Below are 72,089 nucleotides of genomic sequence, written 5' to 3' on the forward strand. Positions count from 1 at the left end.
AATATTACAGGTATTTGCGTCATTTCACAGCTTTCCCCTGTAAACCTCCGTGATAGAATACGACAGTAAATGTAGTAAGAATGTATTTACTTGTACTTGAGGTGTTTCTTACACGTTCTTAATCATTTCTGGGAACTATCATTGTGTATTTTAACAGTTTTACCAAAATTAGACAGTTTGCTTAGAAGAATTTACCGGAATCGTCACCATTTTAACTGATTCACACAAAAAAACGCCAAAGCCAATCCTCCTTAATTGTAAACCTCAACACTATTCTCGTCATTCCAAGGCTTTAGACACCAATTCTGAGCCCTGTAAGCATGAAGTCTTAATATTTCAAAGCACAGTCCCGTGAAAACGCCACCGGAAGTACCCGGAGACTTAAATATTACAGGTATTTGCGTCATTTCACAGCTTTCCCCTGTAAACCTCCGTGATAGAATACGACAGTAAATGTAGTAAGAATGTATTTACTTGTACTTGAGGTGTTTCTTACACGTTCTTAATCATTTCTGGGAACTATCATTGTGTATTTTAACAGTTTTACCAAAATTAGACAGTTTGCTTAGAAGAATTTACCGGAATCGTCACCATTTTAACTGATTCACACAAAAAAACGCCAAAGCCAATCCTCCTTAATTGTAAACAGAAACACTATTCTCGTCATTCCAAGGCTTTAGACACCAATTCTGAGCCCTGTATGCATGAACTCTTAATATTTAAAGTACAGTCCCGTGAAAACGCCACCGGAAGTACCTGGAGATGTAAATATTACCAGTATTTTCGGCATTTCACAGCTTTCCAATGGAAACCTCCGTGATTGAATACTACAGTAAATGTAGTAAGAATCTATTTACGTGTACTTGAGGTGTTTCTTACACGTTCTTAATCATTTCTGGGAACTATCATTGTGTATTTTAACAGTTTTACCAAAATTAGACAGTTTGCTTAGAAGTATTTACCGGAATCGTCACCATTTTACGTGATTCACACAAGAAAACGCCAAAGAAAATCCTCCTTAATTGTAAACAGAAACACTATTCTCGTCATTCCAAGGCTTTAGACACCAATTCTGAGCTCTGTAAGCATGAACTCTTAATATTTCAAAGCACAGTGCCGTGAAAACGCCACTGGAAGTACCCGGAGACGTAAATATTACAGGTATTTGCGTCATTTCACAGCTTTCCCCTGGAAACCTCCGTGATAGAATACGACAGTAAATGTAGTAAGAATGTTTTTACTTGTACTTGAGGTGTTTCTTACACGTTCTTAATCATTTCTGGGAACTATCATTCTGTATTTTAACAGTTTTACCAAAATTAGACAGTTTGCTTAGAAGAATTTACCGGAATCGTCACCATTTTAACTGATTCACACAAAAAAACGCCAAAGCCAATCCTCCTTAATTGTAAACAGAAACACTATTCTCGTCATTCCAAGGCTTTAGACACCAATTCTGAGCCCTGTAAGCATGAACTCTTAATATTTCCAAGTACAGTCCCGTGAAAACGCCACCGGAAGTACCTGGAGATGAAAATATTACCAGTATTTTCAGCATTTCACAGCTTTCCAATGGAAACTTCCGTGATTGAATACTACAGTAAATGTAGTAAGAATCTATTTACGTGTACTTGAGGTGTTTCTTACACGTTCTTAATCATTTCTGGGAACTATCATTGTGTATTTTAACAGTTTTACCAAAATTAGACAGTTTGCTTAGAAGAATGTCCCGGAATCGTCACCATTTTAACTGATTCACACAAAAAAACGCCAAAGCCAATCCTCCTTAATTGTAAACAGAAACACTATTCTCGTCATTCCAAGGCTTTAGACACCAATTCTGAGCTCTGTAAGCATGAACGCTTAATATTTCAAAGCACAGTCCCGTGAAAACGCCACCGGAAGTACCCGGAGACGTAAATATTACAGGTATTTGCGTCATTTCACAGCTTTCCCCTGTAAACCTCCGTGATAGAATACGACAGTAAATGTAGTAAGAATCTATTTGCTTGTCCTTGAGGTGTTTCTTACACGTTCTTAACCATTTCTGGGAACTATCATTGTGTATTTTAACAGTTTTACCAAAATTAGACAGTTTGCTTAGAAGAATTTACCGGAATCGTCACCATTTTAACTGATTCACACAAAAAAACGCCAAAGCCAATCCTCCTTAATTGTAAACCTCAACACTATTCTCGTCATTCCAAGGCTTTAGACACCAATTCTGAGCCCTGTAAGCATGAAGTCTTAATATTTCAAAGCACAGTCCCGTGAAAACGCCACCGGAAGTACCCGGAGACTTAAATATTACAGGTATTTGCGTCATTTCACAGCTTTCCCCTGTAAACCTCCGTGATAGAATACGACAGTAAATGTAGTAAGAATGTATTTACTTGTACTTGAGGTGTTTCTTACACGTTCTTAATCATTTCTGGGAACTATCATTGTGTATTTTAACAGTTTTACCAAAATTAGACAGTTTGCTTAGAAGAATTTACCGGAATCATCACCATTTTAACTGATTCACACAAAAAAACGCCAAAGCCAATCCTCCTTAATTGTAAACAGAAACACTATTCTCGTCATTCCAAGGCTTTAGACACCAATTCTGAGCCCTGTAAGCATGAACTCTTAATATTTCAAAGTACAGTCCCGTGAAAACGCCACCGGAAGTACCTGGAGATGTAAATATTACCAGTATTTTCGGCATTTCACAGCTTTCCAATGGAAACCTCCGTGATTGAATACTACAGTAAATGTAGTAAGAATCTATTTACGTGTACTTGAGGTGTTTCTTACACGTTCTTAATCATTTCTGGGAACTATCATTGTGTATTTTAACAGTTTTACCAAAATTAGACAGTTTGCTTAGAAGTATTTACCGGAATCGTCACCATTTTACCTGATTCACACAAGAAAACGCCAAAGAAAATCCTCCTTAATTGTAAACAGAAACACTATTCTCGTCATTCCAAGGCTTTAGACACCAATTCTGAGCTCTGTAAGCATGAACTCTTAATATTTCAAAGCACAGTGCCGTGAAAACGCCACTGGAAGTACCCGGAGACGTAAATATTACAGGTATTTGCGTCATTTCACAGCTTTCCCCTGGAAACCTCCGTGATAGAATACGACAGTAAATGTAGTAAGAATGTATTTACTTGTACTTGAGGTGTTTCTTACACGTTCTTAATCATTCCTGGGAACTATCATTCTGTATTTTAACAGTTTTACCAAAATTAGACTGTTTGCTTAGAAGAATTTACCGGAATCGTCACCATTTTAACTGATTCACACAAAAAAACGCCAAAGCCAATCCTCCTTAATTGTAAACATCAACACTATTCTCGTCATTCCAAGGCTTTAGACACCAATTCTGAGCCCTGTAAGCATGAACTCTTAATATTTCCAAGTACAGTCCCGTGAAAACGCCACCGGAAGTACCCGGAGACGTAAATATTACAGGTATTTGCGTCATTTCACAGCTTTCCCCTGGAAACCTCCGTGATAGAATACGACAGTAAATGTAGTAAGAATGTATTTACTTGTACTTGAGGTGTTTCTTACACGTTCTTAACCATTTCTGGGAACTATCATTGTGTATTTTAACAGTTTTACCAAAATTAGACAGTTTGCTTAGAAGAATTTACCGGAATCGTCACCATTTTAACTGATTCACACAAAAAAACGCCAAAGCCAATCCTCCTTAATTGTAAACCTCAACACTATTCTCGTCATTCCAAGGCTTTAGACACCAATTCTGAGCCCTGTAAGCATGAAGTCTTAATATTTCAAAGCAAAGTCCCGTGAAAACGCCACCGGAAGTACCCGGAGACTTAAATATTACAGGTATTTGCGTCATTTCACAGCTTTCCCCTGTAAACCTCCGTGATAGAATACGACAGTAAATGTAGTAAGAATGTATTTACTTGTACTTGAGGTGTTTCTTACACGTTCTTAATCATTTCTGGGAACTATCATTGTGTATTTTAACAGTTTTACCAAAATTAGACAGTTTGCTTAGAAGAATTTACCGGAATCGTCACCATTTTAACTGATTCACACAAAAAAACGCCAAAGCCAATCCTCCTTAATTGTAAACAGAAACACTATTCTCGTCATTCCAAGGCTTTAGACACCAATTCTGAGCCCTGTAAGCATGAACTCTTAATATTTCAAAGTACAGTCCCGTGAAAACGCCACCGGAAGTACCTGGAGATGTAAATATTACCAGTATTTTCGGCATTTCACAGCTTTCCAATGGAAACCTCCGTGATTGAATACTACAGTAAATGTAGTAAGAATCTATTTACGTGTACTTGAGGTGTTTCTTACACGTTCTTAATCATTTCTGGGAACTATCATTGTGTATTTTAACAGTTTTACCAAAATTAGACAGTTTGCTTAGAAGTATTTACCGGAATCGTCACCATTTTACCTGATTCACACAAGAAAACGCCAAAGAAAATCCTCCTTAATTGTAAACAGAAACACTATTCTCGTCATTCCAAGGCTTTAGACACCAATTCTGAGCTCTGTAAGCATGAACCCTTAATATTTCAAAGCACAGTGCCGTGAAAACGCAACCGGAAGTACCCGGAGACGTAAATATTACAGGTATTTGCGTCATTTCACAGCTTTCCCCTGGAAACCTCCGTGATAGAATACGACAGTAAATGTAGTAAGAATGTATTTACTTGTCCTTGAGGTGTTTCTTACACGTTCTTAACCATTTCTGGGAACTATCATTGTGTATTTTAACAGTTTTACCAAAATTAGACAGTTTGCTTAGAAGAATTTACCGGAATCGTCACCATTTTAACTGATTCACACAAAAAAACGCCAAAGCCAATCCTCCTTAATTGTAATGAGAAACACTATTCTCGTCATTCCAAGGCTTTAGACACCAATTCTGAGCTCTGTAAGCATGAACGCTTAATATTTCAAAGCACAGTCCCGTGAAAACGCCACCGGAAGTTCCCGGAGACGTAAATATTACAGGTATTTGCGTCATTTCACAGCTTTCCCCTGGAAACCTCCGTGATAGAATACGTCAGTAAATGTAGTAAGAATGTATTTACTTGTCCTTGAGGTGTTTCTTACACGTTCTTAACCATTTCTGGGAACTATCATTGTGTATTTTAACAGTTTTACCAAAATTAGACAGTTTGCTTAGAAGAATTTACCGGAATCGTCACCATTTTAACTGATTCACACAAAAAAAACGCCAAAGCCAATCCTCCTTAATTGTAAACATAAACACTATTCTCGTCATTCCAAAGGCTTTAGACACCAATTCTGAGCTCTGTAAGCATGAACTCTTAATATTTCAAAGTACAGTCCCGTGAAAACGCCACCGGAAGTACCTGGAGATGTAAATATTACCAGTATTTTCGGCATTTCACAGCTTTCCAATGGAAACCTCCGTGATTGAATACTACAGTAAATGTAGTAAGAATCTATTTACGTGTACTTGAGGTGTTTCTTACACGTTCTTAATCATTTCTGGGAACTATCATTGTGTATTTTAACAGTTTTACCAAAATTAGACAGTTTGCTTAGAAGAATTTTCCGGAATCGTCACCATTTTAACTGATTCACACAAAAAAACGCCAAAGCCAATCCTCCTTAATTTTAAACATCAACACTATTCTCGTCATTCCAAGGCTTTAGACACCAATTCTGAGCCCTGTAAGCATGAACTCTTAATATTTCCAAGTACAGTCCCGTGAAAACGCCACCGGAAGTACCTGGAGATGAAAATATTACCAGTATTTTCGGCATTTCACAGCTTTCCAATGGAAACGTCCGTGATTGAATACTACAGTAAATGTAGTAAGAATCTATTTACGTGTACTTGAGGTGTTTCTTACACGTTCTTAATCATTTCTGGGAACTATCATTGTGTATTTTAACAGTTTTACCAAAATTAGACAGTTTGCTTAGAAGAATGTCCCAGAATCGTCACCATTTTAACTGATTCACACAAGAAAACGCCAAAGCCAATCCTCCTTAATTGTAAACAGAAACACTATTCTCGTCATTCCAAGGCTTTAGACACCAATTCTGAGCTCTGTAAGCATGAACTCTTAATATTTCAAAGCACAGTCCCGTGAAAACGCCACCGGAAGTACCCAGAGACGTAAATATTACAGGTATTTGCGTCATTTCACAGCTTTCCCCTGGAAACCTCCGTGATAGAATACGACAGTAAATGTAGTAAGAATGTATTTACTTGTACTTGAGGTGTTTCTTACACGTTCTTAACCATTTCTGGGAACTATCATTGTGTATTTTAACAGTTTTACCAAAATTAGACAGATTGCTTAGAAGAATTTACCGGAATCGTCACCATTTTAACTGATTCACACAAAAAAACGCCAAAGCCAATCCTCCTTAATTGTAAACCTCAACACTATTCTCGTCATTCCAAAGCTTTAGACACCAATTCTGAGCCCTGTAAGCATGAAGTCTTAATATTTCAAAGCACAGTCCCGTGAAAACGCCACCGGAAGTACCCGGAGACTTAAATATTACAGGTATTTGCGTCATTTCACAGCTTTCCCCTGTAAACCTCCGTGATAGAATACGACAGTAAATGTAGTAAGAATGTATTTACTTGTACTTGAGGTGTTTCTTACACGTTCTTAATCATTTCTGGGAACTATCATTGTGTATTTTAACAGTTTTACCAAAATTAGACAGTTTGCTTAGAAGAATTTACCGGAATCGTCACCATTTTAACTGATTCACACAAAAAAACGCCAAAGCCAATCCTCCTTAATTGTAAACAGAAACACTATTCTCGTCATTCCAAGGCTTTAGACACCAATTCTGAGCCCTGTAAGCATGAACTCTTAATATTTCAAAGTACAGTCCCGTGAAAACGCCACCGGAAGTACCTGGAGATGTAAATATTACCAGTATTTTCGGCATTTCACAGCTTTCCAATGGAAACCTCCGTGATTGAATACTACAGTAAATGTAGTAAGAATCTATTTACGTGTACTTGAGGTGTTTCTTACACGTTCTTAATCATTTCTGGGAACTATCATTGTGTATTTTAACAGTTTTACCAAAATTAGACAGTTTGCTTAGAAGTATTTACCGGAATCGTCACCATTTTACCTGATTCACACAAGAAAACGCCAAAGAAAATCCTCCTTAATTGTAAACAGAAACACTATTCTCGTCATTCCAAGGCTTTAGACACCAATTCTGAGCTCTGTAAGCATGAACTCTTAATATTTCAAAGCACAGTGCCGTGAAAACGCCACTGGAAGTACCCGGAGACGTAAATATTACAGGTATTTGCGTCATTTCACAGCTTTCCCCTGGAAACCTCCGTGATAGAATACGACAGTAAATGTAGTAAGAATGTATTTACTTGTACTTGAGGTGTTTCTTACACGTTCTTAATCATTTCTGGGAACTATCATTCTGTATTTTAACAGTTTTACCAAAATTAGACTGTTTGCTTAGAAGAATTTACCGGAATCGTCACCATTTTAACTGATTCACACAAAAAAACGCCAAAGCCAATCCTCCTTAATTGTAAACATCAACACTATTCTCGTCATTCCAAGGCTTTAGACACCAATTCTGAGCTCTGTAAGCATGAACTCTTAATATTTCCAAGTACAGTCCCGTGAAAACGCCACCGGAAGTACCCGGAGACGTAAATATTACAGGTATTTGCGTCATTTCACAGCTTTCCCCTGGAAACCTCCGTGATAGAATACGACAGTAAATGTAGTAAGAATGTATTTACTTGTACTTGAGGTGTTTCTTACACGTTCTTAACCATTTCTGGGAACTATCATTGTGTATTTTAACAGTTTTACCAAAATTAGACAGTTTGCTTAGAAGAATTTACCGGAATCGTCACCATTTTAACTGATTCACACAAAAAAACGCCAAAGCCAATCCTCCTTAATTGTAAACAGAAACACTATTCTCGTCATTCCAAGGCTTTAGACACCAATTCTGAGCCCTGTAAGCATGAACTCTTAATATTTCAAAGTACAGTCCCGTGAAAACGCCACCGGAAGTACCTGGAGATGTAAATATTACCAGTATTTTCGGCATTTCACAGCTTTCCAATGGAAACCTCCGTGATTGAATACTACAGTAAATGTAGTAAGAATCTATTTACGTGTACTTGAGGTGTTTCTTACACGTTCTTAATCATTTCTGGGAACTATCATTGTGTATTTTAACAGTTTTACCAAAATTAGACAGTTTGCTTAGAAGTATTTACCGGAATCGTCACCATTTTACCTGATTCACACAAGAAAACGCCAAAGAAAATCCTCCTTAATTGTAAACAGAAACACTATTCTCGTCATTCCAAGGCTTTAGACACCAATTCTGAGCTCTGTAAGCATGAACTCTTAATATTTCAAAGCACAGTGCCGTGAAAACGCCACTGGAAGTACCCGGAGACGTAAATATTACAGGTATTTGCGTCATTTCACAGCTTTCCCCTGGAAACCTCCGTGATAGAATACGACAGTAAATGTAGTAAGAATGTATTTACTTGTACTTGAGGTGTTTCTTACACGTTCTTAATCATTTCTGGGAACTATCATTCTGTATTTTAACAGTTTTACCAAAATTAGACTGTTTGCTTAGAAGAATTTACCGGAATCGTCACCATTTTAACTGATTCACACAAAAAAACGCCAAAGCCAATCCTCCTTAATTGTAAACATCAACACTATTCTCGTCATTCCAAGGCTTTAGACACCAATTCTGAGCTCTGTAAGCATGAACTCTTAATATTTCCAAGTACAGTCCCGTGAAAACGCCACCGGAAGTACCCGGAGACGTAAATATTACAGGTATTTGCGTCATTTCACAGCTTTCCCCTGGAAACCTCCGTGATAGAATACGACAGTAAATGTAGTAAGAATGTATTTACTTGTACTTGAGGTGTTTCTTACACGTTCTTAACCATTTCTGGGAACTATCATTGTGTATTTTAACAGTTTTACCAAAATTAGACAGTTTGCTTAGAAGAATTTACCGGAATCGTCACCATTTTAACTGATTCACACAAAAAAACGCCAAAGCCAATCCTCCTTAATTGTAAACATAAACACTATTCTCGTCATTCCAAAGGCTTTAGACACCAATTCTGAGCTCTGTAAGCATGAACTCTTAATATTTCAAAGTACAGTCCCGTGAAAACGCCACCGGAAGTACCTGGAGATGTAAATATTACCAGTATTTTCGGCATTTCACAGCTTTCCAATGGAAACCTCCGTGATTGAATACTACAGTAAATGTAGTAAGAATCTATTTACGTGTACTTGAGGTGTTTCTTACACGTTCTTAATCATTTCTGGGAACTATCATTGTGTATTTTAACAGTTTTACCAAAATTAGACAGTTTGCTTAGAAGAATTTTCCGGAATCGTCACCATTTTAACTGATTCACACAAAAAAACGCCAAAGCCAATCCTCCTTAATTTTAAACATCAACACTATTCTCGTCATTCCAAGGCTTTAGACACCAATTCTGAGCCCTGTAAGCATGAACTCTTAATATTTCCAAGTACAGTCCCGTGAAAACGCCACCGGAAGTACCTGGAGATGAAAATATTACCAGTATTTTCGGCATTTCACAGCTTTCCAATGGAAACGTCCGTGATTGAATACTACAGTAAATGTAGTAAGAATCTATTTACGTGTACTTGAGGTGTTTCTTACACGTTCTTAATCATTTCTGGGAACTATCATTGTGTATTTTAACAGTTTTACCAAAATTAGACAGTTTGCTTAGAAGAATGTCCCAGAATCGTCACCATTTTAACTGATTCACACAAGAAAACGCCAAAGCCAATCCTCCTTAATTGTAAACAGAAACACTATTCTCGTCATTCCAAGGCTTTAGACACCAATTCTGAGCTCTGTAAGCATGAACTCTTAATATTTCAAAGCACAGTCCCGTGAAAACGCCACCGGAAGTACCCAGAGACGTAAATATTACAGGTATTTGCGTCATTTCACAGCTTTCCCCTGGAAACCTCCGTGATAGAATACGACAGTAAATGTAGTAAGAATGTATTTACTTGTACTTGAGGTGTTTCTTACACGTTCTTAACCATTTCTGGGAACTATCATTCTGTATTTTAACAGTTTTACCAAAATTAGACTGTTTGCTTAGAAGAATTTACCGGAATCGTCACCATTTTAACTGATTCACACAAAAAAACGCCAAAGCCAATCCTCCTTAATTGTAAACATCAACACTATTCTCGTCATTCCAAGGCTTTAGACACCAATTCTGAGCTCTGTAAGCATGAACTCTTAATATTTCCAAGTACAGTCCCGTGAAAACGCCACCGGAAGTACCCGGAGACGTAAATATTACAGGTATTTGCGTCATTTCACAGCTTTCCCCTGGAAACCTCCGTGATAGAATACGACAGTAAATGTAGTAAGAATGTATTTACTTGTACTTGAGGTGTTTCTTACACGTTCTTAACCATTTCTGGGAACTATCATTGTGTATTTTAACAGTTTTACCAAAATTAGACAGTTTGCTTAGAAGAATTTACCGGAATCGTCACCATTTTAACTGATTCACACAAAAAAACGCCAAAGCCAATCCTCCTTAATTGTAAACAGAAACACTATTCTCGTCATTCCAAGGCTTTAGACACCAATTCTGAGCCCTGTAAGCATGAACTCTTAATATTTCAAAGTACAGTCCCGTGAAAACGCCACCGGAAGTACCTGGAGATGTAAATATTACCAGTATTTTCGGCATTTCACAGCTTTCCAATGGAAACCTCCGTGATTGAATACTACAGTAAATGTAGTAAGAATCTATTTACGTGTACTTGAGGTGTTTCTTACACGTTCTTAATCATTTCTGGGAACTATCATTGTGTATTTTAACAGTTTTACCAAAATTAGACAGTTTGCTTAGAAGTATTTACCGGAATCGTCACCATTTTACCTGATTCACACAAGAAAACGCCAAAGAAAATCCTCCTTAATTGTAAACAGAAACACTATTCTCGTCATTCCAAGGCTTTAGACACCAATTCTGAGCTCTGTAAGCATGAACTCTTAATATTTCAAAGCACAGTGCCGTGAAAACGCCACTGGAAGTACCCGGAGACGTAAATATTACAGGTATTTGCGTCATTTCACAGCTTTCCCCTGGAAACCTCCGTGATAGAATACGACAGTAAATGTAGTAAGAATGTATTTACTTGTACTTGAGGTGTTTCTTACACGTTCTTAATCATTTCTGGGAACTATCATTCTGTATTTTAACAGTTTTACCAAAATTAGACTGTTTGCTTAGAAGAATTTACCGGAATCGTCACCATTTTAACTGATTCACACAAAAAAACGCCAAAGCCAATCCTCCTTAATTGTAAACATCAACACTATTCTCGTCATTCCAAGGCTTTAGACACCAATTCTGAGCTCTGTAAGCATGAACTCTTAATATTTCCAAGTACAGTCCCGTGAAAACGCCACCGGAAGTACCCGGAGACGTAAATATTACAGGTATTTGCGTCATTTCACAGCTTTCCCCTGGAAACCTCCGTGATAGAATACGACAGTAAATGTAGTAAGAATGTATTTACTTGTACTTGAGGTGTTTCTTACACGTTCTTAACCATTTCTGGGAACTATCATTGTGTATTTTAACAGTTTTACCAAAATTAGACAGTTTGCTTAGAAGAATTTACCGGAATCGTCACCATTTTAACTGATTCACACAAAAAAACGCCAAAGCCAATCCTCCTTAATTGTAAACAGAAACACTATTCTCGTCATTCCAAGGCTTTAGACACCAATTCTGAGCCCTGTAAGCATGAACTCTTAATATTTCAAAGTACAGTCCCGTGAAAACGCCACCGGAAGTACCTGGAGATGTAAATATTACCAGTATTTTCGGCATTTCACAGCTTTCCAATGGAAACCTCCGTGATTGAATACTACAGTAAATGTAGTAAGAATCTATTTACGTGTACTTGAGGTGTTTCTTACACGTTCTTAATCATTTCTGGGAACTATCATTGTGTATTTTAACAGTTTTACCAAAATTAGACAGTTTGCTTAGAAGTATTTACCGGAATCGTCACCATTTTACCTGATTCACACAAGAAAACGCCAAAGAAAATCCTCCTTAATTGTAAACAGAAACACTATTCTCGTCATTCCAAGGCTTTAGACACCAATTCTGAGCTCTGTAAGCATGAACTCTTAATATTTCAAAGCACAGTGCCGTGAAAACGCAACCGGAAGTACCCGGAGACGTAAATATTACAGGTATTTGCGTCATTTCACAGCTTTCCCCTGGAAACCTCCGTGATAGAATACGACAGTAAATGTAGTAAGAATGTATTTACTTGTACTTGAGGTGTTTCTTACACGTTCTTAACCATATCTGGGAACTATCATTGTGTATTTTAACAGTTTTACCAAAATTAGACAGTTTGCTTAGAAGAATTTACCGGAATCGTCACCATTTTAACTGATTCACACAAAAAAACGCCAAAGCCAATCCTCCTTAATTGTAAACATAAACACTATTCTCGTCATTCCAAAGGCTTTAGACACCAATTCTGAGCTCTGTAAGCATGAACTCTTAATATTTCAAAGTACAGTCCCGTGAAAACGCCACCGGAAGTACCTGGAGATGTAAATATTACCAGTATTTTCGGCATTTCACAGCTTTCCAATGGAAACCTCCGTGATTGAATACTACAGTAAATGTAGTAAGAATCTATTTACGTGTACTTGAGGTGTTTCTTACACGTTCTTAATCATTTCTGGGAACTATCATTGTGTATTTTAACAGTTTTACCAAAATTAGACAGTTTGCTTAGAAGAATTTTCCGGAATCGTCACCATTTTAACTGATTCACACAAAAAAACGCCAAAGCCAATCCTCCTTAATTTTAAACATCAACACTATTCTCGTCATTCCAAGGCTTTAGACACCAATTCTGAGCCCTGTAAGCATGAACTCTTAATATTTCCAAGTACAGTCCCGTGAAAACGCCACCGGAAGTACCTGGAGATGTAAATATTACCAGTATTTTCGGCATTTCACAGCTTTCCAATGGAAACCTCCGTGATTGAATACTACAGTAAATGTAGTAAGAATCTATTTACGTGTACTTGAGGTGTTTCTTACACGTTCTTAATCATTTCTGGGAACTATCATTGTGTATTTTAACAGTTTTACCAAAATTAGACAGTTTGCTTAGAAGAATGTCCCGGAATCGTCACCATTTTAACTGATTCACACAAAAAAACGCCAAAGCCAATCCTCCTTAATTGTAAACAGAAACACTATTCTCGTCATTCCAAGGCTTTAGACACAAATTCTGAGCTCTGTAAGCATGAACGCTTAATATTTCAAAGCACAGTCCCGTGAAAACGCCACCGGAAGTACCCGGAGACGTAAATATTACAGGTATTTGCGTCATTTCACAGCTTTCCCCTGGAAACGTCCGTGATAGAATACGACAGTAAATGTAGTAAGAATGTATTTACTTGTACTTGAGGTGTTTCTTACACGTTCTTAACCATTTCTGGGAACTATCATTGTGTATTTTAACAGTTTTACCAAAATTAGACAGTTTGCTTAGAAGAATTTACCGGAATCGTCACCATTTTAACTGATTCACACAAAAAAACGCCAAAGCCAATCCTCCTTAATTGTAAACATCAACACTATTCTCGTCATTCCAAGGCTTTAGACACCAATTCTGAGCCCTGTAAGCATGAACTCTTAATATTTCAAAGTACAGTCCCGTGAAAACGCCACCGGAAGTACCTGGAGATGAAAATATTACCAGTATTTTCGGCATTTCACAGCTTTTAATGGAAACGTCCGTGATTGAATACTACAGTAAATGTAGTAAGAATCTATTTACGTGTACTTGAGGTGTTTCTTACACGTTCTTAATCATTTCTGGGAACTATCATTGTGTATTTTAACAGTTTTACCAAAATTAGACAGTTTGCTTAGAAGTATTTACCGGAATCGTCACCATTTTACCTGATTCACACAAGAAAACGCCAAAGAAAATCCTCCTTAATTGTAAACAGAAACACTATTCTCGTCATTCCAAGGCTTTAGACACCAATTCTGAGCTCTGTAAGCATGAACCCTTAATATTTCAAAGCACAGTGCCGTGAAAACGCAACCGGAAGTACCCGGAGACGTAAATATTACAGGTATTTGCGTCATTTCACAGCTTTCCCCTGGAAACCTCCGTGATAGAATACGACAGTAAATGTAGTAAGAATGTATTTACTTGTCCTTGAGGTGTTTCTTACACGTTCTTAACCATTTCTGGGAACTATCATTGTGTATTTTAACAGTTTTACCAAAATTAGACAGTTTGCTTAGAAGAATTTACCGGAATCGTCACCATTTTAACTGATTCACACAAAAAAACGCCAAAGCCAATCCTCCTTAATTGTAATGAGAAACACTATTCTCGTCATTCCAAGGCTTTAGACACCAATTCTGAGCTCTGTAAGCATGAACGCTTAATATTTCAAAGCACAGTCCCGTGAAAACGCCACCGGAAGTTCCCGGAGACGTAAATATTACAGGTATTTGCGTCATTTCACAGCTTTCCCCTGGAAACCTCCGTGATAGAATACGTCAGTAAATGTAGTAAGAATGTATTTACTTGTCCTTGAGGTGTTTCTTACACGTTCTTAACCATTTCTGGGAACTATCATTGTGTATTTTAACAGTTTTACCAAAATTAGACAGTTTGCTTAGAAGAATTTACCGGAATCGTCACCATTTTAACTGATTCACACAAAAAAACGCCAAAGCCAATCCTCCTTAATTGTAAACATAAACACTATTCTCGTCATTCCAAAGGCTTTAGACACCAATTCTGAGCTCTGTAAGCATGAACTCTTAATATTTCAAAGTACAGTCCCGTGAAAACGCCACCGGAAGTACCTGGAGATGTAAATATTACCAGTATTTTCGGCATTTCACAGCTTTCCAATGGAAACCTCCGTGATTGAATACTACAGTAAATGTAGTAAGAATCTATTTACGTGTACTTGAGGTGTTTCTTACACGTTCTTAATCATTTCTGGGAACTATCATTGTGTATTTTAACAGTTTTACCAAAATTAGACAGTTTGCTTAGAAGAATTTTCCGGAATCGTCACCATTTTAACTGATTCACACAAAAAAACGCCAAAGCCAATCCTCCTTAATTTTAAACATCAACACTATTCTCGTCATTCCAAGGCTTTAGACACCAATTCTGAGCCCTGTAAGCATGAACTCTTAATATTTCCAAGTACAGTCCCGTGAAAACGCCACCGGAAGTACCTGGAGATGAAAATATTACCAGTATTTTCGGCATTTCACAGCTTTCCAATGGAAACGTCCGTGATTGAATACTACAGTAAATGTAGTAAGAATCTATTTACGTGTACTTGAGGTGTTTCTTACACGTTCTTAATCATTTCTGGGAACTATCATTGTGTATTTTAACAGTTTTACCAAAATTAGACAGTTTGCTTAGAAGAATGTCCCAGAATCGTCACCATTTTAACTGATTCACACAAGAAAACGCCAAAGCCAATCCTCCTTAATTGTAAACAGAAACACTATTCTCGTCATTCCAAGGCTTTAGACACCAATTCTGAGCTCTGTAAGCATGAACTCTTAATATTTCAAAGCACAGTCCCGTGAAAACGCCACCGGAAGTACCCAGAGACGTAAATATTACAGGTATTTGCGTCATTTCACAGCTTTCCCCTGGAAACCTCCGTGATAGAATACGACAGTAAATGTAGTAAGAATGTATTTACTTGTACTTGAGGTGTTTCTTACACGTTCTTAACCATTTCTGGGAACTATCATTGTGTATTTTAACAGTTTTACCAAAATTAGACAGATTGCTTAGAAGAATTTACCGGAATCGTCACCATTTTAACTGATTCACACAAAAAAACGCCAAAGCCAATCCTCCTTAATTGTAAACCTCAACACTATTCTCGTCATTCCAAAGCTTTAGACACCAATTCTGAGCCCTGTAAGCATGAAGTCTTAATATTTCAAAGCACAGTCCCGTGAAAACGCCACCGGAAGTACCTGGAGATGTAAATATTACCAGTATTTTCGGCATTTCACAGCTTTCCAATGGAAACCTCCGTGATTGAATACTACAGTAAATGTAGTAAGAATCTATTTACGTGTACTTGAGGTGTTTCTTACACGTTCTTAATCATTTCTGGGAACTATCATTGTGTATTTTAACAGTTTTACCAAAATTAGACAGTTTGCTTAGAAGTATTTACCGGAATCGTCACCATTTTACCTGATTCACACAAGAAAACGCCAAAGAAAATCCTCCTTAATTGTAAACAGAAACACTATTCTCGTCATTCCAAGGCTTTAGACACCAATTCTGAGCTCTGTAAGCATGAACTCTTAATATTTCAAAGCACAGTGCCGTGAAAACGCCACTGGAAGTACCCGGAGACGTAAATATTACAGGTATTTGCGTCATTTCACAGCTTTCCCCTGGAAACCTCCGTGATAGAATACGACAGTAAATGTAGTAAGAATGTATTTACTTGTACTTGAGGTGTTTCTTACACGTTCTTAATCATTTCTGGGAACTATCATTCTGTATTTTAACAGTTTTACCAAAATTAGACTGTTTGCTTAGAAGAATTTACCGGAATCGTCACCATTTTAACTGATTCACACAAAAAAACGCCAAAGCCAATCCTCCTTAATTGTAAACATCAACACTATTCTCGTCATTCCAAGGCTTTAGACACCAATTCTGAGCTCTGTAAGCATGAACTCTTAATATTTCCAAGTACAGTCCCGTGAAAACGCCACCGGAAGTACCCGGAGACGTAAATATTACAGGTATTTGCGTCATTTCACAGCTTTCCCCTGGAAACCTCCGTGATAGAATACGACAGTAAATGTAGTAAGAATGTATTTACTTGTACTTGAGGTGTTTCTTACACGTTCTTAACCATTTCTGGGAACTATCATTGTGTATTTTAACAGTTTTACCAAAATTAGACAGTTTGCTTAGAAGAATTTACCGGAATCGTCACCATTTTAACTGATTCACACAAAAAAACGCCAAAGCCAATCCTCCTTAATTGTAAACAGAAACACTATTCTCGTCATTCCAAGGCTTTAGACACCAATTCTGAGCCCTGTAAGCATGAACTCTTAATATTTCAAAGTACAGTCCCGTGAAAACGCCACCGGAAGTACCTGGAGATGTAAATATTACCAGTATTTTCGGCATTTCACAGCTTTCCAATGGAAACCTCCGTGATTGAATACTACAGTAAATGTAGTAAGAATCTATTTACGTGTACTTGAGGTGTTTCTTACACGTTCTTAATCATTTCTGGGAACTATCATTGTGTATTTTAACAGTTTTACCAAAATTAGACAGTTTGCTTAGAAGTATTTACCGGAATCGTCACCATTTTACCTGATTCACACAAGAAAACGCCAAAGAAAATCCTCCTTAATTGTAAACAGAAACACTATTCTCGTCATTCCAAGGCTTTAGACACCAATTCTGAGCTCTGTAAGCATGAACTCTTAATATTTCAAAGCACAGTGCCGTGAAAACGCCACTGGAAGTACCCGGAGACGTAAATATTACAGGTATTTGCGTCATTTCACAGCTTTCCCCTGGAAACCTCCGTGATAGAATACGACAGTAAATGTAGTAAGAATGTATTTACTTGTACTTGAGGTGTTTCTTACACGTTCTTAATCATTTCTGGGAACTATCATTCTGTATTTTAACAGTTTTACCAAAATTAGACTGTTTGCTTAGAAGAATTTACCGGAATCGTCACCATTTTAACTGATTCACACAAAAAAACGCCAAAGCCAATCCTCCTTAATTGTAAACATCAACACTATTCTCGTCATTCCAAGGCTTTAGACACCAATTCTGAGCTCTGTAAGCATGAACTCTTAATATTTCCAAGTACAGTCCCGTGAAAACGCCACCGGAAGTACCCGGAGACGTAAATATTACAGGTATTTGCGTCATTTCACAGCTTTCCCCTGGAAACCTCCGTGATAGAATACGACAGTAAATGTAGTAAGAATGTATTTACTTGTACTTGAGGTGTTTCTTACACGTTCTTAACCATTTCTGGGAACTATCATTGTGTATTTTAACAGTTTTACCAAAATTAGACAGTTTGCTTAGAAGAATTTACCGGAATCGTCACCATTTTAACTGATTCACACAAAAAAACGCCAAAGCCAATCCTCCTTAATTGTAAACAGAAACACTATTCTCGTCATTCCAAGGCTTTAGACACCAATTCTGAGCCCTGTAAGCATGAACTCTTAATATTTCAAAGTACAGTCCCGTGAAAACGCCACCGGAAGTACCTGGAGATGTAAATATTACCAGTATTTTCGGCATTTCACAGCTTTCCAATGGAAACCTCCGTGATTGAATACTACAGTAAATGTAGTAAGAATCTATTTACGTGTACTTGAGGTGTTTCTTACACGTTCTTAATCATTTCTGGGAACTATCATTGTGTATTTTAACAGTTTTACCAAAATTAGACAGTTTGCTTAGAAGAATTTTCCGGAATCGTCACCATTTTAACTGATTCACACAAAAAAACGCCAAAGCCAATCCTCCTTAATTTTAAACATCAACACTATTCTCGTCATTCCAAGGCTTTAGACACCAATTCTGAGCCCTGTAAGCATGAACTCTTAATATTTCCAAGTACAGTCCCGTGAAAACGCCACCGGAAGTACCTGGAGATGAAAATATTACCAGTATTTTCGGCATTTCACAGCTTTCCAATGGAAACGTCCGTGATTGAATACTACAGTAAATGTAGTAAGAATCTATTTACGTGTACTTGAGGTGTTTCTTACACGTTCTTAATCATTTCTGGGAACTATCATTGTGTATTTTAACAGTTTTACCAAAATTAGACAGTTTGCTTAGAAGAATGTCCCAGAATCGTCACCATTTTAACTGATTCACACAAGAAAACGCCAAAGCCAATCCTCCTTAATTGTAAACAGAAACACTATTCTCGTCATTCCAAGGCTTTAGACACCAATTCTGAGCTCTGTAAGCATGAACTCTTAATATTTCAAAGCACAGTCCCGTGAAAACGCCACCGGAAGTACCCAGAGACGTAAATATTACAGGTATTTGCGTCATTTCACAGCTTTCCCCTGGAAACCTCCGTGATAGAATACGACAGTAAATGTAGTAAGAATGTATTTACTTGTACTTGAGGTGTTTCTTACACGTTCTTAACCATTTCTGGGAACTATCATTGTGTATTTTAACAGTTTTACCAAAATTAGACAGATTGCTTAGAAGAATTTACCGGAATCGTCACCATTTTAACTGATTCACACAAAAAAACGCCAAAGCCAATCCTCCTTAATTGTAAACCTCAACACTATTCTCGTCATTCCAAAGCTTTAGACACCAATTCTGAGCCCTGTAAGCATGAAGTCTTAATATTTCAAAGCACAGTCCCGTGAAAACGCCACCGGAAGTACCCGGAGACTTAAATATTACAGGTATTTGCGTCATTTCACAGCTTTCCCCTGTAAACCTCCGTGATAGAATACGACAGTAAATGTAGTAAGAATGTATTTACTTGTACTTGAGGTGTTTCTTACACGTTCTTAATCATTTCTGGGAACTATCATTGTGTATTTTAACAGTTTTACCAAAATTAGACAGTTTGCTTAGAAGAATTTACCGGAATCGTCACCATTTTAACTGATTCACACAAAAAAACGCCAAAGCCAATCCTCCTTAATTGTAAACAGAAACACTATTCTCGTCATTCCAAGGCTTTAGACACCAATTCTGAGCCCTGTAAGCATGAACTCTTAATATTTCAAAGTACAGTCCCGTGAAAACGCCACCGGAAGTACCTGGAGATGTAAATATTACCAGTATTTTCGGCATTTCACAGCTTTCCAATGGAAACCTCCGTGATTGAATACTACAGTAAATGTAGTAAGAATCTATTTACGTGTACTTGAGGTGTTTCTTACACGTTCTTAATCATTTCTGGGAACTATCATTGTGTATTTTAACAGTTTTACCAAAATTAGACAGTTTGCTTAGAAGTATTTACCGGAATCGTCACCATTTTACCTGATTCACACAAGAAAACGCCAAAGAAAATCCTCCTTAATTGTAAACAGAAACACTATTCTCGTCATTCCAAGGCTTTAGACACCAATTCTGAGCTCTGTAAGCATGAACTCTTAATATTTCAAAGCACAGTGCCGTGAAAACGCCACTGGAAGTACCCGGAGACGTAAATATTACAGGTATTTGCGTCATTTCACAGCTTTCCCCTGGAAACCTCCGTGATAGAATACGACAGTAAATGTAGTAAGAATGTATTTACTTGTACTTGAGGTGTTTCTTACACGTTCTTAATCATTTCTGGGAACTATCATTCTGTATTTTAACAGTTTTACCAAAATTAGACTGTTTGCTTAGAAGAATTTACCGGAATCGTCACCATTTTAACTGATTCACACAAAAAAACGCCAAAGCCAATCCTCCTTAATTGTAAACATCAACACTATTCTCGTCATTCCAAGGCTTTAGACACCAATTCTGAGCTCTGTAAGCATGAACTCTTAATATTTCCAAGTACAGTCCCGTGAAAACGCCACCGGAAGTACCCGGAGACGTAAATATTACAGGTATTTGCGTCATTTCACAGCTTTCCCCTGGAAACCTCCGTGATAGAATACGACAGTAAATGTAGTAAGAATGTATTTACTTGTACTTGAGGTGTTTCTTACACGTTCTTAACCATTTCTGGGAACTATCATTGTGTATTTTAACAGTTTTACCAAAATTAGACAGTTTGCTTAGAAGAATTTACCGGAATCGTCACCATTTTAACTGATTCACACAAAAAAACGCCAAAGCCAATCCTCCTTAATTGTAAACAGAAACACTATTCTCGTCATTCCAAGGCTTTAGACACCAATTCTGAGCCCTGTAAGCATGAACTCTTAATATTTCAAAGTACAGTCCCGTGAAAACGCCACCGGAAGTACCTGGAGATGTAAATATTACCAGTATTTTCGGCATTTCACAGCTTTCCAATGGAAACCTCCGTGATTGAATACTACAGTAAATGTAGTAAGAATCTATTTACGTGTACTTGAGGTGTTTCTTACACGTTCTTAATCATTTCTGGGAACTATCATTGTGTATTTTAACAGTTTTACCAAAATTAGACAGTTTGCTTAGAAGTATTTACCGGAATCGTCACCATTTTACCTGATTCACACAAGAAAACGCCAAAGAAAATCCTCCTTAATTGTAAACAGAAACACTATTCTCGTCATTCCAAGGCTTTAGACACCAATTCTGAGCTCTGTAAGCATGAACTCTTAATATTTCAAAGCACAGTGCCGTGAAAACGCCACTGGAAGTACCCGGAGACGTAAATATTACAGGTATTTGCGTCATTTCACAGCTTTCCCCTGGAAACCTCCGTGATAGAATACGACAGTAAATGTAGTAAGAATGTATTTACTTGTACTTGAGGTGTTTCTTACACGTTCTTAATCATTTCTGGGAACTATCATTCTGTATTTTAACAGTTTTACCAAAATTAGACTGTTTGCTTAGAAGAATTTACCGGAATCGTCACCATTTTAACTGATTCACACAAAAAAACGCCAAAGCCAATCCTCCTTAATTGTAAACATCAACACTATTCTCGTCATTCCAAGGCTTTAGACACCAATTCTGAGCTCTGTAAGCATGAACTCTTAATATTTCCAAGTACAGTCCCGTGAAAACGCCACCGGAAGTACCCGGAGACGTAAATATTACAGGTATTTGCGTCATTTCACAGCTTTCCCCTGGAAACCTCCGTGATAGAATACGACAGTAAATGTAGTAAGAATGTATTTACTTGTACTTGAGGTGTTTCTTACACGTTCTTAACCATTTCTGGGAACTATCATTGTGTATTTTAACAGTTTTACCAAAATTAGACAGTTTGCTTAGAAGAATTTACCGGAATCGTCACCATTTTAACTGATTCACACAAAAAAACGCCAAAGCCAATCCTCCTTAATTGTAAACAGAAACACTATTCTCGTCATTCCAAGGCTTTAGACACCAATTCTGAGCCCTGTAAGCATGAACTCTTAATATTTCAAAGTACAGTCCCGTGAAAACGCCACCGGAAGTACCTGGAGATGTAAATATTACCAGTATTTTCGGCATTTCACAGCTTTCCAATGGAAACCTCCGTGATTGAATACTACAGTAAATGTAGTAAGAATCTATTTACGTGTACTTGAGGTGTTTCTTACACGTTCTTAATCATTTCTGGGAACTATCATTGTGTATTTTAACAGTTTTACCAAAATTAGACAGTTTGCTTAGAAGTATTTACCGGAATCGTCACCATTTTACCTGATTCACACAAGAAAACGCCAAAGAAAATCCTCCTTAATTGTAAACAGAAACACTATTCTCGTCATTCCAAGGCTTTAGACACCAATTCTGAGCTCTGTAAGCATGAACTCTTAATATTTCAAAGCACAGTGCCGTGAAAACGCAACCGGAAGTACCCGGAGACGTAAATATTACAGGTATTTGCGTCATTTCACAGCTTTCCCCTGGAAACCTCCGTGATAGAATACGACAGTAAATGTAGTAAGAATGTATTTACTTGTACTTGAGGTGTTTCTTACACGTTCTTAACCATATCTGGGAACTATCATTGTGTATTTTAACAGTTTTACCAAAATTAGACAGTTTGCTTAGAAGAATTTACCGGAATCGTCACCATTTTAACTGATTCACACAAAAAAACGCCAAAGCCAATCCTCCTTAATTGTAAACATAAACACTATTCTCGTCATTCCAAAGGCTTTAGACACCAATTCTGAGCTCTGTAAGCATGAACTCTTAATATTTCAAAGTACAGTCCCGTGAAAACGCCACCGGAAGTACCTGGAGATGTAAATATTACCAGTATTTTCGGCATTTCACAGCTTTCCAATGGAAACCTCCGTGATTGAATACTACAGTAAATGTAGTAAGAATCTATTTACGTGTACTTGAGGTGTTTCTTACACGTTCTTAATCATTTCTGGGAACTATCATTGTGTATTTTAACAGTTTTACCAAAATTAGACAGTTTGCTTAGAAGAATTTTCCGGAATCGTCACCATTTTAACTGATTCACACAAAAAAACGCCAAAGCCAATCCTCCTTAATTTTAAACATCAACACTATTCTCGTCATTCCAAGGCTTTAGACACCAATTCTGAGCCCTGTAAGCATGAACTCTTAATATTTCCAAGTACAGTCCCGTGAAAACGCCACCGGAAGTACCTGGAGATGTAAATATTACCAGTATTTTCGGCATTTCACAGCTTTCCAATGGAAACCTCCGTGATTGAATACTACAGTAAATGTAGTAAGAATCTATTTACGTGTACTTGAGGTGTTTCTTACACGTTCTTAATCATTTCTGGGAACTATCATTGTGTATTTTAACAGTTTTACCAAAATTAGACAGTTTGCTTAGAAGAATGTCCCGGAATCGTCACCATTTTAACTGATTCACACAAAAAAACGCCAAAGCCAATCCTCCTTAATTGTAAACAGAAACACTATTCTCGTCATTCCAAGGCTTTAGACACAAATTCTGAGCTCTGTAAGCATGAACGCTTAATATTTCAAAGCACAGTCCCGTGAAAACGCCACCGGAAGTACCCGGAGACGTAAATATTACAGGTATTTGCGTCATTTCACAGCTTTCCCCTGGAAACGTCCGTGATAGAATACGACAGTAAATGTAGTAAGAATGTATTTACTTGTACTTGAGGTGTTTCTTACACGTTCTTAACCATTTCTGGGAACTATCATTGTGTATTTTAACAGTTTTACCAAAATTAGACAGTTTGCTTAGAAGAATTTACCGGAATCGTCACCATTTTAACTGATTCACACAAAAAAACGCCAAAGCCAATCCTCCTTAATTGTAAACATCAACACTATTCTCGTCATTCCAAGGCTTTAGACACCAATTCTGAGCCCTGTAAGCATGAACTCTTAATATTTCAAAGTACAGTCCCGTGAAAACGCCACCGGAAGTACCTGGAGATGAAAATATTACCAGTATTTTCGGCATTTCACAGCTTTTAATGGAAACGTCCGTGATTGAATACTACAGTAAATGTAGTAAGAATCTATTTACGTGTACTTGAGGTGTTTCTTACACGTTCTTAATCATTTCTGGGAACTATCATTGTGTATTTTAACAGTTTTACCAAAATTAGACAGTTTGCTTAGAAGTATTTACCGGAATCGTCACCATTTTACCTGATTCACACAAGAAAACGCCAAAGAAAATCCTCCTTAATTGTAAACAGAAACACTATTCTCGTCATTCCAAGGCTTTAGACACCAATTCTGAGCTCTGTAAGCATGAACCCTTAATATTTCAAAGCACAGTGCCGTGAAAACGCAACCGGAAGTACCCGGAGACGTAAATATTACAGGTATTTGCGTCATTTCACAGCTTTCCCCTGGAAACCTCCGTGATAGAATACGACAGTAAATGTAGTAAGAATGTATTTACTTGTCCTTGAGGTGTTTCTTACACGTTCTTAACCATTTCTGGGAACTATCATTGTGTATTTTAACAGTTTTACCAAAATTAGACAGTTTGCTTAGAAGAATTTACCGGAATCGTCACCATTTTAACTGATTCACACAAAAAAACGCCAAAGCCAATCCTCCTTAATTGTAATGAGAAACACTATTCTCGTCATTCCAAGGCTTTAGACACCAATTCTGAGCTCTGTAAGCATGAACGCTTAATATTTCAAAGCACAGTCCCGTGAAAACGCCACCGGAAGTTCCCGGAGACGTAAATATTACAGGTATTTGCGTCATTTCACAGCTTTCCCCTGGAAACCTCCGTGATAGAATACGTCAGTAAATGTAGTAAGAATGTATTTACTTGTCCTTGAGGTGTTTCTTACACGTTCTTAACCATTTCTGGGAACTATCATTGTGTATTTTAACAGTTTTACCAAAATTAGACAGTTTGCTTAGAAGAATTTACCGGAATCGTCACCATTTTAACTGATTCACACAAAAAAACGCCAAAGCCAATCCTCCTTAATTGTAAACATAAACACTATTCTCGTCATTCCAAAGGCTTTAGACACCAATTCTGAGCTCTGTAAGCATGAACTCTTAATATTTCAAAGTACAGTCCCGTGAAAACGCCACCGGAAGTACCTGGAGATGTAAATATTACCAGTATTTTCGGCATTTCACAGCTTTCCAATGGAAACCTCCGTGATTGAATACTACAGTAAATGTAGTAAGAATCTATTTACGTGTACTTGAGGTGTTTCTTACACGTTCTTAATCATTTCTGGGAACTATCATTGTGTATTTTAACAGTTTTACCAAAATTAGACAGTTTGCTTAGAAGAATTTTCCGGAATCGTCACCATTTTAACTGATTCACACAAAAAAACGCCAAAGCCAATCCTCCTTAATTTTAAACATCAACACTATTCTCGTCATTCCAAGGCTTTAGACACCAATTCTGAGCCCTGTAAGCATGAACTCTTAATATTTCCAAGTACAGTCCCGTGAAAACGCCACCGGAAGTACCTGGAGATGAAAATATTACCAGTATTTTCGGCATTTCACAGCTTTCCAATGGAAACGTCCGTGATTGAATACTACAGTAAATGTAGTAAGAATCTATTTACGTGTACTTGAGGTGTTTCTTACACGTTCTTAATCATTTCTGGGAACTATCATTGTGTATTTTAACAGTTTTACCAAAATTAGACAGTTTGCTTAGAAGAATGTCCCAGAATCGTCACCATTTTAACTGATTCACACAAGAAAACGCCAAAGCCAATCCTCCTTAATTGTAAACAGAAACACTATTCTCGTCATTCCAAGGCTTTAGACACCAATTCTGAGCTCTGTAAGCATGAACTCTTAATATTTCAAAGCACAGTCCCGTGAAAACGCCACCGGAAGTACCCAGAGACGTAAATATTACAGGTATTTGCGTCATTTCACAGCTTTCCCCTGGAAACCTCCGTGATAGAATACGACAGTAAATGTAGTAAGAATGTATTTACTTGTACTTGAGGTGTTTCTTACACGTTCTTAACCATTTCTGGGAACTATCATTGTGTATTTTAACAGTTTTACCAAAATTAGACAGATTGCTTAGAAGAATTTACCGGAATCGTCACCATTTTAACTGATTCACACAAAAAAACGCCAAAGCCAATCCTCCTTAATTGTAAACCTCAACACTATTCTCGTCATTCCAAAGCTTTAGACACCAATTCTGAGCCCTGTAAGCATGAAGTCTTAATATTTCAAAGCACAGTCCCGTGAAAACGCCACCGGAAGTACCCGGAGACTTAAATATTACAGGTATTTGCGTCATTTCACAGCTTTCCCCTGTAAACCTCCGTGATAGAATACGACAGTAAATGTAGTAAGAATGTATTTACTTGTACTTGAGGTGTTTCTTACACGTTCTTAATCATTTCTGGGAACTATCATTGTGTATTTTAACAGTTTTACCAAAATTAGACAGTTTGCTTAGAAGAATTTACCGGAATCGTCACCATTTTAACTGATTCACACAAAAAAACGCCAAAGCCAATCCTCCTTAATTGTAAACATCAACACTATTCTCGTCATTCCAAGGCTTTAGACACCAATTCTGAGCCCTGTAAGCATGAACTCTTAATATTTCAAAGTACAGTCCCGTGAAAACGCCACCGGAAGTACCTGGAGATGTAAATATTACCAGTATTTTCGGCATTTCACAGCTTTCCAATGGAAACCTCCGTGATTGAATACTACAGTAAATGTAGTAAGAATCTATTTACGTGTACTTGAGGTGTTTCTTACACGTTCTTAATCATTTCTGGGAACTATCATTGTGTATTTTAACAGTTTTACCAAAATTAGACAGTTTGCTTAGAAGTATTTACCGGAATCGTCACCATTTTACCTGATTCACACAAGAAAACGCCAAAGAAAATCCTCCTTAATTGTAAACAGAAACACTATTCTCGTCATTCCAAGGCTTTAGACACCAATTCTGAGCTCTGTAAGCATGAACTCTTAATATTTCAAAGCACAGTGCCGTGAAAACGCCACTGGAAGTACCCGGAGACGTAAATATTACAGGTATTTGCGTCATTTCACAGCTTTCCCCTGGAAACCTCCGTGATAGAATACGACAGTAAATGTAGTAAGAATGTATTTACTTGTACTTGAGGTGTTTCTTACACGTTCTTAATCATTTCTGGGAACTATCATTCTGTATTTTAACAGTTTTACCAAAATTAGACTGTTTGCTTAGAAGAATTTACCGGAATCGTCACCATTTTAACTGATTCACACAAAAAAACGCCAAAGCCAATCCTCCTTAATTGTAAACATCAACACTATTCTCGTCATTCCAAGGCTTTAGACACCAATTCTGAGCTCTGTAAGCATGAACTCTTAATATTTCCAAGTACAGTCCCGTGAAAACGCCACCGGAAGTACCCGGAGACGTAAATATTACAGGTATTTGCGTCATTTCACAGCTTTCCCCTGGAAACCTCCGTGATAGAATACGACAGTAAATGTAGTAAGAATGTATTTACTTGTACTTGAGGTGTTTCTTACACGTTCTTAACCATTTCTGGGAACTATCATTGTGTATTTTAACAGTTTTACCAAAATTAGACAGTTTGCTTAGAAGAATTTACCGGAATCGTCACCATTTTAACTGATTCACACAAAAAAACGCCAAAGCCAATCCTCCTTAATTGTAAACAGAAACACTATTCTCGTCATTCCAAGGCTTTAGACACCAATTCTGAGCCCTGTAAGCATGAACTCTTAATATTTCAAAGTACAGTCCCGTGAAAACGCCACCGGAAGTACCTGGAGATGTAAATATTACCAGTATTTTCGGCATTTCACAGCTTTCCAATGGAAACCTCCGTGATTGAATACTACAGTAAATGTAGTAAGAATCTATTTACGTGTACTTGAGGTGTTTCTTACACGTTCTTAATCATTTCTGGGAACTATCATTGTGTATTTTAACAGTTTTACCAAAATTAGACAGTTTGCTTAGAAGTATTTACCGGAATCGTCACCATTTTACCTGATTCACACAAGAAAACGCCAAAGAAAATCCTCCTTAATTGTAAACAGAAACACTATTCTCGTCATTCCAAGGCTTTAGACACCAATTCTGAGCTCTGTAAGCATGAACTCTTAATATTTCAAAGCACAGTGCCGTGAAAACGCCACTGGAAGTACCCGGAGACGTAAATATTACAGGTATTTGCGTCATTTCACAGCTTTCCCCTGGAAACCTCCGTGATAGAATACGACAGTAAATGTAGTAAGAATGTATTTACTTGTACTTGAGGTGTTTCTTACACGTTCTTAATCATTTCTGGGAACTATCATTCTGTATTTTAACAGTTTTACCAAAATTAGACTGTTTGCTTAGAAGAATTTACCGGAATCGTCACCATTTTAACTGATTCACACAAAAAAACGCCAAAGCCAATCCTCCTTAATTGTAAACATCAACACTATTCTCGTCATTCCAAGGCTTTAGACACCAATTCTGAGCTCTGTAAGCATGAACTCTTAATATTTCCAAGTACAGTCCCGTGAAAACGCCACCGGAAGTACCCGGAGACGTAAATATTACAGGTATTTGCGTCATTTCACAGCTTTCCCCTGGAAACCTCCGTGATAGAATACGACAGTAAATGTAGTAAGAATGTATTTACTTGTACTTGAGGTGTTTCTTACACGTTCTTAACCATTTCTGGGAACTATCATTGTGTATTTTAACAGTTTTACCAAAATTAGACAGTTTGCTTAGAAGAATTTACCGGAATCGTCACCATTTTAACTGATTCACACAAAAAAACGCCAAAGCCAATCCTCCTTAATTGTAAACAGAAACACTATTCTCGTCATTCCAAGGCTTTAGACACCAATTCTGAGCCCTGTAAGCATGAACTCTTAATATTTCAAAGTACAGTCCCGTGAAAACGCCACCGGAAGTACCTGGAGATGTAAATATTACCAGTATTTTCGGCATTTCACAGCTTTCCAATGGAAACCTCCGTGATTGAATACTACAGTAAATGTAGTAAGAATCTATTTACGTGTACTTGAGGTGTTTCTTACACGTTCTTAATCATTTCTGGGAACTATCATTGTGTATTTTAACAGTTTTACCAAAATTAGACAGTTTGCTTAGAAGTATTTACCGGAATCGTCACCATTTTACCTGATTCACACAAGAAAACGCCAAAGAAAATCCTCCTTAATTGTAAACAGAAACACTATTCTCGTCATTCCAAGGCTTTAGACACCAATTCTGAGCTCTGTAAGCATGAACTCTTAATATTTCAAAGCACAGTGCCGTGAAAACGCAACCGGAAGTACCCGGAGACGTAAATATTACAGGTATTTGCGTCATTTCACAGCTTTCCCCTGGAAACCTCCGTGATAGAATACGACAGTAAATGTAGTAAGAATGTATTTACTTGTACTTGAGGTGTTTCTTACACGTTCTTAACCATATCTGGGAACTATCATTGTGTATTTTAACAGTTTTACCAAAATTAGACAGTTTGCTTAGAAGAATTTACCGGAATCGTCACCATTTTAACTGATTCACACAAAAAAACGCCAAAGCCAATCCTCCTTAATTGTAAACATAAACACTATTCTCGTCATTCCAAAGGCTTTAGACACCAATTCTGAGCTCTGTAAGCATGAACTCTTAATATTTCAAAGTACAGTCCCGTGAAAACGCCACCGGAAGTACCTGGAGATGTAAATATTACCAGTATTTTCGGCATTTCACAGCTTTCCAATGGAAACCTCCGTGATTGAATACTACAGTAAATGTAGTAAGAATCTATTTACGTGTACTTGAGGTGTTTCTTACACGTTCTTAATCATTTCTGGGAACTATCATTGTGTATTTTAACAGTTTTACCAAAATTAGACAGTTTGCTTAGAAGAATTTTCCGGAATCGTCACCATTTTAACTGATTCACACAAAAAAACGCCAAAGCCAATCCTCCTTAATTTTAAACATCAACACTATTCTCGTCATTCCAAGGCTTTAGACACCAATTCTGAGCCCTGTAAGCATGAACTCTTAATATTTCCAAGTACAGTCCCGTGAAAACGCCACCGGAAGTACCTGGAGATGTAAATATTACCAGTATTTTCGGCATTTCACAGCTTTCCAATGGAAACCTCCGTGATTGAATACTACAGTAAATGTAGTAAGAATCTATTTACGTGTACTTGAGGTGTTTCTTACACGTTCTTAATCATTTCTGGGAACTATCATTGTGTATTTTAACAGTTTTACCAAAATTAGACAGTTTGCTTAGAAGAATGTCCCGGAATCGTCACCATTTTAACTGATTCACACAAAAAAACGCCAAAGCCAATCCTCCTTAATTGTAAACAGAAACACTATTCTCGTCATTCCAAGGCTTTAGACACAAATTCTGAGCTCTGTAAGCATGAACGCTTAATATTTCAAAGCACAGTCCCGTGAAAACGCCACCGGAAGTACCCGGAGACGTAAATATTACAGGTATTTGCGTCATTTCACAGCTTTCCCCTGGAAACGTCCGTGATAGAATACGACAGTAAATGTAGTAAGAATGTATTTACTTGTACTTGAGGTGTTTCTTACACGTTCTTAACCATTTCTGGGAACTATCATTGTGTATTTTAACAGTTTTACCAAAATTAGACAGTTTGCTTAGAAGAATTTACCGGAATCGTCACCATTTTAACTGATTCACACAAAAAAACGCCAAAGCCAATCCTCCTTAATTGTAAACATCAACACTATTCTCGTCATTCCAAGGCTTTAGACACCAATTCTGAGCCCTGTAAGCATGAACTCTTAATATTTCAAAGTACAGTCCCGTGAAAACGCCACCGGAAGTACCTGGAGATGAAAATATTACCAGTATTTTCGGCATTTCACAGCTTTCCAATGGAAACGTCCGTGATTGAATACTACAGTAAATGTAGTAAGAATCTATTTACGTGTACTTGAGGTGTTTCTTACACGTTCTTAATCATTTCTGGGAACTATCATTGTGTATTTTAACAGTTTTACCAAAATTAGACAGTTTGCTTAGAAGAATGTCCCAGAATCGTCACCATTTTAACTGATTCACACAAGAAAACGCCAAAGCCAATCCTCCTTAATTGTAAACAGAAACACTATTCTCGTCATTCCAAGGCTTTAGACACCAATTCTGAGCTCTGTAAGCATGAACTCTTAATATTTCAAAGCACAGTCCCGTGAAAACGCCACCGGAAGTACCCAGAGACGTAAATATTACAGGTATTTGCGTCATTTCACAGCTTTCCCCTGGAAACCTCCGTGATAGAATACGACAGTAAATGTAGTAAGAATGTATTTACTTGTACTTGAGGTGTTTCTTACACGTTCTTAACCATTTCTGGGAACTATCATTGTGTATTTTAACAGTTTTACCAAAATTAGACAGATTGCTTAGAAGAATTTACCGGAATCGTCACCATTTTAACTGATTCACACAAAAAAACGCCAAAGCCAATCCTCCTTAATTGTAAACCTCAACACTATTCTCATCATTCCAAGGCTTTAGACACCAATTCTGAGCCCTGTAAGCATGAAGTCTTAATATTTCAAAGCACAGTCCCGTGAAAACGCCACCGGAAGTACCCGGAGACTTAAATATTACAGGTATTTGCGTCATTTCACAGCTTTCCCCTGTAAACCTCCGTGATAGAATACGACAGTAAATGTAGTAAGAATGTATTTACTTGTACTTGAGGTGTTTCTTACACGTTCTTAATCATTTCTGGGAACTATCATTGTGTATTTTAACAGTTTTACCAAAATTAGACAGTTTGCTTAGAAGAATTTACCGGAATCGTCACCATTTTAACTGATTCACACAAAAAAACGCCAAAGCCAATCCTCCTTAATTGTAAACAGAAACACTATTCTCGTCATTCCAAGGCTTTCGACACCAATTCTGAGCCCTGTAAGCATGAACTCTTAATATTTCAAAGTACAGTCCCGTGAAAACGCCACCGGAAGTACCTGGAGATGTAAATATTACCAGTATTTTCGGCATTTCACAGCTTTCCAATGGAAACCTCCGTGATTGAATACTACAGTAAATGTAGTAAGAATCTATTTACGTGTACTTGAGGTGTTTCTTACACTTTCTTAATCATTTCTGGGAACTATCATTGTGTATTTTAACAGTTTTACCAAAATTAGACAGTTTGCTTAGAAGAATGTCCCGGAATCGTCACCATTTTAACTGATTCACACAAAAAAACGCCAAAGCCAATCCTCCTTAATTGTAAACAGAAACACTATTCTCGTCATTCCAAGGCTTTAGACACAAATTCTGAGCTCTGTAAGCATGAACGCTTAATATTTCAAAGCACAGTCCCGTGAAAACGCCACCGGAAGTACCCGGAGACGTAAATATTACAGGTATTTGCGTCATTTCACAGCTTTCCCCTGGAAACGTCCGTGATAGAATACGACAGTAAATGTAGTAAGAATGTATTTACTTGTACTTGAGGTGTTTCTTACACGTTCTTAACCATTTCTGGGAACTATCATTGTGTATTTTAACAGTTTTACCAAAATTAGACAGTTTGCTTAGAAGAATTTACCGGAATCGTCACCATTTTAACTGATTCACACAAAAATACGCCAAAGCCAATCCTCCTTAATTGTAAACAGAAACACTATTCTCGTCATTCCAAGGCTTTAGACACCAATTCTGAGCCCTGTAAGCATGAACTCTTAATATTTCAAAGTACAGTCCCGTGAAAACGCCACCGGAAGTACCTGGAGATGTAAATATTACCAGTATTTTCGGCATTTCACAGCTTTCCAATGGAAACCTCCGTGATTGAATACTACAGTAAATGTAGTAAGAATCTATTTACGTGTACTTGAGGTGTTTCTTACACGTTCTTAATCATTTCTGGGAACTATCATTGTGTATTTTAACAGTTTTACCAAAATTAGACAGTTTGCTTAGAAGTATTTACCGGAATCGTCACCATTTTACCTGATTCACACAAGAAAACGCCAAAGAAAATCCTCCTTAATTGTAAACAGAAACACTATTCTCGTCATTCCAAGGCTTTAGACACCAATTCTGAGCTCTGTAAGCATGAACTCTTAATATTTCAAAGCACAGTGCCGTGAAAACGCCACAGGAAGTACCCGGAGACGTAAATATTACAGGTATTTGCGTCATTTCACAGCTTTCCCCTGGAAACCTCCGTGATAGAATACGACAGTAAATGTAGTAAGAATGTATTTACTTGTCCTTGAGGTGTTTCTTACACGTTCTTAACCATTTCTGGGAACTATCATTGTGTATTTTAACAGTTTTACCAAAATTAGACAGTTTGCTTAGAAGAATTTACCGGAATCGTCACCATTTTAACTGATTCACACAAAAAAACGCCAAAGCCAATCCTCCTTAATTGTAAACCTCAACACTATTCTCGTCATTCCAAGGCTTTAGACACCAATTCTGAGCCCTGTAAGCATGAAGTCTTAATATTTCAAAGCACAGTCCCGTGGAAACGCCACCGGAAGTACCCGGAGATGTAAATATTACCAGTATTTTCGGCATTTCACAGCTTTCCAATGGAAACCTCCATGATTGAATACGACAGTAAATGTAGTAAGAATCTATTTACGTGTACTTGAGGTGTTTCTTACACGTTCTTAATCATTTCTGGGAACTATCATTGTGTATTTTAACAGTTTTACCAAAATTAGACAGTTTGCTTAGAAGAATTTACCGGAATCGTCACCATTTTAACTGATTCACACAAAAAAACGCCAAAGCCAATCCTCCTTAATTGTAAACCTCAACACTATTCTCGTCATTCCAAGGCTTTAGACACCAATTCTGAGCCCTGTAAGCATGAAGTCTTAATATTTCAAAGCACAGTCCCGTGAAAACGCCACCGGAAGTACCCGGAGACTTAAATATTACAGGTATTTGCGTCATTTCACAGCTTTCCCCTGTAAACCTCCGTGATAGAATACGACAGTAAATGTAGTAAGAATGTATTTACTTGTACTTGAGGTGTTTCTTACACGTTCTTAATCATTTCTGGGAACTATCATTGTGTATTTTAACAGTTTTACCAAAATTAGACAGTTTGCTTAGAAGAATTTACCGGAATCGTCACCATTTTAACTGATTCACACAAAAAAACGCCAAAGCCAATCCTCCTTAATTGTAAACAGAAACACTATTCTCGTCATTCCAAGGCTTTAGACACCAATTCTGAGCCCTGTAAGCATGAACTCTTAATATTTCAAAGTACAGTCCCGTGAAAACGCCACCGGAAGTACCTGGAGATGTAAATATTACCAGTATTTTCGGCATTTCACAGCTTTCCAATGGAAACCTCCGTGATTGAATACTACAGTAAATGTAGTAAGAATCTATTTACGTGTACTTGAGGTGTTTCTTACACGTTCTTAATCATTTCTGGGAACTATCATTGTGTATTTTAACAGTTTTACCAAAATTAGACAGTTTGCTTAGAAGTATTTACCGGAATCGTCACCATTTTACTTGATTCACACAAGAAAACGCCAAAGAAAATCCTCCTTAATTGTAAACAGAAACACTATTCTCGTCATTCCAAGGCTTTAGACACCAATTCTGAGCTCTGTAAGCATGAACTCTTAATATTTCAAAGCACAGTGCCGTGAAAACGCCACCGGAAGTACCCGGAGACGTAAATATTACAGGTATTTGCGTCATTTCACAGCTTTCCCCTGGAAACCTCCGTGATAGAATACGACAGTAAATGTAGTAAGAATGTATTTACTTGTACTTGAGGTGTTTCTTACACGTTCTTAATCATTTCTGGGAACTATCATTCTGTATTTTAACAGTTTTACCAAAATTAGACAGTTTGCTTAGAAGAATTTACCGGAATCGTCACCATTTTAACTGATTCACACAAAAAAACGCCAAAGCCAATCCTCCTTAATTGTAAACATCAACACTATTCTCGTCATTCCAAAGGCTTTAGACACCAATTCTGAGCTCTGTAAGCATGAACTCTTAATATTTCAAAGTACAGTCCCGTGAAAACGCCACCGGAAGTACCTGGAGATGTAAATATTACCAGTATTTTCGGCATTTCACAGCTTTCCAATGGAAACCTCCGTGATTGAATACTACAGTAAATGTAGTAAGAATCTATTTACGTGTACTTGAGGTGTTTCTTACACGTTCTTAATCATTTCTGGGAACTATCATTGTGTATTTTAACAGTTATACCAAAATTAGACAGTTTGCTTAGAAGTATTTACCGGAATCGTCACCATTTTACCTGATTCACACAAGAAAACGCCAAAGAAAATCCTCCTTAATTGTAAACAGAAACACTATTCTCGTCATTCCAAGGCTTTAGACACCAATTCTGAGCTCTGTAAGCATGAACTCTTAATATTTCAAAGCACAGTGCCGTGAAAACGCCACCGGAAGTACCCGGAGACGTAAATATTACAGGTATTTGCGTCATTTCACAGCTTTCCCCTGGAAACCTCCGTGATAGAATACGACAGTAAATGTAGTAAGAATGTATTTACTTGTCCTTGAGGTGTTTCTTACACGTTCTTAACCATTTCTGGGAACTATCATTGTGTATTTTAACAGTTTTACCAAAATTAGACAGTTTGCTTAGAAGAATTTACCGGAATCGTCACCATTTAAACTGATTCACACAAAAAAACGCCAAAGCCAATCCTCCTTAATTGTAAACCTCAACACTATTCTCGTCATTCCAAGGCTTTAGACACCAATTCTGAGCCCTGTAAGCATGAACTCTTAATATTTCAAAGTACAGTCCCGTGAAAACGCCACCGGAAGTACCTGGAGACTTAAATATTACCGGTATTTTCGGCATTTCACAGCTTTCCAATGGAAACCTCCGTGATTGAATACTACAGTAAATGTAGTAAGAATCTATTTACGTGTACTTGAGGTGTTTCTTACACGTTCTTAATCATTTCTGGGAACTATCATTGTGTATTTTAACAGTTATACCAAAATTAGACAGTTTGCTTAGAAGTATTTACCGGAATCGTCACCATTTTACCTGATTCACACAAGAAAACGCCAAAGAAAATCCTCCTTAATTGTAAACAGAAACACTATTCCCGTCATTCCAAGGCTTTAGACACCAATTCTGAGCTCTGTAAGCATGAACTCTTAATATTTCAAAGCACAGTGCCGTGAAAACGCCACAGGAAGTACCCGGAGACGTAAATATTACAGGTATTTGCGTCATTTCACAGCTTTCCCCTGGAAACCTCCGTGATAGAATACGACAGTAAATGTAGTAAGAATGTATTTACTTGTCCTTGAGGTGTTTCTTACACGTTCTTAACCATTTCTGGGAACTATCATTGTGTATTTTAACAGTTTTACCAAAATTAGACAGTTTGCTTAGAAGAATTTACCGGAATCGTCACCATTTTAACTGATTCACACAAAAAAACGCCAAAGCCAATCCTCCTTAATTGTAAACAGAAACACTATTCTCGTCATTCCAAGGCTTTAGACACCAATTCTGAGCCCTGTAAGCATGAACTCTTAATATTTCCAAGTACAGTCCCGTGAAAACGCCACCGGAAGTACCTGGAGATGAAAATATTACCAGTATTTTCAGCATTTCACAGCTTTCCACTGGAATCGTCCGTGATTGAATACTACAGTAAATATAGTAAGAATCTATTTACGTGTACTTGAGGTGTTTCTTACTCGTTCTTAATCATTTCTGGGAACTATCATTGTGTATTTTAACAGTTTTACCAAAATTAGACAGTTTGCTTAGAAGAATGTCCCGGAATCGTCACCATTTTAACTGATTCACACAAAAAAAACGCCAAAGCCAAACCTCCTTAATTGTAAACAGAAACACTATTCTCGTCATTCCAAGGCTTTAGACACCAATTCTGAGCTCTGTAAGCATGAACGCTTAATATTTCAAAGCACAGTCCCGTGAAAACGCCACCGGAAGTTCCCGGAGACGTAAATATTACAGGTATTTGCGTCATTTCACAGCTTTCCCCTGTAAACCTCCGTGATAGAATACGACAGTAAATGTAGTAAGAATGTATTTACTTGTACTTGAGGTGTTTCTTACACGTTCTTAATCATTTCTGGGAACTATCATTGTGTATTTTAACAGTTTTACCAAAATTAGACAGTTTGCTTAGACGAATTTACCGGAATCGTCACCATTTTAACTGATTCACACAAGAAAACGCCAAAGCCAATCCTCCTTAATTGTAAACATAAACACTATTCTCGTCATTCCAAAGGCTTTAGACACCAATTCTGAGCTCTGTAAGCATGAACTCTTAATATTTCAAAGTACAGTCCCGTGAAAACGCCACCGGAAGTACCTGGAGATGTAAATATTACCAGTATTTTCGGCGTTTCACAGCTTTCCAATGGAAACCTCCGTGATTGAATACTACAGTAAATGTAGTAAGAATCTATTTACGTGTACTTGAGGTGTTTCTTACACGTTCTTAATCATTTCTGGGAACTATCATTGTGTATTTTAACAGTTTTACCAATATTAGACAGTTTGCTTAGAAGAATTTACCGGAATCGTCACCATTTTAACTGATTCACACAAAAAAACGCCAAAGCCAATCCTCCTTAATTTTAAACATCAACACTATTCTCGTCATTCCAAGGCTGTAGACACCAATTCTGAGCCCTGTAAGCATGAACTCTTAATATTTCCAAGTACAGTCCCGTGAAAACGCCACCGGAAGTACCTGGAGATGAAAATATTACCAGTATTTTCGGCATTTCACAGCTTTCCAATGGAAACGTCCGTGATTGAATACTACAGTAAATGTAGTAAGAATCTATTTACGTGTACTTGAGGTGTTTCTTACACGTTCTTAATCATTTCTGGGAACTATCATTGTGTATTTTAACAGTTTTACCAAAATTAGACAGTTTGCTTAGAAGAATGTCCCAGTATCGTCACCATTTTAACTGATTCACACAAAAAAACGCCAAAGCCAATCCTCCTTAATTGTAAACAGAAACACTATTCTCGTCATTCCAAGGCTTTAGACACCAATTCTGAGCTCTGTAAGCATGAACGCTTAATATTTCAAAGCACAGTCCCGTGAAAACGCCACCGGAAGTACCCGGAGACGTAAATATTACAGGTATTTGCGTCATTTCACAGCTTTCCCCTGGAAACCTCCGTGATAGAATACGACAGTAAATGTAGTAAGAATCTATTTACTTGTACTTGAGGTGTTTCTTACCCGTTCTTAATAATTTCTGGGAACTATCATTGTGTATTTTAACAGTTTTACCAAAATTAGACAGTTTGCTTAGAAGAATTTACCGGAATCGTCACCATTTTAACTGATTCACACAAAAAAACGCCAAAGCCAATCCTCCTTAATTGTAAACATCAACACTATTCTCGTCATTCCAAGGCTTTAGACACCAATTCTGAGCCCTGTAAGCATGAACTCTTAATATTTCAAAGTACAGTCCCGTGAAAACGCCACCGGAAGTACCTGGAGATGTAAATATTACCAGTATTTTCGGCATTTCACAGCTTTCCAATGGAAACCTCCGTGATTGAATACTACAGTAAATGTAGTAAGAATCTATTTACGTGTACTTGAGGTGTTTCTTACACGTTCTTAATCATTTCTGGGAACTATCATTGTGTATTTTAACAGTTTTACCAAAATTAGACAGTTTGCTTAGAAGTATTTACCGGAATCGTCACCATTTTACCTGATTCACACAAGAAAACGCCAAAGAAAATCCTCCTTAATTGTAAACAGAAACACTATTCTCGTCATTCCAAGGCTTTAGACACCAATTCTGAGCTATGTAAGCATGAACTCTTAATATTTCAAAGCACAGTCCCGTGAAAACGCCACAGGAAGTACCCGGAGACGTAAATATTACAGGTATTTGCGTCATTTCACAGCTTTCCCCTGGAAACCTCCGTGATAGAATACGACAGTAAATGTAGTAAGAATGTATTTACTTGTCCTTGAGGTGTTTCTTACACGTTCTTAACCATTTCTGGGAACTATCATTGTGTATTTTAACAGTTTTACCAAAATTAGACAGTTTGCTTAGAAGAATTTACCGGAATCGTCACCATTTTAACTGATTCACACAAAAAAACGCCAAAGCCAATCCTCCTTAATTGTAAACATCAACACGATTCTCGTCATTCCAAGGCTTTAGACACCAATTCTGAGCCCTGTAAGCATGAACTCTTAATATTTCAAAGTACAGTCCCGTGAAAACGCCACAGGAAGTACACGGAGACGTAAATATTACAGGTATTTGCGTCATTTCACAGCTTTCCCCTGTAAACCTCCGTGATAGAATACGACAGTAAATGTAGTAAGAATCTATTTACGTGTACTTGAGGTGTTTCTTACACGTTCTTAATCATTTATGGGAACTATCATTGTGTATTTTAACAGTTTTACCAAAATTAGACAGTTTGCTTAGAAGAATGTCCCGGAATCGTCACCATTTTAAATGATTCACACAAAAAAACGCCAAAGCCAATCCTCCTTAATTGTAAAGAGAAACACTATTCTCGTCATTCCAAGGCTTTAGACACCAATTCTGAGCTCTGTAAGCATGAACGCTTAATATTTCAAAGCACAGTCCCGTGAAAACGCCACCGGAAGTACCCGGAGACGTAAATATTACAGGTATTTGCGTCATTTCACAGCTTTCCCCTGTAAACCTCCGTGATAGAATACGACAGTAAATGTAGTAAGAATCTATTTACTTGTACTTGAGGTGTTTCTTACCCGTTCTTAATCATTTCTGGGAACTATCATTGTGTATTTTAACAGTTTTACCAAAATTAGACAGTTTGCTTAGAAGTATTTACCGGAATCGTCACCATTTTAACTGATTCACACAAGAAAACGCCAAAGCCAATCCTCCTTAATTGTAAACAGAAACACTATTCTCGTCATTCCAAGGCTTTAGACACCAATTCTGAGCTCTGTAAGCATGAACTCTTAATATTTCAAAGCACAGTCCCGTGAAAAAGCCACAGGAAGTACCCGGAGACGTAAATATTACAGGTATTTGCGTCATTTCACAGCTTTCCCCTGGAAACCTCCGTGATAGAATACGACAGTAAATGTAGTAAGAATGTATTTACTTGTACTTGAGGTGTTTCTTACACGTTCTTAACCATTTCTGGGAACTATCATTGTGTATTTTAACAGTTTTACCAAAATTAGACAGTTTGCTTAGAAGAATTTACCGGAATCGTCACCATTTTAACTGATTCACACAAAAAAACGCCAAAGCCAATCGTCCTTAATTGTAAACCTCAACACTATTCTCGTCATTCCAAAGCTTTAGACACCAATTCTGAGCCCTGTAAGCATGAAGTCTTAATATTTCAAAGCACAGTCCCGTGAAAACGCCACCGGAAGTACCCGGAGACGTAAATATTACCAGTATTTGCGTCATTTCACAGCTTTCCCCTGGAAACCTCCGTGATAGAATACGACAGTAAATGTAGTAAGAATAAATTTACTTTTACTTGAGGTGTTTCTTACACGTTCTTAATCATTTCTGGGAACTATCATTGTGTATTTTAACAGTTTTACCAAAATTAGACAATTGGCTTAGAAGTATTTACCGGAATCGTCACCATTTTAACTGATTCACACAAGAAAACGCCAAAGCCAATCCTCCTTAATTGTAAACAGAAACACTATTCTCGTCATTCCAAGGCTTTAGACACCAATTCTGAGCTCTGTAAGCATGAACTCTTAATATTTCAAAGCACAGTCCCGTGAAAACGCCACAGGAAGTACCCGGAGACGTAAATATTACAGGTATTTGGGTCATTTCACAGCTTTCCCCTGGAAACCTCCGTGATAGAATACGACAGTAAATGTAGTAAGAATCTATTTACGTGTACTTGAGGTGTTTCTTACACGTTCTTAATCATTTCTGGGAACTATCATTGTGTATTTTAACAGTTTTACCAAAATTAGACAGTTTGCTTAGAAGAATGTCCCGGAATCGTCACCATTTTAAATGATTCACACAAAAAAACGCCAAAGCCAATCCTCCTTAATTGTAAACATCAACACTATTCTCGTCATTCCAAGGCTTTAGACACCAATTCTGAGCTCTGTAAGCATGAACGCTTAATATTTCAAAGCACAGTCCCGTGAAAACGCCACCGGAAGTACCCGGAGACGTAAATATTACAGGTATTTGCGTCATTTCACAGCTTTCCCCTGTAAACCTCCGTGATAGAATACGACAGTAAATGTAGTAAGAATCTATTTACTTGTACTTGAGGTGTTTCTTACCCGTTCTTAATCATTTCTGGGAACTATCATTGTGTATTTTAACAGTTTTACCAAAATTAGACAGTTTGCTTAGAAGTATTTACCGGAATCGTCACCATTTTAACTGATTCACACAAGAAAACGCCAAAGCCAATCCTCCTTAATTGTAAACAGAAACACTATTCTCGTCATTCCAAGGCTTTAGACACCAATTCTGAGCTCTGTAAGCATGAACTCTTAATATTTCAAAGCACAGTCCCGTGAAAAAGCCACAGGAAGTACCCGGAGACGTAAATATTACAGGTATTTGCGTCATTTCACAGCTTTCCCCTGGAAACCTCCGTGATAGAATACGACAGTAAATGTAGTAAGAATGTATTTACTTGTACTTGAGGTGTTTCTTACACGTTCTTAACCATTTCTGGGAACTATCATTGTGTATTTTAACAGTTTTACCAAAATTAGACAGTTTGCTTAGAAGAATTTACCGGAATCGTCACCATTTTAACTGATTCACACAAAAAAACGCCAAAGCCAATCGTCCTTAATTGTAAACCTCAACACTATTCTCGTCATTCCAAAGCTTTAGACACCAATTCTGAGCCCTGTAAGCATGAAGTCTTAATATTTCAAAGCACAGTGCCGTGAAAACGCCACAGGAAGTACCCGGAGACGTAAATATTACCGGTATTTGCGTCATTTCACAGCTTTCCCCTGGAAACCTCCGTGATAGAATACGACAGTAAATGTAGTAAGAATGTATTTACTTTTACTTGAGGTGTTTCTTACACGTTCTTAATCATTTCTGGGAACTATCATTGTGTATTTTAACAGTTTTACCAAAATTAGACAATTGGCTTAGAAGTATTTACCGGAATCGTCACCATTTTAACTGATTCACACAAGAAAACGCCAAAGCCAATCCTCCTTAATTGTAAACAGAAACACTATTCTCGTCATTCCAAGGCTTTAGACACCAATTCTGAGCTCTGTAAGCATGAACGCTTAATATTTCAAAGCACAGTCCCGTGAAAACGCCACAGGAAGTACCCGGAGACGTAAATATTACAGGTATTTGGGTCATTTCACAGCTTTCCCCTGGAAACCTCCGTGATAGAATACGACAGTAAATGTAGTAAGAATGTATTTACTTGTACTTGAGGTGTTTCTTACACGTTCTTAACCATTTCTGGGAACTATCATTGTGTATTTTAACAGTTTTACCAAAATTAGACAGTTTGCTTAGAAGTATTTACCGGAATCGTCACCATTTTAACTGATTCACACAAAAAAACGCCAAAGCCAATCCTCCTTAATTGTAAACCTCAACACTATTCTCGTCATTCCAAGGCTTTAGACACCAATTCTGAGCCCTGTAAGCATGAACTCTTAATATTTCAAAGCACAGTCCCGTGAAAACGCCACCGGAAGAACCTGGAGATGTAAATATTACCAGTATTTTCGTCATTTCACAGCTTTCCCCTGGAAACCTCCGTGATAGAATACGACAGTAAATGTAGTAAGAATCTATTTACGTGTACTTGAGGTGTTTCTTACACGTTCTTAATCATTTCTGGGAACTATCATTGTGTATTTTAACAGTTTTACCAATATTAGACAGTTTGCTTAGAAGTATTTACCGGAATCGTCACCATTTTACCTGATTCACACAAGAAAACGCCAAAGCCAATCCTCCTTAATTGTAAACAGAAACACTATTCTCGTCATTCCAAGGCTTTAGACACCAATTCTGAGCTCTGTAAGCATGAACTCTTAATATTTCAAAGCACAGTCCCGTGAAAACGCCACAGGAAGTACCCGGAGACGTAAATATTACAGGTATTTGGGTCATTTCACAGCTTTCCCCTGGAAACCTCCGTGATAGAATACGACAGTAAATGTAGTAAGAATGTATTTACTTGTCCTTGAGGTGTTTCTTACACGTTCTTAACCATTTCTGGGAACTATCATTGTGTATTTTAACAGTTTTACCAAAATTAGACAGTTTGCTTAGAAGAATTTACCGGAATCGTCACCATTTTAACTGATTCACACAAAAAAACGCCAAAGCCAATCCTCCTTAATTGTAAACATCAACACTATTCTCGTCATTCCAAGGCTTTAGACACCAATTCTGAGCCCTGTAAGCATGAACTCTTAATATTTCAAAGTACAGTCCCGTGAAAACGCCACCGGAAGTACCTGGAGATGTAAATATTACCAGTATTTTCGGCATTTCACAGCTTTCCAATGGAAACCTCCGTGATTGAATACTACAGTAAATGTAGTAAGAATCTATTTACGTGTACTTGAGGTGTTTCTTACACGTTCTTAATCATTTCTGGGAACTATCATTGTGTATTTTAACAGTTTTACCAATATTAGACAGTTTGCTTAGAAGTATTTACCGGAATCGTCACCATTTTACCTGATTCACACAAGAAAACGCCAAAGCCAATCCTCCTTAATTGTAAACAGAAACACTATTCTCGTCATTCCAAGGCTTTAGACACCAATTCTGAGCTCTGTAAGCATAAACTCTTAATATTTCAAAGCACAGTGCCGTGAAAACGCCACCGGAAGTACCCGGAGACGTAAATATTACAGGTATTTGCGTCATTTCACAGCTTTCCCCTGGAAACCTCCGTGATAGAATACGACAGTAAATGTAGTAAGAATGTATTTACTTGTCCTTGCGGTGTTTCTTACACGTTCTTAACCATTTCTGGGAACTATCATTGTGTATTTTAACAGTTTTACCAAAATTAGACAGTTTGCTTAGAAGAATTTACCGGAATCGTCACCATTTTAACTGATTCACACAAAAAAACGCCAAAGCCAATCCTCCTTAATTGTAAACATCAACACTATTCTAGTCATTCCAAGGCTTTAGACACCAATTCTGAGCCCTGTAAGCATGAACTCTTAATATTTCAAAGCACAGTCCCGTGAAAACGCCACCGGAAGTACCCGGAGACATAAATATTACAGGTATTTGCGTCATTTCACAGCTTTCCCCTGGAAACCTCCGTGATAGAATACGACAGTAAATGTAGTAAGAATGTATTTACTTGTACTTGAGGTGTTTCTTACACGTTCTTAACCATTTCTGGGAACTATCATTGTGTATTTTAACAGTTTTACCAAAATTAGACAGTTTGCTTAGAAGAATTTACCGGAATCGTCACCATTTTAACTGATTCACACAAAAAAACGCCAAAGCCAATCGTCCTTAATTGTAAACCTCAACACTATTCTCGTCATTCCAAAGCTTTAGACACCAATTCTGAGCCCTGTAAGCATGAAGTCTTAATATTTCAAAGCACAGTCCCGTGAAAACGCCACCGGAAGTACCCGGAGACGTAAATATTACCAGTATTTGCGTCATTTCACAGCTTTCCCCTGGAAACCTCCGTGATAGAATACGACAGTAAATGTAGTAAGAATAAATTTACTTTTACTTGAGGTGTTTCTTACACGTTCTTAATCATTTCTGGGAACTATCATTGTGTATTTTAACAGTTTTACCAAAATTAGACAATTGGCTTAGAAGTATTTACCGGAATCGTCACCATTTTAACTGATTCACACAAGAAAACGCCAAAGCCAATCCTCCTTAATTGTAAAGAGAAACACTATTCTCGTCATTCCAAGGCTTTACACACCAATTCTGAGCTCTGTAAGCATGAACGCTTAATATTTCAAAGCACAGTCCCGTGAAAACGCCACCGGAAGTACCCGGAGACATAAATATTACAGGTATTTGCGTCATTTCACAGCTTTCCCCTGGAAACCTCCGTGATAGAATACGACAGTAAATGTAGTAAGAATCTATTTACGTGTACTTGCGGTGTTTCTTACACGTTCTTAATCATTTCTGGGAACTATCATTGTGTATTTTAACAGTTTTACCAAAATTAGACAGTTTGCTTAGAAGTATTTACCGGAATCGTCACCATTTTAACTGATTCACACAAAAAAACGCCAAAGCCAATCCTCCTTAATTGTAAACATCAACACTATTCTCGTCATTCCAAGGCTTTAGACACCAATTCTGAGCTCTGTAAGCATGAACGCTTAATATTTCAAAGCACAGTCCCGTGAAAACGCCACCGGAAGTACCCGGAGACATAAATATTACAGGTATTTGCGGCATTTCACAGCTTTCCCCTGTAAACCTCCGTGATAGAATACGACAGTAAATGTAGTAAGAATCTATTTACGTGTACTTGCGGTGTTTCTTACACGTTCTTAATCATTTCTGGGAACTATCATTGTGTATTTTAACAGTTTTACCAAAATTAGACAGTTTGCTTAGAAGTATTTACCGGAATCGTCACCATTTTAACTGATTCACACAAAAAAACGCCAAAGCCAATCCTCCTTAATTGTAAACATCAATACTATTCTCGTCATTCCAAGGCTTTAGACACCAATTCTGAGCCCTGTAAGCATGAACTCTTAATATTTCAAAGCACAGTCCCGTGAAAACGCCACCGGAAGTACCCGGAGATGTAAATATTACCAGTATTTTCGGCATTTCACAGCTTTCCAATGGAAACCTCCGTGATTGAATACTACAGTAAATGTAGTAAGAATCTATTTACGTGTACTTGAGGTGTTTCTTACACGTTCTTAATCATTTCTGGGAACTATCATTGTGTATTTTAACAGTTTTACCAAAATTAGACAGTTTGCTTAGAAGTATTTACAGGAATCGTCACCATTTTACCTGATTCACACAAGAAAACGCCAAAGAAAATCCTCCTTAATTGTAAACAGAAACACTATTCTAGTCATTCCAAGGCTTTAGACACCAATTCTGAGCCCTGTAAGCATGAACTCTTAATATTTCAAAGCACAGTGCCGTGAAAACGCCACCGGAAGTACCCGGAGACGTAAATATTACAGGTATTTGCGTCATTTCACAGCTTTCCCCTGGAAACCTCCGTGATAGAATACGACAGTAAATGTAGTAAGAATGTATTTACTTGTCCTTGAGGTGTTTCTTACACGTTCTTAACCATTTCTGGGAACTATCATTGTGTATTTTAACAGTTTTACCAAAATTAGACAGTTTGCTTAGAAGTATTTACCGGAATCGTCACCATTTTAACTGATTCACACAAAAAAACGCCAAAGCCAATCCTCCTTAATTGTAAACATCAACACTATTCTAGTCATTCCAAGGCTTTAGACACCAATTCTGAGCCCTGTAAGCATGAACTCTTAATATTTCAAAGCACAGTCCCGTGAAAACGCCACCGGAAGTACCCGGAGACGTAAATATTACAGGTATTTGCGGCATTTCACAGCTTTCCAATGGAAACCTCCGTGATTGAATACGACAGTAAATGTAGTAAGAATGTATTTACTTGTACTTGAGGTGTTTCTTACACGTTCTTAATCATTTATGGGAACTATCATTGTGTATTTTAACAGTTTTACCAAAATTAGACAGTTTGCTTAGAAGAATGTCCCGGAATCGTCACCATTTTAAATGATTCACACAAAAAAACGCCAAAGCCAATCCTCCTTAATTGTAAACAGAAACACTATTCTCGTCATTCCAAGGCTTTAGACACCAATTCTGAGCTCTGTAAGCATGAACGCTTAATATTTCAAAGCACAGTCCCGTGAAAACGCCACCGGAAGTACCCGGAGACATAAATATTACAGGTATTTGCGTCATTTCACAGCTTTCCCCTGGAAACCTCCGTGATAGAATACGACAGTAAATGTAGTAAGAATCTATTTACGTGTACTTGCGGTGTTTCTTACACGTTCTTAATCATTTCTGGGAACTATCATTGTGTATTTTAACAGTTTTACCAAAATTAGACAGTTTGCTTAGAAGTATTTACCGGAATCGTCACCATTTTAACTGATTCACACAAAAAAACGCCAAAGCCAATCCTCCTTAATTGTAAACATCAACACTATTCTCGTCATTCCAAGGCTTTAGACACCAATTCTGAGCTCTGTAAGCATGAACGCTTAATATTTCAAAGCACAGTCCCGTGAAAACGCCACCGGAAGTACCCGGAGACATAAATATTACAGGTATTTGCGTCATTTCACAGCTTTCCCCTGTAAACCTCCGTGATAGAATACGACAGTAAATGTAGTAAGAATCTATTTACGTGTACTTGCGGTGTTTCTTACACGTTCTTAATCATTTCTGGGAACTATCATTGTGTATTTTAACAGTTTTACCAAAATTAGACAGTTTGCTTAGAAGTATTTACCGGAATCGTCACCATTTTAACTGATTCACACAAAAAAACGCCAAAGCCAATCCTCCTTAATTGTAAACATCAATACTATTCTCGTCATTCCAAGGCTTTAGACACCAATTCTGAGCCCTGTAAGCATGAACTCTTAATATTTCAAAGTACAGTCCCGTGAAAACGCCACCGGAAGTACCTGGAGATGTAAATATTACCAGTATTTTCGGCATTTCACAGCTTTCCAATGGAAACCTCCGTGATTGAATACTACAGTAAATGTAGTAAGAATCTATTTACGTGTACTTGAGGTGTTTCTTACACGTTCTTAATCATTTCTGGGAACTATCATTGTGTATTTTAACAGTTTTACCAAAATTAGACAGTTTGCTTAGAAGTATTTACAGGAATCGTCACAATTTTACCTGATTCACACAAGAAAACGCCAAAGAAAATCCTCCTTAATTGTAAACAGAAACACTATTCTCGTCATTCCAAGGCTTTAGACACCAATTCTGAGCTCTGTAAGCATAAACTCTTAATATTTCAAAGCACAGTGCCGTGAAAACGCCACCGGAAGTACCCGGAGACGTAAATATTACAGGTATTTGCGTCATTTCACAGCTTTCCCCTGGAAACCTCCGTGATAGAATACGACAGTAAATGTAGTAAGAATGTATTTACTTGTCCTTGAGGTGTTTCTTACACGTTCTTAACCATTTCTGGGAACTATCATTGTGTATTTTAACAGTTTTACCAAAATTAGACAGTTTGCTTAGAAGAATTTACCGGAATCGTCACCATTTTAACTGATTCACACAAAAAAACGCCAAAGCCAATCCTCCTTAATTGTAAACATCAACACTATTCTAGTCATTCCAAGGCTTTAGACACCAATTCTGAGCCCTGTAAGCATGAACTCTTAATATTTCAAAGTACAGTCCCGTGAAAACGCCACCGGAAGTACCTGGAGATGTAAATATTACCAGTATTTTCGGCATTTCACAGCTTTCCAATGGAAACCTCCGTGATTGAATACTACAGTAAATGTAGTAAGAATCTATTTACGTGTACTTGAGGTGTTTCTTACACGTTCTTAATCATTTATGGGAACTATCATTGTGTATTTTAACAGTTTTACCAAAATTAGACAGTTTGCTTAGAAGAATGTCCCGGAATCGTCACCATTTTAAATGATTCACACAAAAAAACGCCAAAGCCAATCCTCCTTAATTGTAAACAGAAACACTATTCTCGTCATTCCAAGGCTTTAGACACCAATTCTGAGCTCTGTAAGCATGAACGCTTAATATTTCAAAGCACAGTCCCGTGAAAACGCCACCGGAAGTACCCGGAGACATAAATATTACAGGTATTTGCGTCATTTCACAGCTTTCCCCTGTAAACCTCCGTGATAGAATACGACAGTAAATGTAGTAAGAATCTATTTACGTGTACTTGCGGTGTTTCTTACACGTTCTTAATCATTTCTGGGAACTATCATTTTGTATTTTAACAGTTTTACCAAAATTAGACAGTTTGCTTAGAAGTATTTAGGGGAATCGTCACCATTTTAACTGATTCACACAAGAAAACGCCAAAGCCAATCCTCCTTAATTGTAAACAGAAACACTATTCTCGTCATTCCAAGGCTTTAGACACCAATTCTGAGCTCTGTAAGCATGAACTCTTAATATTTCAAAGCACAGTCCCGTGAAAACGCCACAGGAAGTACCCGGAGACGTAAATATTACAGGTATTTGCGTCATTTCACAGCTTTCCCCTGGAAACCTCCGTGATAGAATACGACAGTAAATGTAGTAAGAATGTATTTACTTGTACTTGAGGTGTTTCTTACACGTTCTTAATCATTTATGGGAACTATCATTGTGTATTTTAACAGTTTTACCAAAATTAGACAGTTTGCTTAGAAGAATGTCCCGGAATCGTCACCATTTTAACTGATTCACACAAAAAAACGCCAAAGCCAATCCTCCTTAATTGTAAAGAGAAACACTATTCTCGTCATTCCAAGGCTTTAGACACCAATTCTGAGCTCTGTAAGCATGAACGCTTAATATTTCAAAGCACAGTCCCATGAAAACGCCACCGGAAGTACCCGGAGACGTAAATATTGCAGGTATTTGCGTCATTTCACAGCTTTCCCCTGTAAACCTCCGTGATAGAATACGACAGTAAATGTAGTAAGAATCTATTTACTTGTACTTGAGGTGTTTCTTACCCGTTCTTAATCATTTCTGGGCACTATCATTGTGTATTTTAACAGTTTTACCAAAATTAGACAGTTTGCTTAGAAGTATTTACCGGAATCGTCACCATTTTAACTGATTCACACAAGAAAACGCCAAAGCCAATCCTCCTTAATTGTAAACAGAAACACTATTCTCGTCATTCCAAGGCTTTAGACACCAATTCTGAGCTCTGTAAGCATGAACCCTTAATATTTCAAAGCACAGTCCCATGAAAACGCCACAGGAAGTACCCGGAGACGTAAATATTACAGGTATTTGCGTCATTTCACAGCTTTCCCCTGTAAACCTCCGTGTTTGAATACGACAGTAAATGTAGTAAGAATCTATTTACTTGTACTTGAGGTGTTTCTTACATGTTCTTAATCATTTCTGGGAACTATCATTGTGTATTTTAACAGTTTTACCAAAATATGACAGTTTGCTTAGAAGTATTTACCGGAATTGTCACCATTTTAACTGATTCACAAAAAAAACCGCCAAAGCCAATCCTCCTTAATTGTAAACAGAAACACTATTCTCGTCATTCCAAGGCTTTAGACACCAATTCTGAGCTCTCTAAGCATGAACTCTTAATATTTCAAAGCACAGTCCCGTGAAAACGCCACCGGAAGTACCCGGAGACGTAAATATTACCAGGATTTGCATCATTTCACAGCTTTCCCCTGGTAAACTCCGGGATAGAATAAGACAGTCACTGTAGTAAGAATGTATTTACTTGTACTTGAGGTGTTTCTTACACGTTCTTAATCATTTCTGGGAACTATCATTGTGTATTTTAACAGTTATACCAAAATTAGACAGTTTGCTTAGAAGTATTTACCGGAATCGTCACCATTTTACCTGATTCACACAAGAAAACGCCAAAGCCAATCCTCCTTAATTGTAAACCTCAACACTATTCTCGTCATTCCAAGGCTTTAGACACCAATTCTGAGCCCTGTAAGTATGAACTCTTAATATTTCAAAGCACAGTCCCGTGAAAACGCCACCGGAAGTACCCGGAGACGTAAATATTACCAGTATTTGTGTCATTTCACAGCTTTGCCCTGGAAACCTCCGTGTTTGAATACGACAGTAAATGTAGTAAGAATCTATTTACTTGTACTTGAGGTGTTTCTTACACGTTCTTAATCATTTCTGGGCACTATCATTGTGTATTTTAACAGTTTTACCAAAATTAGACAGTTTGCTTAGAAGTATTTACCGGAATTGTCACCATTTTAACTGATTCACACAAAAAAACGCCAAAGCCAATCCTCCTTTATTGTAAACAGAAACACTATTCCCGTCATTCCAAGGCTTTAGACACCAATTCTGAGCTCTGTAAGCATGAACTCTTAATATTTCAAAGCACAGTCCCGTGAAAACGCCACCGGAAGTACCCGGAGACGTAAATATTACCAGGAATTGCATCATTTCACAGCTTTCCCCTGGTAAACTCCGGGATAGAATAAGACAGTAAATGTAGTAAGAATGTATTTACTTGTACTTGCGGTGTTTCTTACACGTTCTTAATCATTTCTGGTAACTATCATTGTGTACTTTAACAGTTTTACCAAAATTAGACAGTTTGCTTAGAAGAATTTACCGGAATCGTCACCATTTTAACTGATTCACACAAAAAAACGCCAAAGCCAATCCTCCTTAATTGTAAACAGAAACACTATTCTCGTCATTCCAAGGCTTTAGACACCAATTCTGAGCCCTGTAAGCATGAACTCTTAATATTTCAAAGCACAGTCCCGTGAAAACGCCACCGGAAGTACCCGGAGACGTAAATATTACCAGATTTGCGTCATTTCACAGCTTTCCCCTGGAAACCTCCGTGATAGAATACGACAGTAAATGTAGTAAGAATGTATTTACTTGTACTTGAGGTGTTTCTTACACGTTCTTAATCATTTCTGGGCACTATCATTGTGTATTTTAACAGTTTTACCAAAATTAGACAGTTTGCTTAGAAGTATTTACCGGAATCGTCACCATTTTAACTGATTCACACAAAAAAACGCCAAAGCCAATCCTCCTTTATTGTAAACAGAAACACTATTCTCGTCATTCCAAGGCTTTAGACACCAATTCTGAGCTCTGTAAGCATGAACTCTTAATATTTCAAAGTACAGTCCCGTGAAAACGCCACCGGAAGTACCTGGAGATGTAAATATTACCAGTATTTTCGGCATTTCACAGCTTTCCAATGGAAACCTCCGTGATTGAATACTACAGTAAATGTAGTAAGAATCTATTTAGGTGTACTTGAGGTGTTTCTTAAACGTTCTTAATCATTTCTGGGAACTATCATTGTGTACTTTAACAGTTTTACCAAAATTAGACAGTTTGCTTAGAAGTATTTACCGGAATCGTCACCATTTTAACTGATTCACACAAAAAAACGCCAAAGCCAATCCTCCTTAATTGTAAACCTCAACACTATTCTCGTCACTCCAAGGCATTAGACACCAATTCTGAGCCCTGTAAGCATGAAGTCTTAATATTTCAAAGCACAGTCCCGTGAAAACGCCACCGGTAATACCGGGAGACGTAAATATTACCAGGATTTGCATCATTTCACAGCTTTCCCCTGGAAACCTCCGGGATAGAATAAGACAGTAAATGTAGTAAGAATGTATTTACTTGTACTTGAGGTGTTTCTTACACGTTTTTAATCATTTCTGGGAACTATCATTGTGTATTTTAACAGTTTTACCAAAATTAGACAGTTTGCTTAGAAAAATTTACCGGAATCGTCACCATTTTAACTGATTCACACAAAAAAACGCCAAAGCCAATCCTCCTTAATTGTAAACAGAAACACTATTCTCGTCATTCCAAGGCTTTAGTCACCAATTCTGAGCCCTGTAAGTATGAACTCTTAATATTTCAAAGCACAGTCCCGTGAAAACGCCACCGGAAGTACCCTGAGTTGTAAATATTACCATTATTTGCGTCATTTCACAGCTTTCCCCTGTAAACCTCCGTGTTTGAATACGACAGTAAATGTAGTAAGAATCTATTTACTTGTACTTGAGGTGTTTCTTACATGTTCTTAATCATTTCTGGGAACTATCATTGTGTATTTTAACAGTTTTACCAAAATATGACAGTTTGCTTAGAAGTATTTACCGGAATTGTCACCATTTTAACTGATTCACAAAAAAAACCGCCAAAGCCAATCCTCCTTAATTGTAAACAGAAACACTATTCTCGTCATTCCAAGGCTTTAGACACCAATTCTGAGCTCTCTAAGCATGAACTCTTAATATTTCAAAGCACAGTCCCGTGAAAACGCCACCGGAAGTACCCGGAGACGTAAATATTACCAGGATTTGCATCATTTCACAGCTTTCCCCTGGTAAACTCCGGGATAGAATAAGACAGTAACTGTAGTAAGAATGTATTTACTTGTACTTGAGGTGTTTCTTACACGTTCTTAATCATTTCTGGGAATATCATTGCGTATTTTAACAGTTTTACCAAAATTAGACAGTTTGCTTAGAAGAATTTACCGGAATTGTCACCATTTTAACTGATTCACACAAAAAAACGCCAAAGCCAATCCTCCTTTATTGTAAACAGAAACACTATTCCCGTCATTCCAAGGCTTTAGACACCAATTCTGAGCTCTGTAAGCATGAACTCTTAATATTTCAAAGCACAGTCCCGTGAAAACGCCACCGGAAGTACCCGGAGACGTAAATATTACCAGGAATTGCATCATTTCACAGCTTTCCCCTGGTAAACTCCGGGATAGAATAAGACAGTAAATGTAGTAAGAATGTATTTACTTGTACTTGCGGTGTTTCTTACACGTTCTTAATCATTTCTGGGAACTATCATTGTGTACTTTAACAGTTTTACCAAAATTAGACAGTTTGCTTAGAAGTATTTACCGGAATTGTCACCATTTTAACTGATTCACACAAAAAAACGCCAAAGCCAATCCTCCTTAATTGTAAACAGAAACACTATTCTCGTCATTCCAAGGCTTTAGACACCAATTCTGAGCCCTGTAAGCATGAACTCTTAATATTTCAAAGCACAGTCCCGTGAAAACGCCACCGGAAGTACCCGGAGACGTAAATATTACCAGATTTGCGTCATTTCACAGCTTTCCCCTGGAAACCTCCGTGATAGAATACGACAGTAAATGTAGTAAGAATGTATTTACTTGTACTTGAGGTGTTTCTTACACGTTCTTAATCATTTCTGGGCACTATCATTGTGTATTTTAACAGTTTTACCAAAATTAGACAGTTTGCTTAGAAGTATTTACCGGAATTGTCACCATTTTAACTGATTCACACAAAAAAACGCCAAAGCCAATCCTCCTTTATTGTAAACAGAAACACTATTCTCGTCATTCCAAGGCTTTAGACACCAATTCTGAGCTCTGTAAGCATGAACTCTTAATATTTCAAAGCACAGTCCTGTGAAAACGCCACCGGAAGAACCCGGAGACGTAAATATTACCAGGATTTGCATCATTTCACAGCTTTCCCCTGTAAACCTCCGTGATAGAATACGACAGTAAATGTAGTAAGAATGTATTTACTTGTACTTGAGGTGTTTCTTACACGTTCTTAATCATTTCTGGGAACTGTCATTGTGTATTTTGCAGTTTTACCAAAATTAGACAGTTTGCTTAGAAGAATTTACCGGAATCGTCACCATTTTAACTGATTCACACAAAAAAACGCCAAAGCCAATCCTCCTTAATTGTAAACAGAAACACTATTCTCGTCATTCCAAGGCTTTAGACACCAATTCTGAGCTCTGTAAGCATGAATTCTTAATATTTCAAAGTACAGTCCCGAGAAAACGCCACCGGAAGTACCTGGAGATGTAAATATTACCAGTATTTTCGGCATTTCACAGCTTTCCAATGGAAACCTCCGTGATTGAATACTACAGTAAATGTAGTAAGAATCTATTTAGGTGTACTTGAGGTGTTTCTTACACGTTCTTAATCATTTCTGGGAACTATCATTGTGTATTTTAACAGTTTTACCAAAATTTGACAGTTTGCTTAGAAGTATTTACCGGAATCGTCACCATTTTAACTGATTCACACAAAAAAACGCCAAAGCCAATCCTCCTTAATTGTAAACCTCAACACTATTCTCGTCACTCCAAGGCTTTAGACACCAATTCTGAGCCCTGTAAGCATGAAGTCTTAATATTTCAAAGCACAGTCCCGTGAAAACGCCACCGGAAGTACCCGGAGACGTAAATATTACCAGGATTTGCATCATTTCACAGCTTTCCCCTGGAAACCTCCGGGATAGAATAAGACAGTAAATGTAGTAAGAATGTATTTACTTGTACTTGAGGTGTTTCTTACACGTTCTTAATCATTTCTGGGAACTATCATTGTGTATTTTAACAGTTTTACCAAAATTAGACAGTTTGCTTAGAAGTATTTACCGGAATCGTCACCATTTTAACTGATTCACACAAAAAAACGCCAAAGCCAATCCTCCTTAATTGTAAACAGAAACACTATTCTCGTCATTCCAAGGCTTTAGTCACCAATTCTGAGCCCTGTAAGTATGAACTCTTAATATTTCAAAGCACAGTCCCGTGAAAACGCCACCGGAAGTACCCTGAGATGTAAATATTACCATTATTTGCGTCATTTCACAGCTTTCCCCTGTAAACCTCCGTGTTTGAATACAACAGTAAATGTAGTAAGAATCTATTTACTTGTACTTGAGGTGTTTCTTACACGTTCTTAATCATTTCTGGGAACTATCATTGTGTATTTTAACAGTTATACCAAAATTAGACAGTTTGCTTAGAAGTATTTACCGGAATCGTCACCATTTTAACTGATTCACAAAAAAAAACGCCAAAGCCAATCCTCCTTAATTGTAAACAGAAACACTATTCTCGTCATTCCAAGGCTTTAGACACCAATTCTGAGCTCTGTAAGCATGAACTCTTAATATTTCAAAGCACAGTCCCGTGAAAACGCCACCGGAAGTACCCGGAGACGTAAATATTACCAGGATTTGCATCATTTCACAGCTTTCCCCTGGTAAACTCCGGGATAGAATAAGACAGTAACTGTAGTAAGAATGTATTTACTTGTACTTGAGGTGTTTCTTACACGTTCTTAATCATTTCTGGGAACTATCATTGTGTATTTTAACAGTTTTACCAAAATTAGACAGTTTGCTTAGAAGTATTTACCGGAATTGTCACCATTTTAACTGATTCACACAAAAAAACGCCAAAGCCAATCCTCCTTTATTGTAAACAGAAACACTATTCCCGTCATTCCAAGGCTTTAGACACCAATTCTGAGCTCTGTAAGCATGAACTCTTAATATTTCAAAGCACAGTCCCGTGAAAACGCCACCGGAAGTACCCGGAGACGTAAATATTACCAGGAATTGCATCATTTCACAGCTTTCCCCTGGTAAACTCCGGGATAGAATAAGACAGTAAATGTAGTAAGAATGTATTTACTTGTACTTGCGGTGTTTCTTACACGTTCTTAATCATTTCTGGGAACTATCATTGTGTACTTTAACAGTTTTACCAAAATTAGACAGTTTGCTTAGAAGAATTTACCGGAATCGTCACCATTTTAACTGATTCACACAAAAAAACGCCAAAGCCAATCCTCCTTAATTGTAAACAGAAACACTATTCTCGTCATTCCAAGGCTTTAGACACCAATTCTGAGCCCTGTAAGCATGAACTCTTAATATTTCAAAGCACAGTCCCGTGAAAACGCCACCGGAAGTACCCGGAGACGTAAATATTACCAGATTTGCGTCATTTCACAGCTTTCCCCTGGAAACCTCCGTGATAGAATACGACAGTAAATGTAGTAAGAATGTATTTACTTGTACTTGAGGTGTTTCTTACACGTTCTTAATCATTTCTGGGCACTATCATTGTGTATTTTAACAGTTTTACCAAAATTAGACAGTTTGCTTAGAAGTATTTACCGGAATTGTCACCATTTTAACTGATTCACACAAAAAAACGCCAAAGCCAATCCTCCTTTATTGTAAACAGAAACACTATTCTCGTCATTCCAAGGCTTTAGACACCAATTCTGAGCTCTGTAAGCATGAACTCTTAATATTTCAAAGCACAGTCCTGTGAAAACGCCACCGGAAGAACCCGGAGACGTAAATATTACCAGGATTTGCATCATTTCACAGCTTTCCCCTGTAAACCTCCGTGATAGAATACGACAGTAAATGTAGTAAGAATGTATTTACTTGTACTTGAGGTGTTTCTTACACGTTCTTAATCATTTCTGGGAACTGTCATTGTGTATTTTGCAGTTTTACCAAAATTAGACAGTTTGCTTAGAAGAATTTACCGGAATCGTCACCATTTTAACTGATTCACACAAAAAAACGCCAAAGCCAATCCTCCTTAATTGTAAACAGAAACACTATTCTCGTCATTCCAAGGCTTTAGACACCAATTCTGAGCTCTGTAAGCATGAATTCTTAATATTTCAAAGTACAGTCCCGAGAAAACGCCACCGGAAGTACCTGGAGATGTAAATATTACCAGTATTTTCGGCATTTCACAGCTTTCCAATGGAAACCTCCGTGTTTGAATACGACAGTAAATGTAGTAAGAATCTATTTACTTGTACTTGAGGTGTTTCTTACACGTTCTTAATCATTTCTGGGAACTATCATTGTGTATTTTAACAGTTTTACCAAAATTTGACAGTTTGCTTAGAAGTATTTACCGGAATCGTCACCATTTTAACTGATTCACACAAAAAAACGCCAAAGCCAATCCTCCTTAATTGTAAACCTCAACACTATTCTCGTCACTCCAAGGCTTTAGACACCAATTCTGAGCCCTGTAAGCATGAAGTCTTAATATTTCAAAGCACAGTCCCGTGAAAACGCCACCGGAAGTACCCGGAGACGTAAATATTACCAGGATTTGCATCATTTCACAGCTTTCCCCTGGAAACCTCCGGGATAGAATAAGACAGTAAATGTAGTAAGAATGTATTTACTTGTACTTGAGGTGTTTCTTACACGTTCTTAATCATTTCTGGGAACTATCATTGTGTATTTTAACAGTTTTACCAAAATTAGACAGTTTGCTTAGAAGTATTTACCGGAATCGTCACCATTTTAACTGATTCACACAAAAAAACGCCAAAGCCAATCCTCCTTAATTGTAAACAGAAACACTATTCTCGTCATTCCAAGGCTTTAGTCACCAATTCTGAGCCCTGTAAGTATGAACTCTTAATATTTCAAAGCACAGTCCCGTGAAAACGCCACCGGAAGTACCCTGAGATGTAAATATTACCATTATTTGCGTCATTTCACAGCTTTCCCCTGTAAACCTCCGTGTTTGAATACAACAGTAAATGTAGTAAGAATCTATTTACTTGTACTTGAGGTGTTTCTTACACGTTCTTAATCATTTCTGGGAACTATCATTGTGTATTTTAACAGTTATACCAAAATTAGACAGTTTGCTTAGAAGTATTTACCGGAATCGTCACCATTTTAACTGATTCACAAAAAAAAACGCCAAAGCCAATCCTCCTTAATTGTAAACAGAAACACTATTCTCGTCATTCCAAGGCTTTAGACACCAATTCTGAGCTCTGTAAGCATGAACTCTTAATATTTCAAAGCACAGTCCCGTGAAAACGCCACCGGAAGTACCCGGAGACGTAAATATTACCAGGATTTGCATCATTTCACAGCTTTCCCCTGGTAAACTCCGGGATAGAATAAGACAGTAACTGTAGTAAGAATGTATTTACTTGTACTTGAGGTGTTTCTTACACGTTCTTAATCATTTCTGGGAACTATCATTGTGTATTTTAACAGTTTTACCAAAATTAGACAGTTTGCTTAGAAGTATTTACCGGAATTGTCACCATTTTAACTGATTCACACAAAAAAACGCCAAAGCCAATCCTCCTTTATTGTAAACAGAAACACTATTCCCGTCATTCCAAGGCTTTAGACACCAATTCTGAGCTCTGTAAGCATGAACTCTTAATATTTCAAAGCACAGTCCCGTGAAAACGCCACCGGAAGTACCCGGAGACGTAAATATTACCAGGAATTGCATCATTTCACAGCTTTCCCCTGGTAAACTCCGGGATAGAATAAGACAGTAAATGTAGTAAGAATGTATTTACTTGTACTTGCGGTGTTTCTTACACGTTCTTAATCATTTCTGGGAACTATCATTGTGTACTTTAACAGTTTTACCAAAATTAGACAGTTTGCTTAGAAGAATTTACCGGAATCGTCACCATTTTAACTGATTCACACAAAAAAACGCCAAAGCCAATCCTCCTTAATTGTAAACAGAAACACTATTCTCGTCATTCCAAGGCTTTAGACACCAATTCTGAGCCCTGTAAGCATGAACTCTTAATATTTCAAAGCACAGTCCCGTGAAAACGCCACCGGAAGTACCCGGAGACGTAAATATTACCAGATTTGCGTCATTTCACAGCTTTCCCCTGGAAACCTCCGTGATAGAATACGACAGTAAATGTAGTAAGAATGTATTTACTTGTACTTGAGGTGTTTCTTACACGTTCTTAATCATTTCTGGGCACTATCATTGTGTATTTTAACAGTTTTACCAAAATTAGACAGTTTGCTTAGAAGTATTTACCGGAATTGTCACCATTTTAACTGATTCACACAAAAAAACGCCAAAGCCAATCCTCCTTTATTGTAAACAGAAACACTATTCTCGTCATTCCAAGGCTTTAGACACCAATTCTGAGCTCTGTAAGCATGAACTCTTAATATTTCAAAGCACAGTCCTGTGAAAACGCCACCGGAAGAACCCGGAGACGTAAATATTACCAGGATTTGCATCATTTCACAGCTTTCCCCTGTAAACCTCCGTGATAGAATACGACAGTAAATGTAGTAAGAATGTATTTACTTGTACTTGAGGTGTTTCTTACACGTTCTTAATCATTTCTGGGAACTGTCATTGTGTATTTTGCAGTTTTACCAAAATTAGACAGTTTGCTTAGAAGAATTTACCGGAATCGTCACCATTTTAACTGATTCACACAAAAAAACGCCAAAGCCAATCCTCCTTAATTGTAAACATCAACACTATTCTCGTCATTCCAAGGCTTTAGACACCAATTCTGAGCTCTGTAAGCATGAACTCTTAATATTTCAAAGTACAGTCCCGTGAAAACGCCACCGGAAGTACCTGGAGATGTAAATATTACCAGTATTTTCGGCATTTCACAGCTTTCCAATGGAAACCTCCGTGATTGAATACTACAGTAAATGTAGTAAGAATCTATTTAGGTGTACTTGAGGTGTTTCTTAAACGTTCTTAATCATTTCTGGGAACTATCATTGTGTACTTTAACAGTTTTACCAAAATTAGACAGTTTGCTTAGAAGTATTTACCGGAATCGTCACCATTTTAACTGATTCACACAAAAAAACGCCAAAGCCAATCCTCCTTAATTGTAAACCTCAACACTATTCTCGTCACTCCAAGGCATTAGACACCAATTCTGAGCCCTGTAAGCATGAAGTCTTAATATTTCAAAGCACAGTCCCGTGAAAACGCCACCGGAAATACCGGGAGACGTAAATATTACCAGGATTTGCATCATTTCACAGCTTTCCCCTGGAAACCTCCGGGATAGAATAAGACAGTAAATGTAGTAAGAATGTATTTACTTGTACTTGAGGTGTTTCTTACACGTTTTTAATCATTTCTGGGAACTATCATTGTGTATTTTAACAGTTTTACCAAAATTAGACAGTTTGCTTAGAAAAATTTACCGGAATCGTCACCATTTTAACTGATTCACACAAAAAAACGCCAAAGCCAATCCTCCTTAATTGTAAACAGAAACACTATTCTCGTCATTCCAAGGCTTTAGTCACCAATTCTGAGCCCTGTAAGTATGAACTCTTAATATTTCAAAGCACAGTCCCGTGAAAACGCCACCGGAAGTACCCTGAGATGTAAATATTACCATTATTTGCGTCATTTCACAGCTTTCCCCTGTAAACCTCCGTGTTTGAATACGACAGTAAATGTAGTAAGAATCTATTTACTTGTACTTGAGGTGTTTCTTACATGTTCTTAATCATTTCTGGGAACTATCATTGTGTATTTTAACAGTTTTACCAAAATATGACAGTTTGCTTAGAAGTATTTACCGGAATTGTCACCATTTTAACTGATTCACAAAAAAAACCGCCAAAGCCAATCCTCCTTAATTGTAAACAGAAACACTATTCTCGTCATTCCAAGGCTTTAGACACCAATTCTGAGCTCTCTAAGCATGAACTCTTAATATTTCAAAGCACAGTCCCGTGAAAACGCCACCGGAAGTACCCGGAGACGTAAATATTACCAGGATTTGCATCATTTCACAGCTTTCCCCTGGTAAACTCCGGGATAGAATAAGACAGTAACTGTAGTAAGAATGTATTTACTAGTACTTGAGGTGTTTCTTACACGTTCTTAATCATTTCTGGGAATATCATTGCGTATTTTAACAGTTTTACCAAAATTAGACAGTTTGCTTAGAAGAATTTACCGGAATTGTCACCATTTTAACTGATTCACACAAAAAAACGCCAAAGCCAATCCTCCTTTATTGTAAACAGAAACACTATTCCCGTCATTCCAAGGCTTTAGACACCAATTCTGAGCTCTGTAAGCATGAACTCTTAATATTTCAAAGCACAGTCCCGTGAAAACGCCACCGGAAGTACCCGGAGACGTAAATATTACCAGGAATTGCATCATTTCACAGCTTTCCCCTGGTAAACTCCGGGATAGAATAAGACAGTAAATGTAGTAAGAATGTATTTACTTGTACTTGCGGTGTTTCTTACACGTTCTTAATCATTTCTGGGAACTATCATTGTGTACTTTAGCAGTTTTACCAAAATTAGACAGTTTGCTTAGAAGAATTTACCGGAATCGTCACCATTTTAACTGATTCACACAAAAAAACGCCAAAGCCAATCGTCCTTAATTGTAAACATCAACACTATTCTCGTCATTCCAAGGCTTTAGACACCAATTCTGAGCTCTGTAAGCATGAACTCTTTATATTTCAAAGTACAGTCCCGTGAAAACGCCACCGGAAGTACCTGGAGATGTAAATATTACCAGTATTTTCGGCATTTCACAGCTTTCCAATGGAAACCTCCGTGATTGAATACTACAGTAAATGTAGTAAGAATCTATTTAGGTGTACTTGAGGTGTTTCTTACACGTTCTTAATCATTTCTGGGAACAATCATTGTGTACTTTAACAGTTTTACCAAAATTAGACAGTTTGCTTAGAAGTATTTACCAGAATCGTCAACATTTTAACTGATTCACACAAAAAAACGCCAAAGCCAATCCTCCTTAATTGTAAACCTCAACACTATTCTCGTCACTCCAAGGCTTTAGACACCAATTCTGAGCCCTGTAAGCATGAAGTCTTAATATTTCAAAGCACAGTCCCGTGAAAACGCCACCGGAAGTACCCGGAGACGTAAATATTACCAGGATTTGCATCATTTCACAGCTTTCCCCTGGAAACCTCCGGGAGAGAATAAGACAGTAAATGTAGTAAGAATGTATTTACTTGTACTTGAGGTGTTTCTTACACGGTCTTAATCATTTCTGGGAACTATCATTGTGTATTTTAACAGTTTTACCAAAATTAGACAGTTTGCTTAGAAGTATTTACCGGAATCGTCACCATTTTAACTGATTCACACAAAAAAACGCCAAAGCCAATCCTCCTTAATTGTAAACAGAAACACTATTCTCGTCATTCCAAGGCTTTAGTCACCAATTCTGAGCCCTGTAAGTATGAACTCTTAATATTTCAAAGCACAGTCCCGTGAAAACGCCACCGGAAGTACCCTGAGATGTAAATATTACCATTATTTGCGTCATTTCACAGCTTTCCCCTGTAAACCTCCGAGTTTGAATACGACAGTAAATGTAGTAAGAATCTATTTACTTGTACTTGAGGTGTTTCTTACACGTTCTTAATCATTTCTGGGAACTATCATTGTGTATTTTAACAGTTTTACCAAAATATGACAGTTTGCTTAGAAGTATTTACCGGAATTGTCACCATTTTAACTGATTCACAAAAAAAAAACGCCAAAGCCAATCCTCCTTTATTGTAAACAGAAACACTATTCTCGTCATTCCAAGGCTTTAGACACCAATTCTGAGCTCTGTAAGCATGAACTCTTAATATTTCAAAGCACAGTCCTGTGAAAACGCCACCGGAAGAACCCGGAGACGTAAATATTACCAGGATTTGCATCATTTCACAGCTTTCCCCTGTAAACCTCCGTGATAGAATACGACAGTAAATGTAGTAAGAATGTATTTACTTGTACTTGAGGTGTTTCTTACACGTTCTTAATCATTTCTGGGAACTGTCATTGTGTATTTTGCAGTTTTACCAAAATTAGACAGTTTGCTTAGAAGAATTTACCGGAATCGTCACCATTTTAACTGATTCACACAAAAAAACGCCAAAGCCAATCCTCCTTAATTGTAAACATCAACACTATTCTCGTCATTCCAAGGCTTTAGACACCAATTCTGAGCTCTGTAAGCATGAACTCTTAATATTTCAAAGTACAGTCCCGAGAAAACGCCACCGGAAGTACCTGGAGATGTAAATATTACCAGTATTTTCGGCATTTCACAGCTTTCCAATGGAAACCTCCGTGATTGAATACTACAGTAAATGTAGTAAGAATCTATTTAGGTGTACTTGAGGTGTTTCTTACACGTTCTTAATCATTTCTGGGAACTATCATTGTGTATTTTAACAGTTTTACCAAAATTTGACAGTTTGCTTAGAAGTATTTACCGGAATCGTCACCATTTTAACTGATTCACACAAAAAAACGCCAAAGCCAGTCCTCCTTAATTGTAAACCTCAACACTATTCTCGTCACTCCAAGGCTTTAGACACCAATTCTGAGCCCTGTAAGCATGAAGTCTTAATATTTCAAAGCACAGTCCCGTGAAAACGCCACCGGAAGTACCCGGAGACGTAAATATTACCAGGATTTGCATCATTTCACAGCTTTCCCCTGGAAACCTCCGGGATAGAATAAGACAGTAAATGTAGTAAGAATGTATTTACTTGTACTTGAGGTGTTTCTTACACGTTCTTAATCATTTCTGGGAACTATCATTGTGTATTTTAACAGTTTTACCAAAATTAGACAGTTTGCTTAGAAGTATTTACCGGAATCGTCACCATTTTAACTGATTCACACAAAAAAACGCCAAAGCCAATCCTCCTTAATTGTAAACAGAAACACTATTCTCGTCATTCCAAGGCTTTAGTCACCAATTCTGAGCCCTGTAAGTATGAACTCTTAATATTTCAAAGCACAGTCCCGTGAAAACGCCACCGGAAGTACCCTGAGATGTAAATATTACCATTATTTGCGTCATTTCACAGCTTTCCCCTGTAAACCTCCGTGTTTGAATACGACAGTAAATGTAGTAAGAATCTATTTACTTGTACTTGAGGTGTTTCTTACACGTTCTTAATCATTTCTGGGAACTATCATTGTGTATTTTAACAGTTATACCAAAATTAGACAGTTTGCTTAGAAGTATTTACCGGAATCGTCACCATTTTAACTGATTCACAAAAAAAAACGCCAAAGCCAATCCTCCTTAATTGTAAACAGAAACACTATTCTCGTCATTCCAAGGCTTTAGACACCAATTCTGAGCTCTGTAAGCATGAACTCTTAATATTTCAAAGCACAGTCCCGTGAAAACGCCACCGGAAGTGCCCGGAGACGTAAATATTACCAGGATTTGCATCATTTCACAGCTTTCCCCTGGTAAACTCCGGGATAGAATAAGACAGTAACTGTAGTAAGAATGTATTTACTTGTACTTGAGGTGTTTCTTACACGTTCTTAATCATTTCTGGGAACTATCATTGTGTATTTTAACAGTTTTACCAAAATTAGACAGTTTGCTTAGAAGTATTTACCGGAATTGTCACCATTTTAACTGATTCACACAAGAAAACGCCAAAGCCAATCCTCCTTTATTGTAAACAGAAACACTATTCTCGTCATTCCAAGGCTTTAGACACCAATTCTGAGCTCTGTAAGCATGAACTCTTAATATTTCAAAGCACAGTCCCGTGAAAACGCCACCGGAAGAACCCGGAGACGTAAATATTACCAGGATTTGCATCATTTCACAGCTTTCCCCTGTAAACCTCCGTGATAGAATACGACAGTAAATGTAGTAAGAATGTATTTACTTGTACTTGAGGTGTTTCTTACACGTTCTTAATCATTTCTGGGAACTGTCATTGTGTATTTAGCAGTTTTACCAAAATTAGACAGTTTGCTTAGAAGAATTTACCGGAATCGTCACCATTTTAACTGATTCACACAAAAAAACGCCAAAGCCAATCGTCCTTAATTGTAAACATCAACACTATTCTCGTCATTCCAAGGCTTTAGACACCAATTCTGAGCTCTGTAAGCATGAACTCTTTATATTTCAAAGTACAGTCCCGTGAAAACGCCACCGGAAGTACCTGGAGATGTAAATATTACCAGTATTTTCGGCATTTCACAGCTTTCCAATGGAAACCTCCGTGATTGAATACTACAGTAAATGTAGTAAGAATCTATTTAGGTGTACTTGAGGTGTTTCTTACACGTTCTTAATCATTTCTGGGAACAATCATTGTGTACTTTAACAGTTTTACCAAAATTAGACAGTTTGCTTAGAAGTATTTACCAGAATCGTCAACATTTTAACTGATTCACACAAAAAAACGCCAAAGCCAATCCTCCTTAATTGTAAACCTCAACACTATTCTCGTCACTCCAAGGCTTTAGACACCAATTCTGAGCCCTGTAAGCATGAAGTCTTAATATTTCAAAGCACAGTCCCGTGAAAACGCCACCGGAAGTACCCGGAGACGTAAATATTACCAGGATTTGCATCATTTCACAGCTTTCCCCTGGAAACCTCCGGGAGAGAATAAGACAGTAAATGTAGTAAGAATGTATTTACTTGTACTTGAGGTGTTTCTTACACGGTCTTAATCATTTCTGGGAACTATCATTGTGTATTTTAACAGTTTTACCAAAATTAGACAGTTTGCTTAGAAGTATTTACCGGAATCGTCACCATTTTAACTGATTCACACAAAAAAACGCCAAAGCCAATCCTCCTTAATTGTAAACAGAAACACTATTCTCGTCATTCCAAGGCTTTAGTCACCAATTCTGAGCCCTGTAAGTATGAACTCTTAATATTTCAAAGCACAGTCCCGTGAAAACGCCACCGGAAGTACCCTGAGATGTAAATATTACCATTATTTGCGTCATTTCACAGCTTTCCCCTGTAAACCTCCGAGTTTGAATACGACAGTAAATGTAGTAAGAATCTATTTACTTGTACTTGAGGTGTTTCTTACACGTTCTTAATCATTTCTGGGAACTATCATTGTGTATTTTAACAGTTTTACCAAAATATGACAGTTTGCTTAGAAGTATTTACCGGAATTGTCACCATTTTAACTGATTCACAAAAAAAAAACGCCAAAGCCAATCCTCCTTTATTGTAAACAGAAACACTATTCTCGTCATTCCAAGGCTTTAGACACCAATTCTGAGCTCTGTAAGCATGAACTCTTAATATTTCAAAGCACAGTCCTGTGAAAACGCCACCGGAAGAACCCGGAGACGTAAATATTACCAGGATTTGCATCATTTCACAGCTTTCCCCTGTAAACCTCCGTGATAGAATACGACAGTAAATGTAGTAAGAATGTATTTACTTGTACTTGAGGTGTTTCTTACACGTTCTTAATCATTTCTGGGAACTGTCATTGTGTATTTTGCAGTTTTACCAAAATTAGACAGTTTGCTTAGAAGAATTTACCGGAATCGTCACCATTTTAACTGATTCACACAAAAAAACGCCAAAGCCAATCCTCCTTAATTGTAAACATCAACACTATTCTCGTCATTCCAAGGCTTTAGACACCAATTCTGAGCTCTGTAAGCATGAACTCTTAATATTTCAAAGTACAGTCCCGAGAAAACGCCACCGGAAGTACCTGGAGATGTAAATATTACCAGTATTTTCGGCATTTCACAGCTTTCCAATGGAAACCTCCGTGATTGAATACTACAGTAAATGTAGTAAGAATCTATTTAGGTGTACTTGAGGTGTTTCTTACACGTTCTTAATCATTTCTGGGAACTATCATTGTGTATTTTAACAGTTTTACCAAAATTTGACAGTTTGCTTAGAAGTATTTACCGGAATCGTCACCATTTTAACTGATTCACACAAAAAAACGCCAAAGCCAGTCCTCCTTAATTGTAAACCTCAACACTATTCTCGTCACTCCAAGGCTTTAGACACCAATTCTGAGCCCTGTAAGCATGAAGTCTTAATATTTCAAAGCACAGTCCCGTGAAAACGCCACCGGAAGTACCCGGAGACGTAAATATTACCAGGATTTGCATCATTTCACAGCTTTCCCCTGGAAACCTCCGGGATAGAATAAGACAGTAAATGTAGTAAGAATGTATTTACTTGTACTTGAGGTGTTTCTTACACGTTCTTAATCATTTCTGGGAACTATCATTGTGTATTTTAACAGTTTTACCAAAATTAGACAGTTTGCTTAGAAGTATTTACCGGAATCGTCACCATTTTAACTGATTCACACAAAAAAACGCCAAAGCCAATCCTCCTTAATTGTAAACAGAAACACTATTCTCGTCATTCCAAGGCTTTAGTCACCAATTCTGAGCCCTGTAAGTATGAACTCTTAATATTTCAAAGCACAGTCCCGTGAAAACGCCACCGGAAGTACCCTGAGATGTAAATATTACCATTATTTGCGTCATTTCACAGCTTTCCCCTGTAAACCTCCGTGTTTGAATACGACAGTAAATGTAGTAAGAATCTATTTACTTGTACTTGAGGTGTTTCTTACACGTTCTTAATCATTTCTGGGAACTATCATTGTGTATTTTAACAGTTATACCAAAATTAGACAGTTTGCTTAGAAGTATTTACCGGAATCGTCACCATTTTAACTGATTCACAAAAAAAAACGCCAAAGCCAATCCTCCTTAATTGTAAACAGAAACACTATTCTCGTCATTCCAAGGCTTTAGACACCAATTCTGAGCTCTGTAAGCATGAACTCTTAATATTTCAAAGCACAGTCCCGTGAAAACGCCACCGGAAGTGCCCGGAGACGTAAATATTACCAGGATTTGCATCATTTCACAGCTTTCCCCTGGTAAACTCCGGGATAGAATAAGACAGTAACTGTAGTAAGAATGTATTTACTTGTACTTGAGGTGTTTCTTACACGTTCTTAATCATTTCTGGGAACTATCATTGTGTATTTTAACAGTTTTACCAAAATTAGACAGTTTGCTTAGAAGTATTTACCGGAATTGTCACCATTTTAACTGATTCACACAAGAAAACGCCAAAGCCAATCCTCCTTTATTGTAAACAGAAACACTATTCTCGTCATTCCAAGGCTTTAGACACCAATTCTGAGCTCTGTAAGCATGAACTCTTAATATTTCAAAGCACAGTCCCGTGAAAACGCCACCGGAAGAACCCGGAGACGTAAATATTACCAGGATTTGCATCATTTCACAGCTTTCCCCTGTAAACCTCCGTGATAGAATACGACAGTAAATGTAGTAAGAATGTATTTACTTGTACTTGAGGTGTTTCTTACACGTTCTTAATCATTTCTGGGAACTGTCATTGTGTATTTAGCAGTTTTACCAAAATTAGACAGTTTGCTTAGAAGAATTTACCGGAATCGTCACCATTTTAACTGATTCACACAAAAAAACGCCAAAGCCAATCGTCCTTAATTGTAAACATCAACACTATTCTCGTCATTCCAAGGCTTTAGACACCAATTCTGAGCTCTGTAAGCATGAACTCTTTATATTTCAAAGTACAGTCCCGTGAAAACGCCACCGGAAGTACCTGGAGATGTAAATATTACCAGTATTTTCGGCATTTCACAGCTTTCCAATGGAAACCTCCGTGATTGAATACTACAGTAAATGTAGTAAGAATCTATTTAGGTGTACTTGAGGTGTTTCTTACACGTTCTTAATCATTTCTGGGAACAATCATTGTGTACTTTAACAGTTTTACCAAAATTAGACAGTTTGCTTAGAAGTATTTACCAGAATCGTCAACATTTTAACTGATTCACACAAAAAAACGCCAAAGCCAATCCTCCTTAATTGTAAACCTCAACACTATTCTCGTCACTCCAAGGCTTTAGACACCAATTCTGAGCCCTGTAAGCATGAAGTCTTAATATTTCAAAGCACAGTCCCGTGAAAACGCCACCGGAAGTACCCGGAGACGTAAATATTACCAGGATTTGCATCATTTCACAGCTTTCCCCTGGAAACCTCCGGGAGAGAATAAGACAGTAAATGTAGTAAGAATGTATTTACTTGTACTTGAGGTGTTTCTTACACGGTCTTAATCATTTCTGGGAACTATCATTGTGTATTTTAACAGTTTTACCAAAATTAGACAGTTTGCTTAGAAGTATTTACCGGAATCGTCACCATTTTAACTGATTCACACAAAAAAACGCCAAAGCCAATCCTCCTTAATTGTAAACAGAAACACTATTCTCGTCATTCCAAGGCTTTAGTCACCAATTCTGAGCCCTGTAAGTATGAACTCTTAATATTTCAAAGCACAGTCCCGTGAAAACGCCACCGGAAGTACCCTGAGATGTAAATATTACCATTATTTGCGTCATTTCACAGCTTTCCCCTGTAAACCTCCGAGTTTGAATACGACAGTAAATGTAGTAAGAATCTATTTACTTGTACTTGAGGTGTTTCTTACACGTTCTTAATCATTTCTGGGAACTATCATTGTGTATTTTAACAGTTTTACCAAAATATGACAGTTTGCTTAGAAGTATTTACCGGAATCGTCACCATTTTAACTGATTCACAAAAAAAAAACGCCAAAGCCAATCCTCCTTAATTGTAAACAGAAACACTATTCTCGTCATTCCAAGGCTTTAGACACCAATTCTGAGCTCTGTAAGCATGAACTCTTAATATTTCCAAGTACAGTCCCGTGAAAACGCCACCGGAAGTACCCGGAGACGTAAATATTACCAGGATTTGCATCATTTCACAGCTTTCCCCTGGTAAACTCCGGGATAGAATAAGACAGTAACTGTAGTAAGAATGTATTTACTTGTACTTGAGGTGTTTCTTACACGTTCTTAATCATTTCTGGGAACTATCATTGTGTATTTTAACAGTTTTACCAAAATTAGACAGTTTGCTTAGAAGAATTTACCGGAATCGTCACCATTTCAACTGATTCACACAAAAAAACGCCAAAGCCAATCCTCCTTAATTGTAAACCTCAACACTATTCTCGTCATTCCAAGGCTTTAGACACCAATTCTGAGCCCTGTAAGTATGAACTCTTAATATTTCAAAGCACAGTCCCGTGAAAACGCCTCCGGAAGTACCCTGAGACGTAAATATTACCAGTATTTGTGTCATTTCACAGCTTTCCCCTGGAAACCTCCGTGTTTGAATACGACAGTAAATGTAGTAAGAATCTATGTACTTGTACTTGAGGTGTTTCTTACACGTTCTTAATCATTTCTGGGCACTATCATTGTGTATTTTAACAGTTTTACCAAAATTAGACAGTTTCCTTAGAAGTATTTACCGGAATTGTCACCATTTTAACTGATTCACACAAAAAAACGCCAAAGCCAATCCTCCTTTATTGTAAACAGAAACACTATTCTCGTCATTCCAAGGCTTTAGACACCTATTCTGAGCTCTGTAAGCATGAACTCTTAATATTTCAAAGCACAGTCCTGTGAAAACGCCACCGGAAGTACCCGGAGACGTAAATATTACCAGGATTTGCATCATTTCACAGCTTTCCCCTGGTAAACTCCGGGATAGAATAAGACAGTAAATGTAGTAAGAATGTATTTACTTGTACTTGCGGTGTTTATTACACGTTCTTAATCATTTCTGGGAACTATCATTGTGTACTTTAACAGTTTCAACAAAATTAGACAGTTTGCTTAGAAGAATTTACCGGAATCGTCACCATTTTAACTGATTCACACAAAAAAAAGCCAAAGCCAATCCTCCTTAATTGTAAACCTCAACACTATTCTCGTCATTCCAAGGCTTTAGACACCAATTCTGAGCCCTGTAAGCATGATGTCTTAATATTTCAAAGCACAGTCCCGTGAAAACGCCACCGGAAGTACCCGGAGACGTAAATATTACCAGTATTTGCGTCATTTCACAGCTTTCCCCTGGAAACCTCAGTGATAGAATACGACAGTAAATGTAGTAAGAATCTATTTACTTGTACTTGAGGTGTTTCTTACACGTTCTTAATCATTTCTGGGAACTATCATTGTGTACTTTAACAGTTTTACCAAAATTAGACAGTTTGCTTAGAAGAATTTACCGGAATCGTCACCATTTTAACTGATTCACACAAAAAAACGCCAAAGCCAATCCTCCTTAATTGTAAACAGAAACACTATTCTCGTCATTCCAAGGCTTTAGACACCAATTCTGAGCTCTGTAAGCATGAACTCTTAATATTTCAAAGCACAGTCCCGTGAAAACGCCACCAGCAGAACCCGGAGACGTAAATATTACCAGGATTTGCATCATTTCACAGCTTTCCCCTGGAAACCTCCGGGATAGAATAAGACAGTAAATGTAGTAAGAATGTATTTACTTGTACTTGCGGTGTTTCTTACACGTTCTTAACCATTTCTGGGAACTATCATTGTGTACTTTAACAATTTTACCAAAATTAGACAGTTTGCTTAGAAAAATTTACCGGAATCGTCACCATTTTAACTGATTCACACAAAAAAACGCCAAAGCCAATCCTCCTTAATTGTAAACAGAAACACTATTCTCGTCAT

Source organism: Myotis daubentonii, chromosome 14 (assembly GCF_963259705.1).
Source record: "Myotis daubentonii chromosome 14, mMyoDau2.1, whole genome shotgun sequence".
Lineage (NCBI taxonomy): Eukaryota > Metazoa > Chordata > Mammalia > Chiroptera > Vespertilionidae > Myotis > Myotis daubentonii.